At 39.6% G+C, this 70,314-nt stretch overlaps 1 protein-coding gene across 4 annotated transcripts; it reads right to left on the bottom strand.

Annotated features, from left to right (window-relative positions):
• Positions 1 to 31,783: 31,783 nt before the first annotated feature.
• wscd1b (WSC domain containing 1b) lies at positions 31,784 to 45,273 on the bottom strand. Of its 4 annotated transcripts, none has more exons than XM_067433409.1 (9): positions 44,957 to 45,273; positions 41,734 to 44,220; positions 41,524 to 41,638; positions 39,015 to 39,199; positions 38,671 to 38,792; positions 38,267 to 38,438; positions 38,032 to 38,196; positions 37,613 to 37,813; positions 31,784 to 32,580 (listed from the first exon to the last, which is right to left on the bottom strand). In XM_067433409.1, exons 2-9 carry the CDS (start codon positions 42,116 to 42,118, stop codon positions 32,228 to 32,230), a joined length of 1,698 nt encoding a protein of 565 aa, XP_067289510.1. In that variant the 5' UTR covers positions 42,119 to 44,220; positions 44,957 to 45,273; the 3' UTR covers positions 31,784 to 32,227. The 4 variants fall into 4 exon arrangements, with proteins under 4 accessions (XP_067289510.1, XP_067289511.1, XP_067289509.1 ...); XM_067433410.1 differs by having other exon boundaries at positions 41,734 to 42,803; XM_067433408.1 differs by having other exon boundaries at positions 41,734 to 42,269.
• Positions 45,274 to 70,314: the final 25,041 nt, after the last annotated feature.

The raw sequence follows: 70,314 nt of genomic DNA, 5'->3' as shown, positions 1-70,314 counted from the left end.
TGCCTCGCAGGTGACGCTCATGCTCAATCACGCACCGGTCTCACTCGCTCCTCCCACATCTCTCGCTCATCCACCTCACCACAGTTCACCTTTAATGACACAGTCAGCAGGTTTATTAGGCTGCTGTCACTTTAAGAGTGGATACATGGACCCAATATATTGATACACATCAAATCCCCCCATCTCTTTACCTTAACTCAAGACATAAACCGACTGTGTTTATGTGATATTGATTTTGACATTTTTGTGCGTATTTGGTTGTTTAGCCATGTACAGAAAGCTGTCCGACAGAGTTCCTTTTGTGGTATATTGCACTTTTCATAACTCTATTTAACATCAAGCAGGGTTGGAGCTAAACTCTGCAGGACAGTGGTCTTCCAGGATTGGAATTGCCCACCCCTGCTCTAACGTGTCAAAAACTCTGGCCCACTATGGCTGCGTGGGTGCGCTCAAGTCCTCCTGGGAAGTTCGTATTTACAACGTGGGAAGCAGTGTTTATGACGTCAGGTGTTTTCAAGTCACTTTCATCAGAGTAAGATGGCGGTATCTTTAAACTACAGAAAATACAAAGGTTTTTAACTGTACTTCTAGAAAATGTAGAACAAAGAATGTGCATCAGGTGTGTTTTGCCTTTTAGGTTTTTAATTTATTCATCAAGCAACTGTAAACTTTACCATTAAATATATATAAATATATAACAATACTTTCATATTTTGTGTAGGCAATTAACTTACTTAAGGGTCCTGCACACTGTGCAATTTTTCAAAATCCTTTGCGAATGTTGCTTGTCAGACTGTACGAACGTGATCCCCGATGTAAGCCATGTCACACTGTAAGATCTCAGTTATCATTAATACCAGACTGTACAACGGTCAAGGCACGTCCAGAATTTTATATCATTAATGAATGACGCGTTCGGTGACAGTGAGCTGCATTACATGCGGGATTGAAATGGTGGCTACAAAGAAATCTCTAGCTCTCGTTTTGGTCATAGTTTGTCTTGAAAAACCGAGATTTTTGATGGCCGTCGTAGGAGACGTCCTTCGCAGGTGTTTCTTACGTCACCAACTACCTTGTAACCAATCACGTCAATGTGCAGACGGGCTTTAGCATATCATTAACATTGTCTATGTTCTAATCTGAAGCAGGTCAGTCTCAAGAGAAGCCAGGTTATCCCGGTATATTTTTATGTTGACATAAAAACAACCAGGCACATTTAGCAATATAGTGGGTGAATTAGGCATAAGTTGTATATTACAACGTTATGATGAACTATATGCCTTTCTCCACTGATGCTAGTTGTTCAAAGAGTTTCTAAGGATGCTGATTTATAGAAGGCAGACTGATATGGGGAACAGGAACATGATTCGTGTAACATTAGCAACACCACACTATTAGCGTATTTATTTTTATAGTCTCCAGTTTACTTTATCTCACTTATTTTATTCCACATCTCTTATTTCTTTTACTTGATTATTCATAATTACATATGTATATATATAGCACCTTTATCCTATTCCTATTTTTATAATTTATTGTGCTTTTTTGTTAATTGTTATTTGTTGTCCATGGAGTGGACCCGTTTACATTTCACTGCCGGTTGTTTTCTGTATATAACTGTGTATGTGACAAATAAAACTCTTGAACTTGAACTTAGCTGTTTGATAATGAAGCCAAGCAAAAGGCTAATCATATTAATAACCGTTATGTGTCCAGCGTTGTAAAGAGCATTACCACTGCGTAGCATTTACCTCATGAAGTTGATCAAGTGTGTCTCTGAGCTGGTGTGAGTGTGTGGAGGCAGGGCTAACTTGCATATTAACAGTACACATAAAAAAACAGGAACTTTTTTTTCATGTTTTAAAGTCAAGTCACTTTTATTTATATTAGAGGTTGCACCGACTAGTCGACCTTAATGCTCTGTCATGATGCTTTAAAGGGATAGTTCACTTTGAAATAAAATTTTGATATGTTTTAGCTTACCTCATGGGCATCTGAGATGTAGGAGTATTTGTTTCCCCAGTAGTTTCAATTTTGATCATTTTAGGTCAAACCGTTCTTGTCTGTGCCTCACATAATGCAGGTCTATGGTCACCACCTCAAAGAGCATACACAGAGAAGTCCAAATTAAACAATCCCCCATCGTAAGTACACGCTGATGGCCTAAGACACGAAACGAGCGGTTTGTGTGAGAAAACGAACAGTATTTATATCGTTTTTACCTCTTGTACACCACAGGAAACACACACGCGCGCCCTCGGATCAGTCGGACGTAGTGGTGTACAAGAGGTAAAAACGATATAAATACTGTTCGTTTTCTCACACAAACCACTCGTTTCGTGTCTTAGGCCATCAGCGTGTACTTACGATGGGGGATTGTTTAATTTGGACTTCTCTGTGTATGGTCTTTGAGGTGTTATCCCTTTAAGCTTGACGTCGACTAGTCGCTGGCCTATAGAGGGTGCAACAGGATAAACAATTTCCTGACACACAGGCTCTGTTTTGAACAGTTAAAAATTACAAATTAATGCATACTCCAAGAGCTCTCCACAGCATGTTTGATTATACCATCTGGATGCTCTAAATTGATCGGGAGAATGCAGGCTTATTGTACAGGCAAGTTAATCATCGCGCTAAACTGCGTGCTACATTGCAACACACACACACATAGTCGATCCCACATCACTCGGAGATCGCACGCCTCACACAAAACCATTTAGTAGCGCAGAAATGTATCAACACTGTTCTGTGATTTATCAATAAAATAGCTTAGAAACTGAAAAGTTCCAGCATATATTTCTTGATAACTAAAACTCACACCTTCACTATTAGTAGAGACGCTGGCAGGTAGAATTAATTCACACGCAATCACTTAATAATGCATTCATATACATGTAAACTTTATTGTGCTACTTATCTGTATCTTATTCAGAACGAGCAGAAATCTGTGAGAAATATAACGACCATAAGACAAAAGAACTGATACAGAATCTGTTATGTAGGACCAATAACCTTATGGGCAGTGCTGTGTCATTTGCCATAGCTGTGCACAAGAAGACCCGAGTTCGAGTCTCAGCTCGAGGCTCATGGTTATTTGTTTATTAATGACGTCATCAGCGACTAGTCGATGTCGACTCGACTTTCATCACATAAATGTCGACTTTAAAAAAATGGAAGTCGTTCAACCCCTAATTTATATAGCGCTTTTTCAAAGTCTGATTGTTTTAAAGCAGCTTCACAGTGTAGACAGAAAAATAAAGCAGCAAAATTTGATTCGGCTCTTCAGCCGCTCTGGAGAAAATAGTGGTTATCTGCTCATTTCACTTTTCATATAGTGTCAATGCGGACAGATCAGTAACATAGCTGACATTTAAGTGTCCCCAACTGAGCAAGCCAAAAGCCAAAGGCGAGGAACCAAGACTCCTTCAGAGCCAGAATGGAGAAAAAACCTTTAGAGAAACCAGGCTCAGTCTGGGTGCCAGTTCTCCTCTGGCTGACAAACAAACAGTGTATAACACACGTCTCTTGTGTGATACCCAAAAAATTTGATTAATATGATTTCTGACCTGTAAGGTTGCCAGAATAATATTCATAAACACTGTTTGATAACAGGCCAGAGGACAACTGGCACCCCGACTGAACCTAGTTTCTCCCAAGGTTTATTTTTCTCCATCATGCCCTGATGGAGTTTTGGTTCCTTGCCACTGTCGCCTTTGGCTTGGCTTGCTCAGTTGGGGACACTAAAATTATAACACTAAATTTCTAATCTAAGTCTCTAGATCTAAGTCATTCAACTAAATATACAAATAAAATTAATTAATTAGGTCTTATTTAATTCTATATACTATAATACTGATCTGCCAACATTGTCACTATCTGATAAATTAAAATAAGCTGATAACATCACTGTTTTCTCCAGAACGACTGTACAGCCAAATCTAATTCTGTTGCAATATTATCCTGTTTGACACTGTGAAGCTGCTTTGAAACAATCGTCATTGTAAAAGTGCTATATAGATAAAGTTGATTGATTGATTGTATGATTATGATTCTGGCAACATTGCAGGTCTTAAGTCATATTAGGTAAATAGATATGCAAAAGATTATTCGAAAGATTTGAGTCGTCACGCTGGAGACAGGTTTAATGAGGATGTTGTGTCAATGCGTCATTTACAGAGGGGAGTTTAACTGACAGGCTCTCTGTAGACACTCCAGAGATGCACTCGTCATGTCTGGGTGCAGGTCCACAATCTGATCTGGATACGGCCCAGATCCGACTGACTGCAGTAAACCTCGGGATAAACTGAGAGACTAACATTAGCATAGATGCCACTCTTTTTATAATGTAACGAGTTCATCAGGTGTTATGGGATGTGTTTCCGGTTCTGGCTGACCTAGTTAATGTAGCCTAACAATCATTTAACTGATTTGAATTATAGAAATTGATAATGTTCTGCGTGTATGCCATGGTAAAGAATTGCGTTTTTAGTCTAGATTTAAACTGACAGAGTGTGTCTGCTTCCCGAACAAATACTAGGAAGACTGTTCCAGAGTTTAGGTGCGAAATAGGAAAAGGATCGACCGCCTGCAGTTGATTTAGATATTCTAGGTATTATCAACTGGCCAGAGTTTTGAGGACAGCAATAGACGTGATGAAGTATAATGCGTTAAAGGGGTGATGAATTGAGAAATCAGCTTTCCCTTGAGCTTTTGATATATAAAAGGTCATGGTAATATAAGAATATCCTCTAAGTTTCAGAGCTGAAAACTTCCCTGTTAGTCAAAGAAAAGCTTTTATAGACACCAGGCTCTTCAAACGGTCCTGTGCTTCATACTGACGTCACTGCGCGACAAAACACCGCCTCTACAGAACGTGTAATTCAGTAGCCCCACCCACCGACTCATGGAGCTGTTTGGTCGATCACAAGCCAGCAGCAATAAACATGTGGAAGAAGATAGCAAGCAAGATATTGTGGAAGAACACAATTGCTGCATAAGCTTACTTCGGATCATAATATTAGGAATGTGTGATACTTAATTTATTTTTAATGAAGTTCCAGCTCCCGTAGGGAAGACAGTGGTGTTCAGTTCACTGCGGGAACGTTTGTAAACAAATCTCCGGTCGATGCTGGATTTGGATCTGACAGGAATGGTGCAACACACATGTGAGTAAAACGTGTTTTTATATGTAATAGTACTGCATTGTTATAGATCGTTTTGCTTATTTGTATGTGTCTTACAGAAACATACCTCAGCACGGGCCAGGACTCGCAAAGCCCAGCAGGCCGATCAATCTCATTATATTCCGTTCTTGTTCTGCGAATCTCTCTCTCAAGTAGACATCTGAAGGGCGGCGCGCGCATGCACGTGCATGTGTGTGCGCACAGTTCGTGCGCTTATATCGTACGATCCTGCGGGCTATGTGTATAAAAATAATAGTCCAATCAATCGCGGGTCGATGAGAAATAAATCATTGTGTTTTTTTGATGAAGACGTTTATGAGCCCTGTGATCGAGAGAATCATTCCGGTTGCTGCTGCTCCCTCAATCTCTCCCTCATGTGAACAGACAGGGGAGCTGATGCTCATTAAATATGCAAATCATATCCAATCCTAGCCGTGGGCGTTTACTTCCAGGTCTCCAGTACGTCATGACCATCAAAACCCAGCGTTTTGGAGAGAGCCTCAAAACCAGTGTAGAAAAAAGCCTCTTACTTATTAGTTATGATGTTTTTGAATGTAAAAACCACACAAACATCATTAGCTGACCTCAGACAACAGTATAAAAAAATAAAACAAGCCAGTTCATGAGACCTTTAAGAGCTTGCTCAGGTACCGGTGGAGCTAAAACATTTAGTGCTTTGTAAGTAATAAACAAGATTTTAAAAAGTATACAACAGAGGTGGACAAAGTACACAACTCTATTACTTGAGTAAAAGTAAAAGTACTATTGGTCAAATATTACTCCGTTACAAGTGAAAGTTGTAAAATCAGATTTTTACTAGAGTAAAAGTAGAGAAGTATTTGTTTTCAAAAGTACTTAAGTATTAAAAGTACATTTCCTTTTTTATGCCAATGCATTATTTTATTATTATTGTATAAATGCACATTATGCCATCATAGTTTAAGCCAGTCAGTGATGCTCCATCTGACATACTAGCATACGACTAACTTAAACTCATTTAAATACTTGTAGAAAAGTTACAAAGCTCTTTACAAAGCTGCTGTCACTTTAAGGCCAAATGCACAGATCCAATACACTGATACACATCTGATATTCTCCCAACTTTACCATTCTCTTTTTCCCAGACGCTTATATTTTTTATATTTTATAAGACATGCATCAAGTGTATGCCAACTAAACTAATCTTGATTTTTTTAAAAACTGAATCATACTTTCAAAATATGGCTATGGGTGCACACAGTGCCGAGGAACCGTCTTCTTCCATTTTGCTATGAACTGGTCAGTGTTCAAAAAAAGTTACCACTTCTGCAACAACAACAACAACAAACATTTTAAAGAAGGAAAAAATCATCCACCGACTTTCAGAGCTGCAACAGAAACGACTTTCAACCTTGATAGAAATGTAGTGGAGTAAAATATATGATATTTGTCTATCAAATGTAGTGAAGTAGAAGTCATAAGTTTCCAGAAAAAATAATACTCCAGTAAAGTAAAGATACTCAAAAAGTGTACTTAAGTACAAGTAGCCTAAATGTACTTAGTTACTGTCCACCTCTGGTATACAATGTTTAATAGGTAGCCAGTGCAGTCCAATGATCATACTTCCTGGTAGTAAGAGTTTGGTGATCAAAGATGAGTTTAATAGATACATTTATTGACTACAGGGGGGATTTAAATGTTTTTAAATAAAAATTATACTTTTTTCTTTTCAAATACTTAAATAGGCTATTTGTGTTTTATATACATATGAAATAAATTGCATTTTATACGTTTACCATGTCGTGATTTGATTGAGCATTCCCGCACAGTGTTGGCATGAGATTTTGTCACATCAGTCTCACTCCTGCATGCATGATGTTATAGTGTCATGTTCCTCCTTTAAAAACGGTGATAGTTGATGATAGCCTCGACATCTTCAGCTGACTGGAGGAGGGCTTTCCTGCGCTCCGTAGAGGAGACGAAGAGCCGCTCAGAGGCCACGTTTTCTTCTGTCGCTCAGCTGCTCAGCGATGCCTGTTCTTTTCCTGGAGCTCTTACACCAACACTCATACAGCTGTGTGTTAGACATGAGCGCGCACGTCTGTCGCAGACCGGGATCTGACAGCCGAACCCAGCCAGAACACGAGGGGAACTTTTACAGCATGCAAACAGATGGAGCCGCCCAGCTGTGGCGGATGGGCAACCCGTGAGACGGACGAGAGGCTTGTTGGAGTGAGTGTCCCGTCCACAGGACAGCTGTGAAAGTTCAACGGTCTGTGAGATGAAGTCCATCATCTTGTTGACTCGCACCTACGCTTTGAAGAATAAGAGCTAGCCTACCTCACTTCAGAGTCAGACAAAAACAGGGCGAGATATTCAAATTCTGGGATAACTCAAGATAATTGATCAATAGCCTATTGATTTTTAACAACTAGGCCCATTTTATCCAGGTCTAAATTAAAACTTTTTTTATGAATAATGAAATAATTTTAAATGCTACAGTGACATTATAGGCTACTACAGTATGAACAACGTGTATTTTTTAAGTACATTTAACTGTTAAACATATGATAGATTACATCAGTGAAAAATAGTGATACTAGGCATGGCCAATACTGATAAGCCGACTATTATTTTCATATTAGCTATCACTAATAAAGATAACTGACCGATATTACAAATTTAAATTTTTTATTTTTTAAATAATTAGTAGGCCTATACAGTGTGAAAAATGTATATTTATTTTAATATTTGCTTAATATTGCATTTATCTGTGTTAATTATTATTATTTTTTTATGAGCATTAGAGCCACTGTACTTACTCACATTTTTATCAGCCATAATGTGATAATTATTTCCACATTATGGCTGATAAAAATAATAGGCTGATATTAAAAAAAAGTTATTTTAACTAAAATAATATTTATTCTTCAAGTGATTTTATGTATTAGCTACAACATAATGTTGTCTGAAAACTGTATATTTATTTTGCGTACATTTAACTGTGTTAATAAATTACTAATGGTTTGAAATATGATCTTGTTAGATGACAGAAAAGGTAATCTAAATGTGAAGGAGCACAGGAATCCTAACATGCAGGAATACAAGACGTGGGTTATTGTAGCCTGAAGACCGTTGGCCTACGCTTCTACTTTTCCAGAATTATTATTATGAAGTTTGCGTTGCCATGGCGATAAAACTACTGCAGCGCTGATGGTCAACACAGGTGAGTTATCTGACCCCGGGCTCTGGCTGACCACTCATACTGATGAGAAATCAGCTCTTCAAACTCCTGCTGAAACACTAACCTCTGACCAGCAATAATGTGACAGAGATCAGCGGTAATATGGCATTACAGCCCCATCATTCTCCTGTTTAGTGGAGTGACATTTAATAAACACAGAGCAATCATTCTTATAGCTAATACATATCGCCTCGTTCCGTAGACAGCTAAGCTCTTTGAAATATACATTAAATCTGTTTTCTGAAGGATTTCTCACAGAACTATGTGGACTGAAACTCAAACCTGCATATGGCTTCATATAAAAAGCTTAAACGACATGCTGATTATAAACCTGCATGGTTATCAATATGTCACAGCATAACTGTGGTAAAGCAGTCTGGCTGTCATATGTTTTTCAGAAAGTAATGATGTGTTTTATTAAATAAAGTCGCAGATGTTACACTTAAAGATAAACATAGGAAAATCCACGCTGAAGTAGTTTCAAATTCAGCTTAGAGACCATGTCTATGAATAGGACATAACAAATAGTAAAGAAAGTCTCCTCTTTACAAACTGGATTTCTAAATTGCTTAGGATGCAAAAGTAACTACATCAAGAAACATCAGTAGCAAATAAATCTCCAGTGGCTTGTTCCGGGCACTTAAAGAGTTGATGTTCTTTTAAAAAGAAACATTAGGGACATCTAGTGGACAAATGTATAGATGCTTGGGGTTCGTCCTATACAACAGGGGTGTCCAAACTCCCCAATACTAAACAAACCTGCTCAGAAACTTCTAGTATGCCTAGTAAGTGTGTTAATTTGTGTTGGAGCTGAGCTCTGCAGGACATTGGCCCTCTAGGAGCAGGATTGAACACCCCTGATATACAACTAAAGATTTTCAAATGAGTCATGTTGTGTTCTGAGATCTTGGTCATGGGGTAAATTAAGTTAAACTGGGCCACTTTTTGCCATTCATCTCTAAAGAGTGGCTCAACCTGAACACACCCTTTATTTCTAACACGTATAATGAGGTAACTTTGTAAGGTGAATGTGTTTTTATGTTATTATCAAAATTATATTATTACTATTTAAATAGTTGTCTTTAAGTCAGTGCCTATTTTGTTGTATTTAAATTCAAACACAAAGTACAGTCGTTGTATTCTGAGGAAATTTAGCAACGTTAATGACTCATCTAGCACTGTACAGATTTTTGTCCAATAAAATTGTGTCTAGGTTTCTCCTACTAATAGACTATTACCTGCGACCAGTAGCAATCAGTAATTAAAGGCAGGGTAGGCAATTTCTGAGAGGCTAGCAAAGGCTGCGTACGAAACCTGGAAAGTGCTGCCTTCAGAGGACACATTTCAAGGTAAGAAGGAATGTCTGAATCCAATGTTATAGCTTCACTTCCTGTCTCCTGAGACCTTCATCTGATCGATTTTTGAAGGCAGCATAGATGTATCCTTCGCCGCCTTTGAATACCCACAATCCTGTGCATTCCATTAGGTGACAGTTGAACTAGAAAAACAAAGATGGTGTCTGAAAGTTGCGGCTTCTGGTCATTTTGTGTGTAAATGTACGTTTTTGCACAGCGCTTTCCACTTCTAATGTCATTTCTAGCGATAAATTACTACTGTAGGCTAGTAATTAAATATTTGTTTAGTTCTCACCAAAGCTCGCTTTATTTTTCTGTAGATCATAAAAACTGTTACGATACCGCAGAAGTCTGTCGGGAATCAGTTTCAGTGAGGGGCCTTTGTGCGTAAACGCTGCCTTAAAGTCATTGCCTGATAAGGCAGCGAAGTGAGCTGCCTAGGTTTTCAGATGCAGTCAATATCAAGCTAACTTTGAAAGCATGTGATTCCAGCCTTCCATCAGAGCGTCTCCAAAGCCACGCCTCCTTCAAAACGCACGAATGTAGAGTTTGCAAAGAGGCGCCGTTAAATGATCTCATGTCTCAAAGAACATAACATTAAACAATGAATGTAAACAGTTTACAGAGCTATAGTTGTACCACTTGACTGCTGCAGATTCATTTCAGCGTTGATAGTATTGTCCGAGTCTTGACATGAACCGCTCCGAGAAAAAAATCACGGGTTGCCATCTTGTAATAACAGTTACAGCATAAGCTCTACAATGCGCTGATGACGTGTGATGTCTTCTCGAGAAAGTTGAAAAGCGGAATGTTTTTCAATGAATGAGTTTCGACGGACCGATTATACTGGAACACCAAATAGCAGTCACGAGTCACGACAAAAACAAACCATAGTGAACATGAACGAAGAAGCTGATGAGACGAAAGGATGGAAGCGTCACCAAAAGCATGGTTGTGTGCAAGCTTTACAACAAGGAATTTGAGTATCATCGCAGCACATCGAGCCTGAAATATCCCAAATATGCTTTTGCTACACTTAATGGCAAACATTGCACTGGTCTGCTGGACTGAAATAAATAAATATTTTGTTGATTAAGCTTATGTATTCAGTCATTATTCAATGGTATACTAAAAATCCATGTGAAAAATTACTTCTCATTGTTCTCAGGTCAAATATTTATATGCGATTAAAATGCGATTAATTTCGATTCATTAATTACAAAGCCTCTAATTAATTAGATTAATTTTTTTAATCGAGTCCCGGCCCTAATATATATATATATATATATATATATATATATATATATATATATATATATATATATATATATATATATATATATATATATATATATATATATATAAACTACTTCTATTATTGATTGATATCAGGATGTAAAGAGAGTTTCTAACAGTAGCCTAGCCATTAACATTTAACCTTAAGTGTTTTTTTTTTTAAATGCTTACCTTACTTTTAAGCCCCATAACCTGCACAAACTTACTGTTTTATAGGAAATACGTCAACAAAGAAAATAAATGAAGAGAACGTTTCATATCTTATGTTGCTAGCTTTCGCCAGACATCCATTACATTAACCAAAATGCCCTCCATAAGCAATGATGTGTAAAATGCTGATGGACTAATAGGCGCGGGCCGCTGCTTAAGCGATATCTGTCATATAGGCCTAGTGGTGACTTTTTACAAGCTATAGCTTAAACTCTCTGACCTGATGAGATTTGGTGCCGCACGCACAGGTATCCAGAAGGGGGCAGCAACGCGTCAGTCTTCCGTAATTAATATAGGCCTGTAATGTAGAATAATATCTAATCTGAGAAACCTGACAAGAAAAACATGTTCTGCGTTCCCCATCGTTGATAATGTGACACTAATGTTAAAGGATGGTTTGATAAAAACAAAATCTCTGCATGGATGAGACATTTAATTTGTAAAATTGAAATAGGTGATGAATGGCCAGTAACCCTTAACACACAAACAGTTCAGATAGGCCTACCACACATACTGTCTCATCATTTCATCAAACATATTGCTCAAATGCGATCTGCCGTTTATGTGTCCCGGGAGGCCCCATGGCTGCATGAGAAATGCTAAACTAATAGGAATTGATTAGAGACGGATCTCTCGGGCTGTTCGTTCCCAGCGGTTGTGCTGATTTATGCAGCCTGTCAGTCTGTCTGATGAAGACAGATGCACTCAGAATCAATGCTGCACAACTTCACTTCAGTTTGCTGCATTTTAATGGCTTTAATTCAAAGAGGAAATTATTATTATTATACAGGCTGATTGAAGTGGCGGCAGATGGAGAACACGTGTGTGCGCACGTTTGTGTGCGTGTGTTTGTTCCTGTTCCCAGAATTCAAACACACAGGTGTCACACGCCACAACCAGTGATATCCTTCAAATAAAGAAATATAGCAAATACATGGGAAGAAAATTACTTTTAAACTGCTTGACAGGACTTGCATGAGTGTTTATTTAATTGACAGTCATTTAATTTCCGTCTGTCAGTGAAAAAAAAGTAAATTAGTTTCACTGATTTTCATAGACGTGAATTAGAGAGGTTTAAAAATGTTGTTATGTGATTAATAATTATTCGAACCCGACGAAAATATATTTATTATTCAATGTTATTGAAGTTATATTTATCTGCAAGAGCATTGTACATTTTTAGAAAGACACACTTGGTCATTAAAGGCCCACTGAAGTGCCTTGAAAGGCGCCGCATTATTCAATGTGTTGACGTAATTTCCCCTGGCTTCAGCTGTTAGCAGCTCCTCCCCTTTTTTGAAACAGCCAATAGCGTTTCGTTAATACACCGTTTGACTAGAGCGCAAGAGCGGACCTTTCTGTTTGGTAAAGACAGTTTCCTCTTACACTGTTTATCATCATAGTCTCCTCCATATCGCTTTAAAATGCAGCATTCTGTGCAGAATTCAAATGGGACATATGTTTGTTGTCTGCGCCGACTCGCGCATACGATCCGCGCTGCTCTAGTGCAAGGGGGTAATCTATTACTCAGAAAGCGTTCCACCCATAGGGGCTGCCATTGCTAACCAAGCCATCACCTGCTGTTAGCATCCCATTGACTCCCATTCATTTTTGAGTCACTTTGACAGTTAATAACTTTACATCTGAGGCGTTTAAAGACTCCATTTGTCCACTGTTTATTTCTAAAGAAACACGACAATGCATAAAAGGCTCCGTTACCTTGTATCTTACACTATCGCCCCGCAGAAGCTGTTTTTGTAAAAATAGGCTAACTAGTGCTTCATAACCAACGCGACTCTGTCGCACAGTTGAGAAATTACCGTATAGACCTGAGGAGACGCTCGCAGGCAATCTTTTACTGTCTATGAAACAGTCGGGGGGACGTGGAGACATAAAGTCTGATAAAGTCAAGGGGGAAGAATGGAGAGAAGCCAATAGTGAGCCAAAAGCAACGGCAGAAAATATTTAAACAACGGGATTCAGATTTCACTTTCCACATCTACTAGAAGACCTACAGCTGTCAGACAGGAGGCTCACGTCACATCTACGTCGTCAAGCTCAGTCTGAGACTGCGCAGTACGCTCAGCCATCAGGAAGTGAGTGCTCCTATACTGACATTACTTAACGCCGTTGAAGTCAATGGGATAGCTCTGTCCATTTCTTTTACTGTCTATGCTCTAGTGTATGTAGTCTAAATTATGTAGTCTATGTATGTAGTTTAGAACACAGCCGTTGGGGTGTGTGCGCTGCTACGGTGTGTGAAACTAACGTGAAAACAGACTTTATTCGCCTCAAATGAAAGCATATTAATTTTACATAGTTTTGGAACATGCAGCTTATTCATAACTTTAAAGCTAACACAGTCATACTAAAAGCTAAAAAACTTGCATTTTGATTTAAGTGGACCTTCAACTTGCATCATTATGCAAACACGAGAGAGCAAAAACTCAACGTGAAAGCCTCACAACTGGGAAATCAACGCTACTACATTTCTCTGATATGGTCAATTAAATTGAATGTGAATTATTATTATTTTATTATTAGTATTAGTTATTATTATAATTTTTTCAAGTAAGAGCAGGCACGGACATTTGCAATTTTAATAAGCCTGCAAGGCTTCCGGTGTCTCCAGTTATCTGTCATTTATTATTGTTTCCAGTTATTTTTAGCTTGTTATGCTGCTTGGTATGGCAAACTAGTATTTCTAACCACATGTTAATTTATTCTCTTAATTAAACATGCTGGTTTATAGCGAAGTTTTACAGTTTACTGCACTTCTCGTTATATCGGAAGTGTAGCACATTCAAAGAAAACACCTTACTTCCGCGTTGAAAAATAAGGTGGATAAGGTGAATGCAGCAACACTAAAAGAAACACCTCTCATCATTTTCAGGTTGTCATGACTGTGATAGGACCGCAAACAGCACCCAGAGGGCCAAATCATATTTGCCATTAGGCTATTTTTATGCTTTATTTCATTTGGCGTTTATGCTTTGAGTGGTTCTAGTTTAAAATACTTGTTTCACAGATGGGACTTAGATTAAGCCAGGATTAAGCCTTAGTTAAAATAGGACATTTATCTTTTATGATTGTGCCTTAGAAAAGAGCACTGGTGTCATGTGCATCTTGAGACAAAGCAAGAGCTCTGACATAGGCTATTTTGTGGGTGCTTTCACATCTCTAGTTCGGTTGATTTGGTCCGAACCAAGGGCAAACAATTATACATTGTTGCATTTTTCAGCTTTTTTGGTTCCCTTTCACACCACACTGATTTGTTTTGGTCCGAAGCAGTTGAAACTATAAATGCAGGCACATGACAACATCCACATCACTCATTGGCCATGGCATATTTCCTAAACTGCTTTTCAATTGGTCAGAATTTACGTGTGGAAAAATTCCAACAGAAAAGGAAAAGCCAGTAAATTACACAACACTAGAGAGAGACGAATGCACGGGCTGGTTTTGTCCCTGGCCATAATCTAATGTGTGTATTTACTAGTGAAGTCCGATTCATTTCCACAAACCGGTTCTTCTCGGACAGTTCGGCTCAATCACCCTCGCCTCGGTAATCCTCTGCAAACTTCGACAGATGTTTGAACCGCATCAGTTCTTTTTCCGTCGTGCGTCGTGTTTCCGGACGTGCTACTTTGGCTTCTGTGTCTTGCGTCCTCAACACAGAACTAAAGTTCGATTCATTTCGATTAGTGACCCGGCTCGACCCTAAGGGTGCGTTCACATTTGTAGTTCGGTTAGTTTGGATCATTTGGTCTGGACCAAAAAAACAAAAATAAAACATATCAGTGTTGGGCAAGCTACATGGAAATTGTAGTGAGCTAAGCTACCATTAAATTAAGCTTCACTGCACTGAAGCTACCCCCCTGGGAAATGTAGCAAGCTAAGCTACAGCAACTTAACAAAAGTAGTTTACTACATCTAAGCTATACTTTTTATTTATTTAATTTTATATTTAACCAATAACTTCATTCATATCAATGCTATCAATAAAATTGATCAATAAAATCAGTGATCAATAAAAGTCAAGCATATAGACATGCATACTTTTTCAGTTATTCAAAAACTGTCCGAAATCAATTTGGCAATAAAAACATAATATTAACAAAACCAGGTGTTGAGAGTATGTGTGTGTTCATCTGTGTGTATGATATGCATACACACCTGCGTGTTTGCATTCATGCTCAATTTAGACTTAGCACTTTTGCAGGACAAACTGTAAGTTAATTTACAACTCGACTTACAAAAAAAAGTCAGAAAGTAGGCCTACAGTAGCAAAATAATGAAGACCTGCTCCAAACAGTACCACCAGGGGCGTGGGACTGGGGGGATAAAGGGTACTGAGTAACCAGGGCCCGAGGCAGGGGGGGGGCCTTAGAAGTCAGTTTTCTATACATACACATACATGGTACGGGGGCCCAGCAAGATGGTTTGTACCCAGGGCCCAAAATTTGGTGCTACGCCACTGAGTACCACCATGGCAAAATATAAAACATGTAGCCTGTGTGTGTGTGATCTATCTCCCACACACATGAAACAAGTTTATTTTTTTAATTCATATCAAGAGGTGGCCAGGCTGGAGCCCTATACTTTTAACAAGAGGTGTTTATTCAAGAGACACAACAGATCCTTTTCTCGAGAATATGAAGCAAAACTTTATTAATAAAGGTATCTATGTGGGAGGAGTGCTCTGATTGGCCGGGCCGCGGCACATGCGGGAACCTATGGTGAGGTGGCTGAGAGGAACGAACCAATGGGGGCACTCCAGAGAGACCTCCGAAAAAGGGGCTTATTTAAGCATACAGGAGGCTATATAAGACCCTGATTCGCCATAGGTGTCAGATTTTATCTCCTTCGGAATCAAGCAAACCGCCGTCGAAAAGCAACCAGCGGAACTTTCCTGCAGCCCTGAGGACGCTGGATTCCCACTGGGTCTCCGCCTTCAGTCACCTGCGTTCCAGCTGCGCCATCCGTCGTTAAATATTCTTTATTCTGTGTCTCTATGTTGTGTGTGTGTGTGTGTGTGTGTGTGTGTGTGTGTGTGTGTGTGTGTGTGTGTGTGTGTGTGTGTGTGTGTTGCCGCTGCAACACCACTTCAAAGAGCTTACAGGCTTGTTCTATGCGAGGACTCTCTCCCTCTTCTCTCGTTCCGACGCGCCGAAGAAGCGCCGCGGAAAGACGGAGCTCTCCTCACTTTCCCTCTTCTCTCGTTCTGTCACGCTGAAGAAGCTCCACGGAGAGAGAATGTTAGAGGACATGAGCAAACTCAAGCCGAAGCTCTCTTCACTCTGCCGCGGCTCTTCTTTCCGCCGCCGGCGCAGAGCTTTCCTCACTCTTCCTCTTCTCTCGTTCCGTCTCGCTAAGAACCGCCGCTGATGGAGAATACTAGAGTAAATAAACAAACTCGAGCCTAAGCTCTCGACACTATGCCGCCGTGCTGAAGAAGCGCCGCGGACAGACAAAGCTTTCCTCACTCTTCCTCTTATCTCGTTCAGTCGTGCTAAGAACGGCCGCGGATGGAGAATACTAAAGTAAATAAACAAACTCGAGTCGAAAATTTTGTCACTATGCTGCCGTGCTGAAGAAGAGCTGCGGACAGACAGAGCTTTCCTCATTCTTCCTTTTCTCTCGTCCCGTCGCGCTAAGAACCACTGCGGAACGAGAATACTAGAGTAAGTAAACAAACTCAAACCGAAGCTCTCGTCACTATGCCACCGCCGCCGTGCTGAAAAAGCGCCGCGGACAGACGGAGCTTTCCTCACTCTTCCTCTTCCCTCGTCCTGTCGCGCTAAGTACCGCCGCGGACAGGGAATACTAGAGTAAGTTAGACGAGCGAACTCAGGCTGTTAGATATGTCAAGAACGCGGCTTATGTCACAGCCATTGCAGCCAACAAGCAGTGCTTTTCTCCATCTAAGGGCTCTATCTGCAGCCCTGGCAACACGATTGCTTATATTGCGTTCTGCCTATACACAATCATTCATAAGCACCATTACACTTTACCATAGATCTGACTATGTCCGGTCAGGTGTTCAAACGAACCGACTCTTCCGGTTCTTTTCATTCCCCTTATGAAGCCCGCCTGTGTCGGTCTCTCTAGAGTTTTTTTGACTTTCCCTCATTCAGTTGGGGATTTTGGGTCAGTCAGCACGCACTGCGTTTTACATTGTGTTCCCATAAAAAATACGAGGAACCTCTCGATAGGGAACGTACTTGGTTACTTTCATAACCTCGGTTTCCTGAGTGAGGGAACGAGTATTGCGTTCCGCACCTTGTTCGTGCTTATCAGGTATCGCTTCAGTCGATTTTTAAAATCTGACACCTATGGCGGATCAGGATCTTATAAAGCCTCCTGTATGCTAATATAAGCCCCTTTTTCGGCGGTCTCTCTGGAGCGTCCCCATTGGTTCGTTCCTCTCAGCCGCCTCACCATAGGTTCCTGCAGGTGCCGCGGCCCGGCCAATCAGAGTGCTCCTCGCGCCGGGCTATTGCCGTGCAGCTGCACTACGCTTTACATAAGATACCTTTATTAATAAAGTTTTGGTTCATATTCTCGAGAAAAGGAGTTTTTCCCATACACAATACTCATTCCCTCTCTCAGGGAACAGTACATTAAGCTAGTAGCGTAACTACTTGTAACGACGCTACTGCCCAACACTGAAATATATAGTCCTGGTCCACTTAGCGTTCACACTAGAGTTACCAAACCAAAGGCAAAGGGAGATGGTCAAAACCTGATTGGTCGGCTTATATGACGTAGGAGCTTGCTTACCGAACATTCAAAACAATGCTGTGTGCTGGATTAAATGTAATTATGAGTGTACATATGGCATTATTTTTACCAGCTGAGAATTTACAAAGAACTCATAAAATTTTCAAAACATTCAAAGCAGCACCAGGATTTCCTCCGTTGTATGCAGAAACGAAGATCTGTTGCAAAAGAGACGGCAGTTCCAACACAGTTCCAATGGGCAACACAGGTCCTTTGATGAGAAGAACCAGGTATGCATTTTGTGCATTTTTTCTAACATTTTCGAAACATGATCGGACCAAATATTGATGAGGCACTTACCTCCTCGTTGCCCCCCGTTTGCCCTCTAACGTTAACGTTACTCATTTTGGATACACCGATCTTTCCGCGTAGTCAAATCAGCTGACATGTAGTGTCGCATCTTGTGATATTACGCCCTTTTTCTGGTTCGTTTACATGCCTTTGGTCATATATCAATCAAACCACACCAGAGTTCGTTTGGAAGCGGACCGAAACCCATCTTTTTAGCGGTCTTGGTCCGCTTGTTTGGTGCGCACCAGGGTTCGGATGGCAGCGTTCACATATGTTCAAATGAACCGCACTAAACGAGCAATCGCACCAGGGTTCGTTTTAATCGAACCAAACATGACAAGTGTGAACGCACTCTAAGATATGCCAGTGCAGTTAAAACAGCTCAAACATGCATTTCAGTCTGGTACTAGGCTTAAGCTTTGTCTGTAAAACCGGGCAAAGGGTTTTAGTTAAATTTTTTCCTCTGTCCCAACACGTTTTGTCATTTAGAAGTATTCTGCTTTATTCTCTTCTCTGAGAAAGAGTGATCGACCTGTGCAAAATATTGTATCCTTTCTTGCAAGCACATCTTTAAAGTCTAGACAGGTAGAATGACAGGTGATAACCTGTATGGATCAGTGTTTCATGCAATCAATCTTTTATGAACGACTGTGTGCGTCTTAATCTGACCTTAGAATGGTCCTTTCGCTTGCCATGAAACATCTGCCATTTCTATTTACAGAGTAAAGAGTCATCATTAATAAATCTATCAAAAACATTTCCTCTGATTCTCATTCATATCACCAGCAGCACTGGATGTGTTTTCTAATGAGAAAAATGTCAATACGAGCTTCACTTCCTGTGACGGCTGTCTTCGCCGGTGGGCTACACCAGCTTTCATGAGGTTGTCATGGTGATCAAACAGCCGTTGTGGTGCTTTCTGACAGAAGAACAGAGCAGGCAGCTTGACATGACTGAAGCATGACTGAGCTCTCGTAGTGCAGGGAAGACACATGCTTTGGTCTAAATTACAGCTGACAGATGTTCTATTCATTTTTTTTCTCCAATTTTTTATTCAAACCCCTTCTGTTCCTGTTTTTAATTACTTATGTTGTCCCTGTGTTGGGATTTTTAGATTGAATGCAGGTGGTTTATTCTACAGTGCTTATATGCTTTGAGAGTTTGAGAGCCGGTGTATGATGTTTACTTTTCCATTTCTCCTGAACTTTGAAGTGAATATGTGATTTGTTGAGTCGTGAGCGGGTAAAAGGTTTGGACATTAGGCTATGTGTGTTTGCCGAAATTGCCATGTATATCTACATCTCATGCTCAGAGATAAGATAAGCATTTTTTTTTTTTTATGTTACCCAAAAATGTATATTTGTTCATTAATTACTCACCCTCATGTTGTTCCAAACCTGTAAGACTTTCAATCATCTTCGGAACACAAATTATGATCTTTTTGATGAAAATCTGAGACCTTTCTGTCCCTCCGTTGACAGATCCGCAACTGACACTTCAAAAAGATCATAAAACAAATTGAACATTTTCTGAAGAGACACGGTCGCTTTATATGATGAACAGATTTAATAAATGAATAAATAAATAATGACAGATTTTGAAGTTCTGGGTCAACTACTCCTTGAAAGTTCATGAAACTTACTTCTTTAAGTTAAACCAACAAAAACCAACCAAAATTTTTTACACACTGTGAAAAATTTGTGGTGGTTTTTGTTGGTTTAACTTAAAAAAAGTAAGTTACTTGGTTGCCTTAAAATTTTGAGTTTATTGAAATTAAAAATTTGAGTTGATACAATGAAGGAAATTAGTTTAATAAATAGAAACTCAAAATATTTTTGTATCTGAACCACATAAAAAATTTGATAAATCATGAAAATAGCACAATTTGGCATGTTTCTCTGCATCATCAGAAATAAAACACACATTATTACCCAATATGCTTACAAAATCTTTTAATAATCTTTTAATAAAGGTTGTCGAATCCCAAAAAAATGTTCATTGTATTAACTCAAAATTTTAATTTCAATGAATTTAAAATTTTAAGGCAACCAGGTAACTTTTTTCTAAATAATTTTTTACAGTGCAGTGTGTATATATATATATATATATATATATATATATATATATATATATATATATATATATATATATATATATATATATATATATATATATATATATATGGCTTACACTCTTGGCATGCTAAATCCTTCTACAATGTCTTAGTGTCAAGATCCTTTAGCCATATTTGGGATGCTAGGATCCCTTGATCCTTTTCTAGGAGCCGTTGGAGGAATTGCTTTAATTTTCAGCTGGTTTGTAGGTGGCTCTTTTGTTTATGTGTCTCCAAATATTTCTTCCCTTCACATCTTCAGCAGATTAAAGGAATAATCATTTTCTTAGCACCCAGTAGCTATATGCTTATCGAGATACCAGCACCTAAAGATTGTGTGTGTGTACATGTTTTTATCGCCTGGTGGAGACTTCAACCTGAATGCACACAGACTCATGGGGACACGTGTCACTGTGTTTCTGTGTCACTAAATTGAGGTCCTCATGGGTACAATAGCTTATATAGTCCTTTTGAAAATGTAAAAATGCAGAAAGTTTTGTGTCATGGGTAGGGGTAGCAGGGGGACAAAATAAATGGTTTGTACAGTATAAAAACCATTATGCCTATGGCGAGTCCCCAGAAAGATAGCGCACCAGATGTGTGTGTGTGTGTGTGTCCTTGTTTATATTACATTGTGGGAAGATTAAAACCTGTCACCTACATTCTGGGGACCAGCCAGCGGTCCCCACTATTCAAAATGCTTATAAATCAGGATTTTTAAATCAGGAGTCCCCACAAAGATACTGAACCAGACCTCTGTGTGTGAGTGTGTGTGTGTGAGAGAGAGAGAGAGAGAGAGAGAGAGAGAGAGAGAGAGAGAGAGAGAGAGAGAGAGAGAGAGAGAGAGAGAGAGAGAGACCTTTCAAAAGTTTGGAATAATTATGATTTTTCATTTTTGAAAGAGATCGCCTATGCTCACCAAGTCTGCATGTATTTTTATTTGAATATATTTTAAAATCAAAACAAAGCAGCAACAACAGTTTTCAATACTGATAATAATAAAGATATGTTTGTTGAGCTACAAATCAGCATGGATGGATGGATGGATGGATGGATGGATGGATGGATGGATGGATGGATGGATGGATGGATGGATGGATGGATGGATGGATGGATAGATAGATAGATAGATAGATAGATAGATAGATAGATAGATAGATAGATAGATAGATAGATAGATAGATAGATAGATAGATAGATAGATGCCGTATGACTGAATAAGGCATATTTTGTGGATCAGATCTTGTTCGGTGGAAGGATGTTTGTGACCTGGAAAAGGTCACACATATTTTCCAAAGGGAGTTCAGGACAAACCTATCATGCAGTTTAATAAACCTCAGGCCTTTGAGAACAATAACGCTCAATTCCAGGACAGTGTTTCTTCTGCCGATACTCCAGACATCAATAACCTTCTTACAGGAGACATGATAAAAAGCAACAATATTGATGGATTCTCTCTTGTAAAAGAACTACTGTCAGAGTGACTGGAGCAGTATAAATAATGCATGCTCACAACACTCACTCTCTTTCACTTTTTAATAATAGTTGCAGCTAAAAGTCACAAACAGAAGGTCATAATGACTGTGAGTTGATTTGCGCTTGCTGCCCTCTGAGATGCGATTAGATGTTGGTTGATCTTTGCAGATGACCTTAGTGGACTGAAAAACAATTATCTCTGCTGATTCTGTCTCGGTGTATGAAATGGCTGCAAGAAAGAATGAGCCGCATGAAACTAATGGATGTATATATTTTTTTCAAAAAGCCTTCCTTTAACCAATTAGAGTTTTTGAGCATCATTAAAAGTCATCAAAAGGAAGGCTATAATACAAGGGAAAACAATGTCTAGCAAGCACCACTATTAACATTTCATCCATCTTTTGTCCTACATATAAGACTATTCTATACATCCTGATGCAGTTTTGCTGACACAGGCCACGCTTCAGCGCCCCCACCATCTGTCTGTTATGTATTTGAAAATAAATAAATTTATTACAACATTAATATGCATAGGGCAAATCTCACACCTCACCTGCTGCATTGATCTGGACTGGGGAAAAAATGCTTTTCTTACTTAGTATTTTTGTCTTGTTTCTAGTCAAAATGTCTAAGAATTCTAACATTAAGAAACATTTACTAGACAAAACATTTTTTTTGTCTTGTTTGACAATAAAAAATAACTCAAAATTAAAATAAGCTAAATAATCCGCAAGTGGGGTAAGCAAAATAATCTAGTTTTAAGCAACAACTCTCTTAATTTTTTGTTATTTTCACCAAAACAAGACAATTACTTTTGCTTGTCTAGTAAATACTTCTTGTTTTAAGATTTTTTTAGATATTTGGACTATAAATGAGACAAAAGTTTTTGGTGGCGTTTCCTGTTACAGTCTGTTTGTAAGCACCTTATTTCTCACAGTTATTTTAAGAGCTGAAAACTACATTCTTACACTTTCAGAAAATGTGAGTGGCTTGTCAACACTGTAAACCTGTATAAGTTGGCAAAACTAAAAAAAAAAAAGAGGCAATCAGTTGCGCTTTTTAAGTTAAGAAAGCAGAACTGGCAGATTTGTATTTTGTACTTATTTTTCTTAACTTTAAAAGTTTGAGTACACTAATTCAGATTTTACTTAATATCATGTAACCTAGTACAAATTACCTAGCTAGACCAAGCTAATTCAAAAAATGCTAACTTGCTAATTTGCTAACATGTTAACAATAGCATCATATAGCGCTTGTTAAATGAGTGCAGCACTATAAAGCATTTAACACTTGCTCTCAAACAAAGCCAGATGCGCTACTTTTCACCATGATGGTAGTCTCAGCCAGACCTTGAGGAACCTGGAATCTTTCGCAGCTTTCATTGGTCAAGAAATTACGAAAAGTTTGGTGTAGCTGACACTGGTAGGTCAGCTGTGGGTTATGTATTGTGTGAATGTTATATGGATGTGTATGTATATATGTATATATAATATATATACATATTGGTGGTTTTCAGAGGTTAATGTCTATTTTATTTCTTTATTATTCATATGTGTATATGTGCCAATTTTTTTAATTTTTTACTGGTATTGGATTTTGTTGTTACCTGATTTGTATTAAATGATCATCATGTGACTCTTCCTGTGTTATTTAACCCATAAGTGTTAGTGCCAACAGAAGGACAAAGGAGAAATTCTGATATACATGGGCTCCTGATTATTCTACTGTTGGTTACCAGGTAAATGCGGTAAAAGAGTTAATATTTTATGTATTCTTTATTTGATTTTGTGTCTTTAGCGGAGTTGTGTAAAACCTGTAATTTTGTTGTTTCTGTTTGATGTCTAGTTCTTACGGTGTCTCGCAATCAATAAATAAAAAAAACGTATGGACATCAGTACTTCAGAAGCGTGGACTGTTGAATAACCAACGAGTAGTTACATTTGGGGCCATGAAAATGTCTCAGGTTATGTATGTAACCTCTGTTCCCTGAGAACAGGGAACGAGACACTGCATCCTAGAACGCTTTGGGGGAACGCCTCCAGCGTGACAGGTGTCTGAAGCTACTATCAAATCAAGGCAATCCTATTGACCGGCGACAGCCCATGACATCATCAATGTGCACCTTGCAAACATGAAACCATACGTAACCTTTCAAAAGGGAACTCGCACTGTGTCCTAGAACGCTTTGGGAAACGATATACCCACGCCGCCATGCTGAGGGGAGTGCATGCCCACTGGCAGTGACAACTGTCAGGACAAGCAAATTCAACTGAAAAGCCTCTGGTCATACTGGGCTGTCAGTGACAGCATTCCCTACGGTCATAGCCCAAGCTATAAGCCTCAAGAGAAACCTTAATGCACACGCATGAGGTCCTACCCAGACTGCTCAAAGGCCTGGGACCAACTACTTCAACAAAAGGGGTCCCTTTAAGGGAATGTGGCCAGAGGGCACACCAGCCAGTCACTATTTGTGAAACCTTTCCCGAATGCCACCAAGGTGCCTAGCCTGACCTGGTATCGCTACTGCGGAACACTTCGGCCTGGCCAACCCTGTCTGTTTAAAACAGAGCATCTGGACAGTCGCTATCTAGTGAGGCATCCAGACTGAGGGACTGTGAACTAGCAGTATCCTCCTCAGACTGAATCTCAGAGACGGGTATCCTAGAGAGCAGTACTCAGCTTCTAATCCTTGCTAGCAAGGGGAGTTCACCTGCTCGATCCTAGGATCTACCGAGCACTTATCTTACATAAAATGCTCGGTAGAAGTGCTCAGGAGGCCAGACAAGCCTACGGACTGATCTAACAGGGAGGCCTCGCGATGGGGCCTACGACCGTCTGATCAAACTCAGGTGGCTGTGTGCTCACAGAAGACCCTCAGAGAGGGTAAATAAACCCTGGAGTATATTCAAATAAATGTGCTTTCCCCCCTCATATTCCCCAGAGACAAGAGATTTATGCATTTTATTTCTGGAAAAATTCCTCCTATGATGCAAATTGACGATATTTGCATCATATGAGGAATGTTTGGCCAAAGGCTAAAGACTACAGCCAGCAGAGGGAGCCATTTCCGCATATTTTGAACTCACGCATGGGAGATGGGAGATCACACTCAGAGCTCAGCTGGCAGCTGCAGGCACTCATTTAAACGGAGCTATGGTGAGCAATGTCTTTTAACTTTTCAAAATAATTTCTATGAAAGTTAAGCTTGCAAAGGCATGAACTGAAACGCGGCAGCCTGAACTCGCGTTGTGAATGTATGCCGCAAGTGTAGTCGCGATTACCTCAACGCTCATCACGAGAGCTCAGCTCATTTATCTGACTCCTGCAGTTAGTGCTCAGTGCTGTGATACTCGCGCGGTGACTCACTCATTATATTGAACAGACACGTTCAGTTTTTAATTGTAGTGTCTTCTCCAACTCAGTCACTGTAATCAAGTTAGTGGCTTTAAGAATGGCCTCACAGGGCAGCGAAGCATTCTGGGAATTGTAGTCTTTCATCCCCATGAGACAAAAATACATTTTCTGTATTTTCTCAGTCTATAAGGCACCCAATTCAAAAATAATTTTACATTTCTATTACATTGATGACCCAGTTTAAATACAGATTCATCTTCCCAACACTGAAGTACCCCACAACACACGTGTCTTGTGGACATTCTGTAGGATTCAACCAATCAGATGACGACTTCGAAACTCCTGAAGTGTTTCCAGATAAGTGTGCCCAGAGCCATTATAGTATTATAAGAGCTATTATATTATTATATGGCTCTGAGCGTGCCATATGCATCAGACGTTCAGCAAATGGTCCGTGGGCGTGACGTCTGATGCTGAGACTATATGAAGGTAACTCTCCAAAAACCCACATTAACAGAAAATCATTAACATTAGTATAACAAAACATTGATCACAAACATTGAACAACTAAAAGAAAAAAAACATATGACACTTAATTTTAGTATGTAGTCTCCCTTTCGAGTGCCAAGGGCAAAGCATGCTGGGAAATAGAAATCCCAGTTTCAAGTTTGTCTAAATTAAAATAAATAAGTTCTTAACTCAAAACAACAAAATATTTCAGTTTACTTAAAATATATTAGTTCTGTGAACTTGGAAGAAGAAGAAAAACTGCTAAATACTCATTAATTACATTAAAAATGATTTTGACTGAACAAATTTGTTTAAGTTTGTCCTACTCAAACCAATTAATTATTTTGAGCGTTAGGGTTTACAGTGAGTGCTAGGGTGTTGTGGGTGGTAAATTGTCTCAGCCTCAGACGTGATGTCACGCCAACTAACCATTGGCTTAACGTCTGATATAAATGGCACACTTATCTGGAAACACTTCAGGAGTTTTGAAGACGTTATCTGATTGGTTGAATTCTACAGGATGTCCGCAAGCTGAAACAAAGATCCGCCTGGAAACAAATGTTGCGACTCCATGACACATTTTTGGACTTTTTGTGAACAATGTTTAAACTTGACAATCATCATGGTAAATGGACTGCATTTATATAGCGCTTTCAACAGACCATATGGCCTCACATTTACCCATTCATACACCGACGGCAGTGTCAGCCATGCAAGGCACCATCCAGCTCATCAGGAGCAGTTGGGGTTAAGTATCTTGCACACTTTGTCAATTGGTTAGGTGGAACCAGGGATTGAACCACCAACCTTCCGGTTTGAAGGCATACATACAACCTACATGAACCACTGAGCCACTGCCACCCTGACGGGTCATCATGCTGCTGATGCGTATTTGTAACATCTGTGTGAAAGCGCAGCACATAGGTTTAACTGCAGGCATTTCTTTAAACCGTTATTTCAGAATTTTGCCCAATCTTGGCTGCTGAATTTAGAGTTATGGCCAGCCGGTCACACCACATGATATTTTGACACTTTAAATAACAGAAAAATTACAAATAACTTATGCTTTTTGAAAAATTAAAGGGTTACTTCACCCAAAAGTGAAAAAAAATTCATTAATGACTCACCCTCATGTCGTTGGACACCCGTAAGACCTTCGTTCATCTTCGGAACAAAAATGAAGATATTTTTTTGAAAGCTGATGGCTGAGAAAGGCTTCAGAAAGGCCTCCATTGGCATTCAGTACATTCCCTCTCACAAGACCCATAAAAGGCACTAAAAACATGGTTACAAAGTCCATCTCACTACAATGGCTGTACAATAATTTTACAATGCGCCGAAAATAGTTATTGTGCGCATAAAAATCTAAATAACGACTTTATCCACCAAGTTATTGACGTGAACTCGACGCATGCGCGAGAATATGACGCAGATCTGCCGTTCAGATACATGACCCTGAAGCGAGGAGGAGCGCCGCTATCGCGTGACTTTTATGGGTCTTGTGACTGGGAATGTACTGAATGCCAATGGAGGCCTATCTGAAGCCTTCTCAGCCATCAGCTTTCAATAAAAATATCTTCATTTGTGTTCCTAAGATGAATGGCTGAACGGATGTCCAACGACATGAGTGTTTAATGAAATAATTAAAATTTTCGGGTGAAGTAACACTTTTAAGTGTGTACATACATCGGAGTGGTACTTCATATATATGGTATCTTTTTAATGCATTTAAACCAGTTTTTAACTGAAAAAAAATGCAATTGGACAGAAAATCTAGGTGGCACATCATTGACCAAGCTACGATAGAGTTCAGACCTTCTGCTGTCAGTCTGAAGTTCTGGCTACGCAAAGGTGGTAAATAGTGACCACATTATGGAGGATAATCAAAAATGTTTTTAGATTTTATTATTAAAGGTGCTGTATGTTTGAATGACAGCTAGTGGTTGAAATGGGTTCTGCAGTCCAAATTCAAAATATTGTTTGCCCCGCCTGTTCCTCCTCGAGTTGAAGCTTGAGAAAACGCAATAGGAATGAGCATCATTGACCATGGAAGGCACTGTAAGCTGATGGGTTGATTTATTCATTTATGATGAGTAAATGTCGCATTTTAATATGCTCCCGTTCATAGAGATTTTTAGATCAGTGCTGAGGCGTTTTAGGTCGGGTAGAATTTGCGATCTATGACCCGGTTTGTTTCGCTAGCTTCCACGGCTGCAATACGTTGTGTTTTTACCAACTGGCAACCCAAAAAAAAATATTCCAACACTTAAGGAGAAACCTGGCTCTAGGGTTGGTTTTCAGAGAAAACCAGAGAAAGTATTTGAACATGTTTCTTTAATATCTGCAAACATATGGTATTTTTATGCTTTAGTACAGTCAAAAATTTACATACAGCACTTTTAACTTTTGTTAACTTGTCTCAAATAACATGCTTGGCCAGTTACATAGGAACTGGCAGCCTCTCAACAGACAAGTGTCCGATCCTGAGCGGCGAGTTAACGGAAAACATTTGCGTGAGACATTATTTCCTCCCATCTTATATTTTTCCCATCACCCATGTCCCTTGTGAAAAAATATTTTATATTTTCATCAATTATTTAATTATTATTTATTTATTTATTGGTGAAAAATATTTGGGGCATAAATAAAACCGATATGGTTCAGAGGCCAGTTTAGTCAGGAGCAGAATAAAACCTTAAGCTGACGGGAATCTTAATGAAGACTTACTCATGTCATCTGCCCTTGATCAAGGTGACTTCAAGCGTAGCCTCTCTCAGGCTCTCATCACAGTCCTCAGAGCTTTATATACCTTACTCAATGGAATAAAGTGTCAGAGAGTTGTGTTAATGAATGTCAGTTCCTTACAGTCTGTTCTTTTACCTCCTCTACCTCTCTAAACACCTCTTGGTAATGCATATTCAGCCATTCACACGCTGTGTGGTTTTTGTTTCTGCAAATCTCAGGTGCCAGTTCTCAGCTGCCAGCTTCAGACTATATTTATGACTGACACACTTGTTTGGAACAATGTGTTGTTTGCTATATCTATAGACTATATCAGACTAATAGGTGCCTGTGCTTTATTAGCATTATTAGGATTGATTTATCATGTCAGAATGGGAGACTAGAGGTGAGCCAAGAGAGACAGATTCTAAATCATCACATTACATTGAGCTAACTTGCATGACTAGAACAGTGATCAACCAGCTTCTCCATTTCCAACAACCTGAGAGAGTGCTGAGAGAAATTTCTCATGGTCATTATGACTTTCCTCTTTATAAAGATTTGATTGTGTCTGGAATTTCAACTTACTAATTTCCACAATTCCTTTGATTAAAACTGTAATTAGATGATTCACAGATCTGTTTCTGTAGTCCCAGACCGCACTGATGCTCTGCAGGGGGGAAATTACAGCAGGACATTATGAAATCACTGAATTGTATCACAGGGTGATAGATTGTTCCAGCAAGCTTACTGTCACGCAGTATTTAGCAGATGGACGGACTGCTTGACGTGTTAGTGTGTCTTAGATGTGTTTGGCAAAGCCCAAACAGAACAGCCGCATGCCAATGTTATTTAAGTCATTCTCTCAGATCCTTATAAGCACCCTGCAGGAGAGAGGCATGTGTTCATATTTTAATGGCAGACTTTATGGAGAATGCTCTGAAATCATTTGTAAGCTCTGAGATAAAGTGTACCCACAGTAACTTTAGTTTATTCCACTAGCAACTTTAAAATTATGCAAATTTTAAGGGGTCATGGTCTGGCCCAGTTAGCCCCTGCTGGTAAATGTCATAACTACACCATATGGTTGCAAAAACCATCTTACTTAAAGAGAAAGGGTGTCAAAATGGTTCCTTTAGGGGTAGAACAGCTTATCACTGGGGCAGTACAAATACGTGCCTTAAAGGGATAGTTCACCCGAAAATGAAAATTTTATGTTTATCTGCTTACCCTCAGGGCATCCAAGATGTAGGTTTGTTAGTTTCTTCAGTAGAACCCAAATGAAGATTTTTAACTCCAACCGCTGCTCATATAATGCATGTCAATGGGGTGTTTTTCTATGAGAGTCACTATGAGAGTAAAAAAACACATATACATACGAATCCATATTAAACCCTGCGGCTTGTGACAATACATTGCTGTCTTAAGACACAAAATAATCGGTTTCTGTGAGAAACTGAATAGTATTTATGGTATTTTTTTTTACCTCATAGCCGACAAATCTCATCAAATATTCCCATCACCATTACTTCCGCCGAAGAATGTCAAAACCTTGCTCAATCATAGATATATATATATATATATATATATATATATATATATATATATATATATATATATATATATATATATATATATATATATATATATATATATATATATATATATATATATATATATATATAGAAACCTCATTAGTGCCTGCACAGATTGGTCGAATGAGGCATCTATACACATATCTATGATCGCGCTGTTGTTTTGACCTTCTTCGGCAGAAGGGATGGCGTTGGGAATACTGGATGAGATTTGTCTGATATGAGGTAAAAAAATATCATCAATACTAGAAAGAAAGAAACATAGACTTACATAAAATAGTTCACCTAAAAATTAAAATTAGCCGATGATTTACTCACCCTCAAGCCATGATATTCTTCTTTCGGACGAAAACAATAACACGTTATAACAAGTTATTTTTAAAAATGTCCTGGCTCTTCCAAGCTTTATAATGTCAGAGAATGGCTGTTTGTTTTGAAGTCCATAAAAGTGCATCTATCCATCATAAAAGTGCTCCACATGGCTCTGGGGTGTTAATAAAGGCCTTCTGAAGTGAAGCAATGCATTTAAGAAAAATATCCATATATCCATTTAAGTTTGTAAAGTTTTAAATATGGATATTTTTCTTACATAAATGCATCGCTTCACTTCAGAAGGCCTTTATTAACACCCCAGAGCCATGTGGAGCACTTTTATGAAGGATAGATGCACTTTTATGGACTTCAAAACAGAAACAGCCATTCACTGCTGTTATAAACCTTGGAAGAACCAGGATATTTTTTAATAAAACTCTGATTGAATTAGTCTAAAAGAAGAATGTCATATACACCTGGGATGGCTTGAGGGTGAGTAAATCATATGCTAATTTTCATTTTTGGGCCTTCTATCCCAACTATCCCTTCTAGGGTACTGTCCCTGTGTGCTGTCCCAAGCTGTTGTACCCCTAAAGGTAAAATTTGAACACCCTTTTTCTCTGTGTGTATTCCATTGACAGCCTTTAAAAGTACCACTTTGCACCATTTATATAGTTTTTTTTTTCTTCTCATAATGACTCCGATCCAGAGGCTAATGTTCTATTTTTTTCATCAATGTTCATCAACAAATTACAGTTGCAAATTCAATTATTATTTTGTAAGTTTAGTGATTTACTTTAACTAAGACTTGATTCATGTGGAATATCTGCAGTTTTCAAAAACTGCACAAGTTAAATTAAAAGCATGGATTTTTATCAATCCATATCAAGTGAATATGACTCCATATTCCTCACTCGTTAGGAAAGATATTTTTTAAATGTAGCTAGAAGTTACATGACCTGTGATGTGTGAAAGAATTCTGCAGTCATAGCATATTTCTTTCAGCCTGCAGTGACATTAAGTGCTAATGTACCAATTAACTATCTAAATGACTAATGTACCAACTAACTATCTATACACTCAGAAACATCCCAGCATGCTACTATCCTTTAGTAGTTTTCAAAATGAAAGAGTGTTTACCTTATGCCACTGTGAAGAAAGAAAGAACTTACGCCTATAATACTTCGGCAGGTATATATATCTAGTCAAACCCTGCTGAAAATAGTATTTCCCTTTATGATTGTGGTTTAGTTTAAAAATGAATGTCCAGCCCTCTTATTGTCTATCTGAGGTTGTAGCTCATGCTAGTGCCGTAGCCTTTAAGATTTTTAACCGAAGGACACAGACAAAGACTGTTTGTCATACAAGGGCAAGATGTCTTATATTTATTTATGAAGTAACATTGAACATCAATGAATGCATCTGTGCCAATTGAAGAAGCTTTGACCCCAAGATGCGAAAATCACGTCAGAAACACTGTTGACAAGCTGTATTTTTCAATTCAAATAAATACATACTGGATTTGAATTAACAAGTACTTGAAATCATGTGTGATCTATTTGAGCATAATATTGAAATAGACTGAAACCGATACTATGAGAATTGATCAGTTTAATGATAACATACAAACTAGACAGTCTCCACACTGCCAATAAGGCATCAACCACAAACAAAAAGCACGGATAAATCCACAGGCAAACAAACAGCATTTCAAAGCTTTGAGAGTCAGTTGTATTTTTTTCTCAGGCACTTTGTGGTTCTGTGTCCTCCCTCCAGCAGGGGGCAGCGGCTGCGTTCATGTACCCTCACCTGGGCATGTATTCCTGTGGTAGGCCGCTGATGTTTCTGTCTCTGAGGGCTTTATCTACTGTGTGGATGTATTTGTCTATACGAGCTCTCATCTCAGGGGTGAAAGGGTCAAAAGTCAGGCTACGAGATCCAGAGCGCTTAAAATGGCCGTCTCTGTTACTCTCCGTGCATAGGAGTCTTTCTTCAGGAATGCTGGTGTTCAGGAAAGCAGTGATAGACTTTAACTGAAGGATTAGATCTTTCTGAAGATTTTCAAAGTGTACCACCAACAGGCGGTGGGCAAAGCGCAACCAGGCCAGAGCATGAGACGCCCACCACGTCGAATAGCTGTCCACAAACTCAGACCACTCTGCGAAAAAACAACAACAAAAAACAGCATTATTGTGCATTAGGTGTTTATGTCTTTCTTTCTTTAGCTGAAAATAAATTACATTTTTTGAGGAAAACATTCCATGATTTTTCTTCACATAATGGTTTTCTTCACATAACTGGTTGAAGGTCCTATTCAATGCAGTTTCAAATGTCTTCAGAGGCTCTGGGCGATCCCAGACAAAGCCTTATCTAGCGAAACGATCAGTCATTCATAAAAATAAAATAATAATAATAAGGGTTGGGTACCGAAACCCCCTACAACCGGTATGTACCAGACCGAATCAGATTGCACATTTTGGTTCCTCATTTTGGTGCCATCAAACGTGCTTTCGCGCTTTGGCTGGCGCTGAGCCAGAGGCACACACACGCAGCGCTCGTCACATATCACAACGATTCAGTGTTTTCAACCACATCATGTTTATTTTAGGTTTCAGACATTTAAATGCATATAAGTAGCAGCAAAAAGACGCTGATGTCTATGGAAGTGGCAATAACTCCTTTCTGACAGTTATAATTTGACTGTGTTTTATTAATATCAGACAGACATTATATAGTTTACTCTATTCTTCTCCGAGTTCATCGGCCACTTACTTTCATGTATTTCGTGAGGCAAGGATAAATTTATGTGATGTTAATCCGACAGATCCGATCTTCTGAGGCGCAAACTATGGCGACGCCCATCACGCATTATAGATCACTAACATGATCATTATGACAAAACATATTCACTTACACATATTTGAAAATCAGAATATCAGATAGCTCATGACATAGGTAACAAGCTTGGGAATATTTTGAATCCAAAAGAAAAACACTGAAGTCGATTCAAAATTGAGCTTGGGCATATAATGTGTGCGTCCGGTGTGAGATACATGAGACGCGGCGCTGAGCTTCACGTCCAGTGTGCAACCCCCTTAAGGCAATGCGTTTTAAAATATTTAGCCAGATTTGTATCATTTCATATATTTAAGTATACTTTAAACTTTTAATAAATTGTTCAATTTAAAAAAATAAAAATCCATTCTTTAATATCATCCACCGTTGTTTTGTGGCCCTTTTTTTAAAGTATCGGTTCAAGCACCGTTTAGGCACCGGCACTGTTTTAAAAGTACTGGTTTGGCACCGAAATCATAAAAAACCTAAATGATACCCAACCCTAATAAAAATATACTTTTTAACCTAAATTGCTCATCTTGCGCTGCTCTGCGAAGTGCCAAGGATCGCGCAATCACATCGTCACACTAATAGTAGTCACATCGTAGTAGTCACACTAATAGTACACACTAATAGTAGTCAAATCACATCGTCATACTAATAGTTAGTCTTCATTTCTGCATTTTAAAATGTTAAACCACCAAAATTTTATTGTTAATTTTTTCAACACACAGGGTACTCCATTGATTTCAATGAGAAACCTTTGCCGCAGAGGCGTAGCCAGCAGGCGGGCCTGATGGGCATAGGCCTGCCCATTATGATGAATAGGCATAATATTTATTAAATAACTGTTGTTTAAATTATTTTAAAGTAATTACAAAATTATTCATAACATCTCAAATACTAAAATAAATAAATAAATATATATATATATATATATATATATATATATATATATATATATATATATATATATATATATATATATATATATACACACACACACACTCACCCAAAGGATTATTAGGAACACCTGTTTAATTTCTCATTAATTAAATTATCTAATCAACCAATCACATGGCAGTTGATTCAATGCATTTAGGGGTGTGGTCCTGGTCAAGACAATCTCCTGAACTCCAAACTGAATGTCAGAATGGAAAAGAAAGGTGATTTAAGCAATTTTGAGCGTGGCATGGTTGTTGGTGCCAGACGGGCTGGTCTAAAAGTGTTTGCTCAATTACACAATTGACACAATCTGCTCAATTACTGGGATTTTCACGCACAAACATTTCTAGGGTTTACAAAGAATGGAGTGAAAACGAAAAACATTCAGTATGCAGGAGTCCTGTGGGCAAAAATGCCTTGTTAATGCTAGAGGTCAGAGGAAAATGGGCCGACTGATTCAAGCTGACAGAAAAGCAACTTTGAATGAAATAACCACTCATTACAACTAAGGTATGCAGCAAAGCCTTTGTGAAGGCACAACATGCACAACCTTCAGATCAGTCAGGTTTCTGGCCTGTCGCTGAGAAACACCGATTTTGAGCTCCCTCCAAAGATTATCTATTGGGTTTAGGTCTGGAGACTCTATTGGTCCTAGCGGCCACGGCAGAACCTTGATATGCTTCTTACAGAGCCACTCTTTGGTTATCCTGGCTGTTTGCTTCTGGTAATGGTCATGTTGGAAGACCCAGCCTCGACCCATCTTCAATGCTCTAACTGAGGGTAGGAGGTTGTTCCCCAAGATCTCGCAATACATGGCCCGGTCATCCTCACCTTAATACAGTACAGTCACCCTGTCCCATGTGCAGAAAAACACCCCCAAAGCATGATGCTACCACCCCATGCTTCACAGTAGGGATGGTGTTCTTGGGATGGTACTCATCATTCTTCTTCCTCCAAACACGTTTAGTGGAATTATGACAAAAAAGTTATATTTTGGTCTCATCTGACCACATGACTTTCTCCCATGACTCCTCTGGATCATCCAAATTGTCATTGGCAAACTTAAGACGGGCCTGGACATGTGGTGGTTTAAGCAGTGGAACCGTTCCGTGCCACGCATGATTTCAAACCATGACGTCTTAGTGTATTACCAACAGTAACCTTGGAAACGGTGGTCCCAGTTCTTTTCAGGTCATTGCCCAGCTTCTCCCGTGTAGTTCTGGGCTGATTTCTCACCTTTCTTAGGATCATTGAGACCCACAAGGTGAGTCTTGCATGTAGCCCCAGTCCGAGGGAGATTGACAATTTCAGACCCCTCCATGATTTCCAAGTAGGAGAACTTGCAAAATAGTAGGGTGTTAAAATTCTTATTTTCCTCACTGTATATATATATATATATATATATATATATATATATATATATTAGTGCTGCAACGACGCGTCGACGTCATCGATGACGTCGACTACGGAAATACGTCGACGTTCGTGAAATGCGTCGACGCGTCGTGTCAGACATTCATCTCGCGTAATGTTGGCTTCTGCTCCTGGTTCTATCACAAAAACCTAGACCGCAAATATCAAAAGTATGGGAATACTTTAAACAGAGGCCAAACAGTGTTTCCCACACATAGACTAATTTGTGGCGGACTGCCACATAATCAATAACGGCCGCCACATTCGTCATTCATTCATTTTTACGCTATTTAAAAGACGCACGCATATTCGTTTAGCTGCATTTCCTTCTCTCTCCGCCCTTTTGCGCGTCTACTCACTCACACACACGCGCGTTGCATTCGACCGTAAAACAAGTTTTATTGCATTTTGGCGCATTTAGTATGACATAGCTTTTAAAACCAGAGCAGTTGAATAACAGAGTTGCGACAAGCCTTCATCACGCAGCAGCGCGCGGTCACGGCGCTCATATAATTCTAAACAAACCAGCGCGGTGTCAATCAACAGACCAGTGTTTCCCAACCGGGATCCCGAGCAAAAGTTGCGGGGACGCACTTACACTTCGGTTCATCTCGCATCTGATGACGCATCTTTAATATGGGTTGTAACTTGAAAATAATGCTGTATGTATGTTTCTGTCGATGGATACACGTGCTGACTCCTCAGGTACACTACAACAACAGCGATAATAAAAGAAAAACGTGGGCAAAACGGTCTCTCTTTGTAAACTTTATAAAACGCATGCGAGTGCTGCTGTACGTCCGAATATGAGCAGTCATTTTCACAGTCATTACCCCCGTGTAGCCAGGAGACTCGAATGAGAAGATCTGTCTTTGTGCACTCGTCCCAAAGCGCACAAATATTGAGTTGTCTTTCAAATCCTGTGCTTAAACGGACAAACTCACAAAAAGTATGTCAAACTGTCATAGCCTACTCTATGCCTTAAGTGAACTTTATACAGAAAATACGACGACTATCCGTGGGTCTTAAAGGGGCAGTAGCATTCACTGCTGTCTGTTTAATGTCAAACAAAAGATAAAGACATCACTCACTGCTCCTGACTGAATAGCTTTTGTAAGTTTCATAAGGATTATTTTTTAATTTTAAACAGTTAAATGTGTGGTTATTTTACTTTTGATTACTTAATTCCATTTCTCTACCTAAAAACTAATGTTAGACCTACCTGAAAATCCTGAAAAGCATTGTTTATTTTATTCTCATCTTTGCTCAATAGTATTTATTTGTGCTGCTGCTTCTATTTAAGTTATCTGTTCTTATTTTCTTTATTTTCATTTGACAGAAGTCCTTTTTCCCCTGAACATAGCAAATACTGAACTGTACTGAAACGTGAACCTAAAACCGTGATACAAAGTGAACTGTGAGCAGTCTGTACTGTTACACCTCTAGCGTAACTTATGTGAGGGGGTGCCACAGAATTGTGAAAAATTTCAAAGGGTAAAAAAATTAATCGTTAGATTAGTCGACTAATCGAAAAAATAATCGTTAGATTAGTCGACAGAAAAAATAATCGTTAGTTGCAGCTCTAATATATATATATATATATATATATATATAGTTGGGAGTGAGAACATGCTGCCTAAACACATATAACTTTTGTTAATATTCATGTTGAACTAATGAAAATATTTTGAATAAAACCTTCAACCGAAGCTCTGATGCTTCGAAACGTTTAGAGAAATCTTTTTGAATTGAACAGTATAATCCAAATCTTGTGAAGTGACACAATTGCTTTAATTGCTGAACAGATTTAATTTAGGCTTTTATTCACATACAAACATTTATGAGTGAACATACATAGAGCACTCAAATTTGGTAAACATTTTGCCACCTTTTGAAGTTTGCTGAGGCTCCCTCGCAGCCCCCTGGTTGAGAACCACTGCTCTAAACTGACTGATATACTGTAAGGCTGAAATGAATGCTGTTTCTATCATCAGTACCTTTGCTCCTCCAGTGAACGTCCGATGCGTAGCCTAAGTGTCCGGCACACTTCCGGTTGAACTCTGCTATTAGAGAACGATAGGGGTTACGCATCAGCAGGATTGCAGACTCGAACATTTCAATCTCTCGCTGGCCGCTTTCGTGAGTCTTGATGCAGATGACTCTTCCGCTCTGCCAGTAATCCTTCTCTCCTTTAAAACCTGCAAAGATGCAGAAATCTGAGAAGAGAGTCTGCATTTGCTTTTCATTTAATTTCTTTCAAGCCTGGGACAAACAATTAAGATGTTTAATAGATGTCCGTGTTGATTTTCTTTCTTGTGGGCAGTAAAAGTGTTTGTGTTCCAGATGAGTTCATGTTCCCACATTCATCACGCAGCTGAAAGTGATGAGGGTTCAAGTGTTATTTATGGACTCTCACCTTTGTTGTATAGAGATCCGTCAAAGTAATAGCTGCCGGTGTAGAATCCAGTGGCGAGTTCAATCAGGTGACGTAACCAGGTGTTTCCTGCCCCTGGGAAGCTGGACAGGGCCACAAGAGTTCTGGACTTCTGGGGCAGAAATGTCCTTTCTTTGCATGTTGCATCTAAAAAACAGATATTTTCTGTTGCAGCTGTAGTTCGTAATGTTAAACGTTGAAGCATGCTGTAGGTTACCTAACACAGGAGTACTGTACACCCAGTAGTAGTCCAGGTCATAAAGTGAAGTGTGGTTTGTTTTGTTGCCCCTCTCACATACGTGTTCCTGTTCACTCATCTGGATTGTGAAGAGAAATTGGGCATGGCTGCAGAAACAGTCCTGCCCTCTCAAAAGGGCCAATGGCAGGTCCTGACAAGGTCACACATAATGTACAGGTGTCAGATAAAGCTCTGAATAAACAAACCAGAGTAGTAACCAAATTATTATTCTAGTGCAAACAGACAAGTCTAGATTTAATATAAATAAATACAGTGTAAATTAAGCAGGGTTTTAAAAGTGAATTAAAATAATAATAATAATCATATACTAGACACAGATATTTTGCTACAAATTGATGAATACAAGTGTTTGTGAATCAAACCTGATCTGTACAGGTCTCGATACACTGCTGAGGAGTGTGTGTCGGCCCAGAGGTCTGGGTCAGAAAGTCAGCGGTAGAGTTTTTTGGCCTCTCGTAACAGCCGTGGTAGTGCACAGTTCTGTCTGAGAAACAATGGATGGAAAAACTGAAGTCATCTTGTACAAAGCCTCAGGTGACCCTCCCACTCTCCAAGTGTTGCAGATGCCGCATGAAGTTACAAGAGCAGCCCTTACTATCTCTGACGTTCTTTCTGTCTTATCTAATCATACTCCATACATTCCCATTTTGGAACAGGGCTTCCTAGCCTTTAAACTAGTTTCTTTCTGATTCTTAATATTACTCACATCTCCTCTGTCCTGGAAGACGATCCTCGACCCTGTAAACAGACATGCGTTCCACCCCTCCGCAGGGGGATCCCTTCTCTCCCCGGCAATCCAGATTACAGTCCTCTCCCCGAGCCCGACGGGAACAGACCCGATTGCCACAATGACACTCTGCTCCATACTCCAGCCCAGCGTACCGGAACCCACTGCAAAAGAGATAACCTTCACTTCTGGGGAATTCACATAAACGTGCACATTCTATTCTATTCTATTCTATTCTATTCTATTCTATTCTATTCTATTCTATTCTATTCTATTCTATTAACACATTACAATACGGTTTAATTAGTTAACATTAGTTAATATATATTAGGTATGATAAAAACTAACAATGAATAACATTTTTACAGCATTTATAATATTAACTTAAAAATATTTTAAAAAAGGGAAATGTATTGTAGAATATAAACAAAGTTAATACATGCTCTAAAGGTATTGTTCATTATAAATTCACAATAAATATAGCTAATGATTTCTGAAGGATCATGGTACAAGCACAACCTTTCACATGGTACAGCAGAACCACAATTTAGCTTGCAGCTAACAGTAAAAAAACAAGGTGTTTTGAAAGATGAAAACTGAAAAATGTTGCTATTATTACTTACTTTAAATATTGCGGAATATAAATCACTTTTATAGAGGCTGTTTTCGTATTTTCTACACGTGTTTATGTGTTTTTTTATTACAAGTTCAATAGTTTATTATATATGTGTGGCGAGGTGAACGAGCGAGAGACATGGGAGGAGCGAGCGAGACCGGGGACGTGATTGCGAAAGAGTCACCTGCAAGCCACACCTGTGAGCCACACAGGTCTCGAGTCCTCTCATGAGGGAGCTCGGAGGCATTTAAGGACGAGCGACATCAGTCAAGGACGAGAGCGGACCAGGTCTGGACTTTATGTTGAGTTTTGTTTATGTTTTGTTATGTGTGTGTGGGCAGTCGTTCGTGAAAGGCTGCCCGCAGTTTACTTTCGTTTTGTTTATTTATTTGATTAAAGTTGTTGAACGGTCACCGGTTCCCGCCTCCTTCCTTCCCATATCTACAAACTTTATTACAATATGGTTTATATATTTTAGAACCCATACACCCATGATAATGAAGAGCATGATTTTACTTGTGACTACTATGGTCTTACAGTTAAATGAAACTGGCCTAGAGTTAAATGCAGTTAAAATGTCATTATACTTCAACAAAACAGCTTTAAAGCCTGGATCCCATTTTTTTCACAAAGTTTTTTCTCTTTAAATGTTTTATTAACTTTTTAATAGATCTAATTAAATTGAACTAAATGTTATTTCAATGAGAACCTCATGAAAGATGGATATCTTTGTCTTATACATTGTCTAAACATAAATTAGTTGCTACTCTTGAAAAATATGATTGATATGATATGATAAAGGGGTTAGTTCAACCCCAAAATGTGACCATTCATTCCAAACCTGAATGAATTTATTTCTGTGTAACATTTAAGAAAATAATTTGAGGCTGTTTTTTTTCCTTACAATATTCAATGGGAGCCTAACCAAAGTGGCTTGGTTGCCAACATTTTTCAAAATATCTTTTGTGTTTCATGGAAGAGAGAAAGTCATACAGGTTTGGAACAACATGAGATTGAGTAAATGATGACAGAATTTATTAGCAGTAAATTTACTGCATCCTAGCTCAAAATCAGTGCTTTACTGTCAAGTGCATTTCTGTGTGACAGATGTGAAATATTAAGTTTCTTATCTGCATTTGCAGTAAATTCAATAATATCCATCATTATTTGTTCCTGTTCTAGCTTTATTTATTTACTCCAATTTAAGGCCCTAACCCCAGCAAAAACATTTACAGGGAACTCATGGGCCTGATGGGTTGGGTTTGCCAGGGCCGAATTTTAGACCCAGTCTAGCCCTGGTGTGAAGGACTTCTCATTCTATCCACCTTGTGTGGAAATTTGCTAATTTAATGTGCAAGGCTTCCAGTGTCAGCCGCTTAGTTATTTTAGTTGTACAAAAACAGTCAATATGTTCATCTTATATAGCAAACATATTTATTATCATTTAATTTATTATTGTGATGCTAAACACAATGGTTTGTAGAGAAAAAAATTGTTTTACCATTTACTAAACTTTGCTATTCTTCTAGTTATTAATAGCTTACCCTCACTTTGCTAAGTACAGTGGATAAAAAGTGCCTGTTGGCATTTCCTAAATAAAGCCTATTTTTATTTTAAGCAGTGAATAGGTTTATTTTTATAATGACTTTTTATATAGTAAATTGATGATTTTAAAATGAAATTTCCATCTTTTAAATGGTTGAAGCATTTAGATATTTGTAATGCTGTTTCTCTGGATGGAGTCCAGGTCAGTCCCTCCATCCAGCTCACATTCTGCCACCTGCTTCTTTGGACAAACACTGAACGCATTCTTCTAAAAGAACAGTGTTTCTTTCATTTACCAAATGTACTTTCTGTTCCTTCAGACGTTACCTCTCTGAGCAGGTGTCCTGACACAAGGTGCTGGTCATTTTACGGAAATCATACAGAACTGTCCCGCCAAGTGCATGCTCCGTTTCGTTGTTTATAAAACATCCAATGTAGGTCCCTTGTTGAGAACAATTTAAAAAAAGCTATATAAATGGTTTTGAATAATTACAATACATCTTAAAGATGGGTATTATATTGTTTTATAAACATTACCTTTACGCCTGGCTTCCTTGTGTGACAGATTATGTTTAGAAGAGCTTTTCTGTTCAGCATTACCGTAAAACCAGTGGCGTCTCAGGTGCCTGATTTCCAGGTTACGAGATATGAGGTGCTTCTGGTCCATTATATTGTCTGTCTGCTCAAGAGGTTGGTTCTTCATCTCCTGAATGAAGTTCCTCCTGTATAACCACCTGGCAGCAGGTACCTCCGGGTCTCTAGGTGGCGCTGGTAGGGAAGGGAGCGCCATGGTATCCGTTTCTCTCTGAAACGTTACCAGACTGGAGCGCTGAAGCAGTAACATGCTTCCTGCCATGATGTAAGCCACACCCAGAAAAAACAGGAGCAATTGAGCTCTCCTTAAAAAGGATGGCTTGGCCATCCTGGTTCAAACCATCCAGATGGATGTCAAACAAGATCCTTACACATATAAAGGGAAACTGAAGAGAAGATGATATATTCTAGAAAGTACTGTGATCTTCATCCTTCAGAGAAGATTTAGCTCTTGGTGTCTACAGAATCTACAAATTCACCTAAAATAAATAGAAAAGGCATATCAGTATGAATACAAGATAAGACCAACTGATGAAAACACGTTCCTCTTTAGATTTCAGCCTGAAGCACTTGTCATATTTCTCCATTTTCCGCAGAAGATGGTGAAAAAGCTTGTGGTGGCCCAGAAGAGGATTCAGCCTTTTGGGACTAATGAGCTGTTTGTTATGTATCGATAAGAGCAGTAATTACATTTTCCCTTATGATTTATTAAGCATGTTTGGAAAACTGAAGAGAACATGCTTGCATAAACACAGGTGAGGAATCAATTGTGTCTCTTGGTCTTCACTTGTGCCTGGTGGTTCATGGGATGTGAGCTGTCTGGCCATCAGAGTGATGGGCTGGAAGAAATTTCTGCCTGTGGGAGGGAAGAGCTGTCCATCCTGCTGAACTTCATATCAAGGAGCTCATTCATATTGCAGACAGAGAGAAGTCGTCAGTGTAGATTCGTCAGTGTATAGCACAGTGTCCGAGGAAATCAGACGTTTTGCCAAAAGCATGAGTATACTTTGCAACTGAAATTAAATGAAATATATTACCATGTTTGAAGGAATATTCAATACATGTCGTTGATAATGTATTACCACAGAAATAAATATCCACTTGTCACTTCTTTGAATAATCTGTTACAGTGGATTCACTTACAATGAAAGTGAATGGACAAAATTGTAAACATTAAATAGAAGTGAATGAACCAAATTGTAAACGTTAAAATGCTCAATGTTGCAATGGTTTCATTTTTGTGTGAAAAGAAGTTTAAGGTATGTCATTGTAGCACAATGCCATTAACACTATAACCGTAAACAGCGATTTTTAAACAGCATTTCAGCTCAAACAATAGTTTTATCAGAAGAATTCAAGCCACAATATGTAACTTTTCACCGCTAGAAGTCGCTTATTCAAAAGCGTAGATTGATGATGCCTTCATTTCGCAGGGCTTATATTACGCCAGAGTCAGACGACCGCTTTTGCTTCTTGGGTAACCCAGCACTGTTTTATTATATTAGATACATTATCTGAGTATGATGAAAGTTATGTTATAATGCTATTGCGTGTTTGTTCGGCAGCTACTATAAGACACTTGTTGCATGGAGTGAGCTAGATCGATATTAAACATGGTAAAATATGGTACTTAATCAATAAAACAAGATTTAAACAATAAGACTGTGACATCATAAATATGAAATAAGACTTTAAAACATCATAAAACTGTGTTGAGCTATATAACAATGATTAGTTATCTGCCAATGAATGTATTGAATATGTTTCTCATCTGTCTAATAAAACAATATATTAACGTGTCTTTGGTGTTTCCATGTTTTCTACTAAATAAAACCCTCGGAAATCAAGCGTAATGCGGGTATGATGTCAATGATAGGCAATGCATGGACAAGGTCCATGTCCTGGTTAAAATTGCTTATTTCTCTGGATTTAAACATTGTTAGAAACATTTGGAATAGTGTAAGTACACAAGTCAACAAAATACATATTTTACTCCAAAAATCTTGCATTTACATTACATCCCTTTAATGTAAATGCTTATTTTAACATTAGCTTCACATTTCTGCTTTTTTAATCCTTCAAAAAAAATTGCCTCATTCACTTTTTATTGTAAGGGAAAAGACATGCTGTCATTTGAGCTTAATTTAATTGTATTGAATATTCCTTTAAATCCCATAAAGGATGTAACAGCTATAAGATCAATCATTTTGACAATGTTATCTCCTAATATATAACAGATTTCCATCAGGACTCTGCAAATAACAGCCAAGAAAACAACATATGGCATCGCTCTTTTAAATTCATCATCTGTTCTGAAATGGTTGACAGTTCATCTTGTAGAATCTGTGGAAAACTGCCTTTGCGCTGAGAGGATTCTCTAGGAAAATTGCACTCGTTTCGAGATTGGGTGTCTGCAGTCAATTGTGCAGCCTATAACATAGAAAATGAAATCATTTACATGCTGATTGAAAAACCTTTCTCTTCTTGAAGGGAATGAGAGGTCTATCTGATGATCAACATCCAAACCATGTTTGTAAATCAGCACATTATCTGACAGAATTCACAAAGTTTTTCTCTCTCAGCTCAGGCACAACCAATCTTTCCTTTGGGTATTTGCTCTTTATATTATCCTTAACACACCTGTATCGAAGATGAGTTTATCTATTTTAGGCTTGTGGTGAGAGGTTGTTTATCTCTGCAAAACTCTATATGCGTGTTATTATATTAGCAAGACGAAATCTAGAATAGGTTGAATTTCTTTAATTTAAATGTTACAAAAGTAACTGGTAGCCTAATTTAAAATGCTCTTTAATGTTAAAAAGAAGTAAAAGTTATGGCCACCAAACCAACGTTAAAACTTTTCAGGCGCAATCTGTCAATCATTTGAAAAGGAACTCAGTTCGTGTAGGCTAGTTTAAACATCTTCGACAAAGTGAGTCCCCAGAGCCGGTTTCAGCTCCAATAACAGCTGCTGTAGTTCCCTTCACAACATAGACTTATTAAATGCCCATAATTGCCCATAATTGTTAATGCCAGACGCTAAATAGAACCCCAAAATGCTCTTTATATAGTAGGCTATGATATTTTTAAATTATGCACACGACTGCGTTGAGATATTATTAGAGAGTGTATAAGATAAGTCTTATCTTGTTACCTTACTTCTTACCTTGTTACTGTGGTGCCTCAGATCAGGTGCGGTTCAAAAGGACGCGGATGTGTCGAGCTCACGCGCTCTTCGCGTCTGTCCAGTGCTCGGACGCGCGCTTTCACTGAAGAGAGTCCGGTGATTACAGACTGGATACTCTCACCGGCTCTTCCCCGCAGATGAACGCTATCTGTCGAATATAAAATGCTGTTTTCATCGCTTGTTTTAACTGCTTTAAATGGTCTTCTTTCGCAATTTTAGACGACTTTTGTCTGTACTTCCTGTTGTGGACGAGAAATGAGCGCGAGTCGTGCCGAATATTAAAACGGCGCTGTTGTGTTTTTTTTTTTTTTTTTTTTTTTTTTTTTTTTCAGGCAACGTGTAAAACACGGACAGACCTTATGCGATTAGATGAGCGTATTAGATGAGCCGTTGCTGTGATGCTTTACAGAGCCACCAGGGACGGGACACCCCCCACCTAAACCCTCTGTCTGTGCACAATCACTTGCTCTCTCCCCACTCCCATTTTAATGGAAATAATTGTTAAATAATAGGCTTAATTCCGCGCACACACACAACATTTTTTTCTTCTCAAACACTTTAGCAGCATTACGCAGTTTAATGACTGCTGATTTAATCACATTACGTTTTCAAAATAATATGCCAGCTTTTTTTCATGTGGATCATGCTACCAAGAATAAATATTTTTATTTGGACATCCATTCAGATTTGTAATTCATCAGAGAGGGATACTCGTCCACTGATGTGGGGGTTTTAGGTTTTTGAGTTCCGAGAGATCTGGCATTATCTGTGCTGAGCAGAACAGATGCTTTGTTTTTGTGGAGACAGGAGAGGAGCATATTCATCTGGTAAAGCATGTGCAGAAGCACACACACATGCACGCTAAAAAGAAAGAGAGGCACATACTCGTATATATTGAGATACTTTTTTTTTGACATTGCAACATACGCCAGAACAAAAATAACACAAACTGATGCTTTCCCCTCTGACATTTAAATATCTGGAATAAGATGTCAGATCGTCCTTCCTCTATATTCTGTATATAGATTTAAAAATTTGAGCATTAGTGTTCAAAAGCCTTATTAATCTTGTGCCATCATTCACAATCATTACGTTCACAGCAGAATTTCAAACTGTCTCCGCCACACAATTATATACACTAATACTGTTATAATATGTTAAAATGTTGTATATTACTTCCATAAAACTGTCTTCAATTATATTTTGAGACACTCTGAGCAACAGTCTGTATGAGTGAGTCATGTCCACTAGGGGCTTGTGTGCCGTGTGCTCGCTTTGTTAATCTGTTTTTGAGGTTTGTCCCTCAGGAACACTGACTGCAGAACAGTGCGCCATGTTTTCAAGTAATTATATTGCACTTATGTTCAAGGTCAGGCACCGATCGACGAATTGATTCCATTTGGTCCTGGCAGCTCAACCCAGTGTGGAAAAACAGATTAAAATGTCTTGATGACCGCACTTGAGGCCTCCAGGCACAAACCTCAGATACAATCAGCTGGCCTGCACACCTGTCTGTGATGAGAGCCATCTACAGCCTAACTGTCAGCAGGGCTCCAGACTAAGGCTATAGTCCACATGTACACAGGTATTTTTATAACCAACATTTTTCCTCCTCCGTTTTAAAGGTGCCCTAGAATGAGGTTAATTGAATTAACCTTGCCATAGTTACATAAAAAGAGTTCAGTAAATGGACATCACACACAGTGAGTCTCAAACACCATTGCCTCCTCCTTCATATGTAAATCCTGTATGTGAAAAAAACACCACAGAAAAACAGGCTATTTTCAACATAACGGTACCTGTCACGTAATCGCTGGGATCCTTAATATGTACACCCCCCAAAATTTGCATGTCAGCCAATGTTCATTGTCAGGCAGAACTGCGCAGCCGTCGGGAGTTCAGTCAGAAAAACAAGTGTCACGCGAGGATAGCGAAAGCGGCAGATCATGGAGACAAATGTCATGTTCCAGGCTGTGCAGGGGATGTGTGGACTTTTCATAGCCTTCCCACAGATATTTATTGATGTTTATTTACAATCGGATTCCGCAACAATTTAATTCAAAGTTGTTTGTTTGCTCGGCCCATTTCACCACGGAGAGTTTTTCTAACCTGGGACAAAATCAAGCAGGATTCGCTCAGCGTCTAAAACTGAGGAAAGGACCAATTCCAACCATATTCCTGCAAGCTGTAAGTAGTGATTTTATCCACTTCTTGACTGTTGAACCCATTTCTGATTAAATTGAAAGTTTCTTAGTAAGAGAACATTACGATAATATCCCCTGTGTTGTCTAGATCAGCGTTTCCCAACCGGAGTGCCGCGGCTGACACTAGTGGTTACAGCCTCCTTGTTATAGCGTCCGACTCTCATGCCGGCGGACCCGGGTTCGAGTCCCGGTCCAAACAGTAGGGGTTACATTACTTCTACAGCTTCTACATTACTGAAGTCTTCTGTCTCACCTACGGCACACCTTACCACTGTCCTACTGCTCTCATACATATCCGGTACCACTCTAACATACTTCTCTGCCAATGCAGACCTCCTCATACAATACCACAGCTCCTCTCTTGGCACTCTGTCATATGCTTTCCCTAAATCTACAAAGACACAATGCAGCTCTTTCTGACCCTCTTTGTACTTTTCCATTAAAGCTACACTGTGTAACTTTTTTTGTTTTATTCTTAGCTAATAACACTTAGTTCTTTCAAAAATATCTGTGCTCATTAATGTATATTTACTTCTTTGAAGTAATAAAGTATTCTTGTAAGTTTATAATATGCCATTGAAAATACATACGGGTGAGGGGTTCGAATGCTGGTCGCCATGTTCACCCTCCATCTTGAAAGTACATTAGTCAAAGAGGGATATACCCGTAAATTTTAACACTCGATGGCACCGTTTCGAATGTGAAGAGGGGGATTGCTTGAGACTGCTATATGAAAACCTGAAAGCCTTTTTGAAAGTCTGTTGCTGATGGAGGATCACTCTTATTCTCGAGGATATGTATCAGTCGCCAAGAAAGCGAAAAAGAGAATTAATACGGCAACGCAACAGGCAAATCAACAAGACAAAATGAATATTGGAGTGGCCTTTCCACGATGGAAAGAGCTCATGAGGAGCAACGATTTTAAAAAGGACGCCGATGTTGCCTGCTTTCTTCTCGACAGGTAATCGGCCACCGTAGGAGTTAAAACGAAATCAGAATTGAGAGGAACAGAGAGTAATATTCACTGGATGGTCATATACCTTTTCACCGCTAGATGTGGGAAAATATCACAGTGTAGCTTTAACATTCTCAAAGAAAATAATGCATCTGTAGTGCTCTTTCTTGGCATGAAACCATACTGCTGCTCACAAATGTCCACTTCTCCCCTTAGCCTTGCTTCCAATACTCTTTCCCACAACTTCATTGTGTGGCTCATCAGCTTAATATCTCTGTAGTTTCCACAACTCTGCACATCTCCCTTGTTCTTAAAAATCGGCACCAAAACACTTCTCCTCCATTCCTCATGCATCCTCTCACTCTCTTAAACCTTGTTGAACAACCTAGTTAAAAACTCTACTGCCATTTCTCCTGGACACTTCCATACCTCCACTGGTATGTCATCAGGACCAACTGCCTTTCCTCTCTTCATCCTCTTCAAAGCTCTCCTAACTTCCTAACTTAATACTTTCCACTTCCTGGTCAACAATATTTGCCTCTACAACTCTTCTCTCCCTGACATGTTCCTCATTCATCAGTTCCTCAAAGTACTCCTTCCATCTTTCCCTCACCTTCCTGTCACCTGTCAAAACATTTCCATCTCTATCTTTAATCACTCTAACCTGCTCCACATCCTTTCCACCTCTATCCCTCTTCCTCGCCAACAGATACACATCCCTCTCACCTTCCTTACTATCTAACATTGCATGCATGTCCTCATAAACTTTCTGTTTAGCCTTTGCCACCTTCTTAACCTCACGCTGCATCACCCTATATTCCTGTCTACTTTCCTCCGTCCTCTCACTGTCCCACTTCTTCTTAGCTAACCTCTTCCTCTGGATACTCTCCTGGACTTCCTCATTCCACCTCCAAGTCTCCTTGTCTTCTTTCCTCCTTCCAGATGACACACCTAGCACCTTTCTACCTGTCTCCCTGATCACTTTGGCTGTAGTAGTCCAGTCATCTGGAAGATCTTCTTGACCATCTAAAGCTTGTCTCAACTTCTCCCTGAAAACCACACAGCACTCTTCCTTTTCCAACTTCCGCCACTTTGTCTTCTGCTCTGCCTTTACTCTCTTCATCTTCCTCACCACCAGAGTCATCTTACACACCACTAACCTAAGCTGTCCAGCTACACTCTCGCCTACCACTACTTTACAATCGCTAATTTCCATCAGATTGCAGAGTCGACACAAGATAAAGTCCACTTCAGTGCTCCTGCCACCCCTCTTATATGTCACCCTGTGTTCCTGCCTCTTCTGAAAGTAAGTGTTCACCACAGCCATCTCCATACTTTTAGAAAAGTCTACCAACCTCTGTCCTTCTGGGTTCCTTTCCTGAAGACCAAACCTGCCCATCACTTCCTCATCCCCACTATTCCTTTCCCCAACATGTCCATTCAAATCTGGCCCTATCACTACCCTCTCACCTTTGGGAACAGTCTGCATCATTTCCTCCAACTCGCTCCAGAATCTGTCCTCATCTTGCTTACAACCTACTTGTGGAGCATATGCACTAACAACATTCAACATCAATGTTGAACTCTCTCTATTTATCCAGGCTTGGGACTGGCACAAAAGGTACACTTGCGTGTGACCTCCTGTGGCTAGATTGGCTTCTACATTACTTTGTTTGGCTAAATAAATACTTTTAAATCAGTACTCTGTCAAACAACGTTACTGTAAACAACATATTTAAGGGCTAACCAGTTCAGTTTGTGATTTAAAGTTGAGAAGCTATCCTTGTAAAATCATTGCCATGACGTATGGTATAAATGTGTTGGCTGGGAAACAGCCAATCATAGCAGAACTCTGCATTCATATTGATGACTCTTCCAAATAGGCAAAAAGACAGCATTACATCCTAGGGACAATATATAGGGTTGTAAATGGACCTCTAAAACCGTATCTGGACAATTTTTGACCTTAAATAAGCCACATACCTTCTATTTAGATATCAGAGAACAATTTAAAATGTTGTTTTCTCATTCTAGGGCACGGTTTAAAAAAATCTCTATCCACATGAAAACGCAAAAACTTGGACTCAGTGACAGGTAACTATATACACGGGGTAGGGCCAAAGTGAACTGTAATAGCTTCACACATTTGCCTTACTATTTTGTGTTATTGCATTCTGGTGCCTCTATTCTACAATACAGTGAGATAACTGCGCATGTATCTGTATACATGTGATTAGTGCTGCTAGCATAGTTATTAAAAGCTACGTCCAGCATTGCAGTCAACGCATATAAACAAATGCTTAGATAACATCACACAATCTGACATCGAACAAAGGATAGAACAGCGCAAACTTCGACTTCACAAGCGGAAATCTCTGCTTTCACCATCTACACGACAATGCTGCAACCAGAGTTTCTAAAAATCTTCACCCTGGCAAGAGTTTTCAAAAAAGTCTGGTTTCAGTAGCCGGATACTGTGTTTGCGTGTGGACCATAGACTGTAAAAAAAAAAAACTGAATTAGTGTCCGTTATGTCACCCACACACTCTCAGAAGAAAAGGTACAGTGGAGGTACAATTTTGTTCCTTGGAGAACAAAACATATAACTGTACCTTTAAAGGTACACAATTGGTCCTTAGGGTACAATTATTCCATTGTTTTCCTCAGTTCGGTCCTAGTGAGCCACTGTCCTGCAGAGTTTTGATCCAACCCTGAAAGACATCTATAGAAGCTCTTATTGAGAATTAACAGGTTTAGATTTTGATGTTTTATTGAAAAAAAAAGTTCACTATTATGGTGATCAGTGTCCATCAGGGATCAGGGAAAATGTTATTTTAACACTAAAACCATTTCAGTCATTTCCCTGTCCCAGAAAATCATAGAATCACTGGCAAACCCTAGCAAAATCACATTCAAGGCATAATGTAGACAAGGTAAGGCTGCTTAAAGACTAAATTGTTAATAGTTTTCAGCCATACATCCTATTGTATAGCTAATTTTACCACACTAGATAGTCAGCTTGCTCACTATTTTGGAATGATGGTCAACTTCATGCGATTTTCGATGTGTTTAAAATACATAATATGCTTCAAATTATTATTAATTTATGTAAATATGTACTACTTTAACGAGAAGCAAGTGAAACTGTTAAAACACCTACCACCGAAATTCGTCTCCCACCTGCCATTTTTAATGGTTATACCACACGCATCTCGGGATCTTGGGTATCAAAATTATTTCTTAACTGCCCAGTGGTAAACACAACATCAGAGGGCGTTCATGTGAAATTTTTATTTATTTATGATAATGGCGATAGCACATGAAGGCGGCATAACAGACAGCAGACAAATGGCTATGCAGCACTTTATGGCTTTATATAATGTAAACGAATGAGTTATAATAATGAAGGACAAAATTAGCCGTAAGACCAGAACCACAATTTGCACCAAGCTGTAAACATTTTTTTTAGACTAAAAAAAAATAGTCTAACAATATCAGAAAGGAGTTTCTCAGAGAAAAATTGCAAAGAGTTTGAAGTTTTGCAAGATGGGCAGAGGATCACTAATTCTCCCAATGCTGTGGCAAAAAAATAGTCTAGCAATATCAGACAGGAGTTTCTCAGAGAAAAATTGCAAAGAGTTTGAAGTTATTCATATCTACAGTGCATAATATCATCCAAAGATTCAGATATCTGGAACAATCTCTATGTGTAAGGGTAAAGGCCAGAAAATCATACTGGATGCCCGTGGTCTTTGGGCCCTTAGACGGCACTGCATCATATATAGGAATGTTACTGTAATTTAAATCACAAAATGGGCTCAAGAATACTTTCATAAAACACTTTGTCGGTGAACACAATCCACCGTGCCATTCGCCTTTGCCTTCTAAAACTCTATAGGTAAAAAAAGAAGTCATATCTAAAAATGATCCAGAAACACAGCCGTTTTCTCTGGGTCAAGGCTCATTTAAAATGGACTGTGGCAAAGTGGAAAACTGTTCTGTTGTCAGACAAATAACATTTTTAAGTTTGTTTTGGAAAATTGGGAGGCCATGTCATCGGGACTAAAGAGGACAAGGACAATCCAAGTTGTTATCAGCGCTCAGTTCAGAAGCCTGCATCTCTGATCGTATGGGTTTGCATGAGTGCTTGTGGCATGGGCAGCTTACACATCTGGAAAGGTATCAGCAATGCTGAAAGGTATATCCAAGTTCTAGAAACACATATCCAGACCTCGTCTCTTTCAGGAAAGACCTTGCATTTTTCAACACAACAATGCCAGACCACACACTGCATCAATTACAATAACATGGCTGCGTAGAAGGATCCGGGTACTGAAATGGCAATGTTAATCACCTTGTTAGCCCTGTGTATTTAGTTCTCAGTTTCCCCTCAGTGTTTGTCCGTCGACGTTAATGTCAAAGTGGTGTTTGCATGTTCCTGAGTTTTGCTATTAAAGCTTCCTGTTACAAGTTATCCTTCTCCTTCGCCTTTGTGAGTTTGACATTTGCACCACGTATGTAACAGATCGACGGACCGAAACCATTTTTTTGCGGCATTTTCTTAGTGTTTGTTTTGAGTTTCCCCATCTCCCTAAGGGCTCTCCCCGATGTCCAGCTTCTCTGCCTGGAGCAGGGAGACCGCTCGTTGGAGGCACACACCCGGGACTTCCTCAAGCTCACGTGCCTGTCCCGCTTTCCGGACTGCTCGCTCAGCTTTTTCTACTACGCCGGGCTGAGCGAGCGGCTGAAGGCATGCGTTCCAGCCGGCAGTCCATGGGAAGACTTCGCCACATTCGTGGAGTGGGTACTGGTACATAACTACTCGCCATTCACCATTGGCCCCGCTGAAGAGGACAGTGGTATCAGTGCCACTCCACCACCGCCAGAGACCAGCCATCCACCACCGACCACGACCGGCATGAAGGAAGTGCCTGAGCCCACCGCAGACCGTGGAGACCGGCCTGCCATGATCGATGAGCCCGAACCCAGGCAGAGGTTGAGAGGAGTCATCGCCCCGGAGCCTGGACCACAGCGAGGGTCTGACCAGGTGCATGAGCCGGCTACATCATCCGTCATAGAGGGAGTCCTCGTGGAGCTTGAGGGTTGGGACAGGAGCCCCACCCATTAGCCCGCCGCGGTGGATGTAATGAGGACCTCTGGCGCCATCTTGAGGAACTGCGCAACATCTTCGATGCAGACTTAATTGACTGGTACTTTCCCACAACCCCTGTCTCTCGGTTAACCTCTGTGTCTCCTGTATCCCAAGGTTCTCCTGTGCCCTCAGAGTTCCCACCCACCCTCCCTCTTCCTTTGCCTCTGTCTACCAGTCATTCTGCCTCGACCACACTGCTGTCTGTGATCCCCTCAGCTCCTCCCACTAGCAGTGTGGATACGCCTCGAGATGTCTGTCCAGCAGTGTCACCTCGCCCAGAGGATCTCCAATTGTCACTGATAGCCTCTTCCCCCTACACTCCACCGTGGCCCGTCGACACATCGGCTACGCCCTGGCTCCTCCCTACCTCGGTTCAACCGGACAACCTCGGCCAAACGGCTTCTCTGGGCTCCCTCATCTCTCCGGCTCCGCCTTGGTCAGTCGTCATCCTTCCTCCACCTTCGACTTCGTCTGGCTTGTAAAGGTGGATCGCCTACGGTGGTTCTGACTGCAGGGTTGCCGAACAACTAAAGAAACGTTATCAGCGTGATGGTAGAAAACTGTACATTTCTTGTCTATAACCACCCACTGCAACTTATACCAACGACGGAAATAAGCGCAGTTACAATAGCAAAATATGTGGGAGAGCGTTGCTTTAATGTGACTATATTGTATTGCAATAGGGAGCACTTCAAAGTCAATACCAAACCAAAACTAGTTAGCAAATCATTTATAATTGAAAGAATTTAATGACAAAATCCGGTTATGGTTACACTTAAAATAGTTACAAAATAGATGAATGAGATGATAAAACTTATACCATTAATCGTACCCAGCATGTATAGAATGTTACCTGAGAGATAGAGAGAGATAAAGAGAGATAGAAAGATAGAAAGATTGAGCAAAGAGAAGAGCCAAAGAAGGCCCCTAGAAGAGACAGCCAGAGAAAAAGAGAGAGACCGTCAGAGGAAAGAGACCCCCAGAGAAAAAGAAAGACCTCGAGCAACAGTTGCAATCTTCTTTTATACATCCCTTGACCATGTGACTGAAACCCTGAGACATTCAAACTGACCAGTCAGCCCAAACTTCCCCCACTGTACTAGGTGTGGCACCATTTGGCCTACAGGCCCTCAACATCTCTTTGTCTTTAGGAATCCCAAACAGCCCCACTGATAAGAGAGAGGGGGGCGAAACACAGTAAAACAAATGTCTTTGTTCAAAGTCAAATATCAAATATCTTTGATTATTTTGGATTCTTTCAGGCTCCTCCTTCCCTTCTGCTCCGCCTTCATCCTCGGTCCCACCGGCTCATCCTCTGTCCTGCGATTGTCCAGCTCCACCTCAGTCTCCTGGGCCTCCGGTCTCGTGTGGGCTCATCGACCCAGCTCCTCCTCCGAGTTCTCCATCAGTGGCTGCTTCCTCGTCGGTCGTCCCCAGGGTGTCTCCCACCATATCGTCGACCCCATGGTTCCTCCCTCCGCCGACTTCGCCCTGGGGCCTCATCGTGGTTGGTCTCTGGACCATCTGGCTCCTGCTCCAGGCTCTCCACTGGCTCCTCCCTCCTTCCACGCCCCCATGGACTTTCCTTTTCTGTTGGACTGGTTTTCGTTGTTTTGGACTCTCTGTCTCCCCTTTGTTTCCATGCCCTCCTCCAGAGCCCCCTCCCACCCTCTTCTGATGTTATGGTTACGGCGCGAGGACGTGCCTATTCGGAGGGGGTGTTATGTTACATGTATACCTGTCTGTTGTGTTAGTTGTGTTTTGAGTTCAGACCCGTGACCCAGTTTCTCCCCAGTCTTCCTAATGAGTTATGTCTATCACTTGTGTCATGTTAATCACCTTGTTAGCCCTGTGTATTTAGTTCTCAGTTTCCCCTCAGTGTTTGTCTGTCAACGTTAATGTCAAAGTGGTGTTTGCATATTCCTGAGTTTTGCTATTAGAGCTTCCTGTTACAAGTTTTCCTTCTCCTTCGCCTTCGTGAGTTTGACATTTGCACCACGTATGTAACACTTAAATAGAAAGATGCGCAAAGACCTAAGACAGTTGAACAACTAGAAGCCTGTATCAGACAAGAATGGGACAACATTCCTATTCTTAAACTTGAGAAGCTTGTCTCCTTAGTCCCCCAGACATTTGCAGACATTTGCAGTTATAATAAGGAGAGGGGATGCCACACAGTGGTAAACATGGCCTTGTCCCAACTTTTTTGACATTGAATTTCATGTTGATGCCATGAAATTTTTAAATCAACTTACTTTTTACCTTAAAATTATAAATGTTCTCAATTTAAACAGATGACATGTCATCTATGCTGTATTCTGAATAAAATATTGAAATTTAAAATCATTGCATTCTGTTTTTATTCACAATTTGTATAGTGTCCCAACTTTTGGAATCGGGTTTGTAAACGTACTATTATTTTGCATTAAAAAGTCCAGTAAATAACAGGCTAATATTATGTATATATGGAATCCGTCTGATGTTTTTCTTTGAAATAAGCATGTTTGTCTTTCATGCATAGATTTCTCCCTAAGTACTGGTATTCTGAATGGGCTGAGGCTAGGATTTAGTGGGTTTGAATTGAAAAGTATTTTAGGAACTTATACTATATGCATAGAGCATTCACTCAGTATCGTTATCTCATTTTTGACCAAAGTGGCTTTTAGAGGCTTTTGCATCTGAACTCATATGTTTCTTTCTCTGAAATGCACATTTGACAGTAGCTTGAGTTCAGATGCAGATAAAATTTATAAATAACTTTTATTAAAAACAGTAGGATGTAAAAACCTTTTTAAATGCAAAATATATGTTTTGTTTTATTGATTATAATCACATTAAAAATAACATTCCAATTGGATAATATTTAGAGCTTTGAAGTGCTGGAGAAAAGCCCAGCATTTCAAAATTTCACTATCAAAAGGATGTATGAAACTTGAAATGAATCATGTAAAACCATTTGATAATTTCTGCCATAATACCATTGTTACAGTTAGTGTTACAACTTGAATTCATTATAAATTCTAGTCATTTATGGGCTGAAAAGACTTGTTGTACTTGTTGTAACTTGTTTGTTCATGCCACAATGTTTGTCCTGGTTTCAACATCAGTGCTGTTTGAAAAGAGAATTCTGCACCGAATTTGAATGCTTCAGTCTATATCTTGCAGCGATGTTATTAATACTGCAGCAAATTCAAGTGGTCTCAGTCTGGAGCCCTGCTGTCTGTCTGTCTCTCTCTCTCTCTGACTGACATAACACTCTCTTTTTTAGCGACAGTTTTATTTGCTTAGGCTGTTTAAAAAACAGCAGCTGATGTGACTTTCACAATCTGTCAAACAGAAATAGTGCTGCTGCATGCAAAAACTATGCAGATCATTTTTGGTGCATTTTCAATTGCTTGTGGTTTAGATTGGGATGAAATGCTCAGTTTTTAAACATTAAAAAATAATGAAAAATTCAGCAAGTTTTCTTGTTGGTTGGCAGAAAATGTGCTGCTTTACCGTTATTCATAGATGTATTAACCTTATTCCAGATGCCATAAATGAATTGACTCGTACACAATTCTTTTTTACAATACAGAGAGTTCCAGTCCTGGGTGCTGTCAAAACAGCCATCTAGTCGAGCAGAATATAGCAAGCATAGTTAGCTCCCATACATTTTTTTTTTTTTGATGCTATAATTATTTATTTTGTTTAAAGGGGGGGTGAAATGCTGTTTCATGCATACTGATCTTTTTACACTGTTAAAGACTTGGAATCCCATACTAAACATAGACAAAGTTTCAAAAGTTAAGGTGGACGTTTGATGGGAGTATTTCTTTGTCAAAAATACTACTTCCGGTTAGTCATAAGTTTCGGCAAGTTTTTTGAGATCATGCGTCCCCTTTGACGTTAATGGGGCGGAATTTCCTTGTATGGACAATTCTACCGGAAGCGCGTGAGAGAGAGAGAGGGAGAGAGCGAAAGTAACAGGCTACGCCCATCAAAGCGCTGGCTTGTAGGATGCTGGACAGGTGATGTGCACATAACAATGTCACCAAAAAAGTGCGTTTTTGGTTGCCAGACCAAGACAGTCCTGCACAGATTCGCCAAAAACCCTGCGTTAAGGCAACAGTGGATGTAATTTGCTTTTCTGGATCAGCAACTGAGTTGCGCGAATGTTTATATCTGTTCGCTGCATTTCGGTGCCGACTGTTTCATAAACAAGGCCCAGCTCGACGCCGGATTTTCCCGATCGCCTAATGCTGAATGATGGAGCAGTCCCAACGTTAGAAGGGTGAGTGAGACTGCTTCAAATGTCTGTGTTTTTTTTAGTCCGCTTACTGTCTACACAAACCACGCGTAAACACACACACACACGTGCACAACTGCACTTCCCACATGTAAACCTTCAAAGACAAAAATATGACGATATAATTCAAGTATAAATATGTAAATAACACAAGCCGCTAAGCATATTATATAGTTAGTGTATAACTTGTACCACATAGAGACGTCCTGCTCTAGTCGTTTTTGCTGCTGCTCCTGTTCAACTGCAGCCTCTGGGTCTGATTCCGGATCATAGATGTATGGCTGTATCTGATTAAAAGTCATATTTTTATTTTGAATAAAGTTTTTTTCCCACTGTTAGGGATGACACAGCTTTACGACGCACTCGACTCAACATAGCAGCAGCGCGCACACGTCATTATTTAGCTCCGCTCACACGACACGCCCCCACCCGCTCGGCTTTTTTCGGAAAGACTCGGAACAGCGCATCTTTCTTATATAATTATTAAAAAATAAAGACTTTTCGGAGATATGCAGGATGCAATGCTACTCTATAGGTACTCAAGATTGACATGACACTGACTGAAACTGAGTGTTTCACCCCCCCTTTAATTTTAAAGAGTTGTCAAACGTATTGACTTCAGTACCAAGTCAGTACAGCAAATTTAAAAATGTGATGACACCAGAATTTTGAGCACTGTTGAACGGGTTCTTAAACACCTCTGATTGGCCATTGTGTTCATGCGCTCAACATCAGGCATAACATTATGACCACCTTCCTAATATTGTGTTGGTCCCCCTTTTGCTGCCAAAACAGGCCTGACCCTTCGAGGAATGAACTCCACTAGACCCCTGAAGGTGTGCTGCAGTATCTGGAACCAAAATGTTAGCAGCAGATTCTTTAAGTCCTGTAAGTTGCAAGGTGGGGCCTCCACGGATCAGACTTATTTGTTCAGCACATCCTACAGATGCTCGATTGGATTGAGATCTAAGGAATTTGGAGGCCAAGTCAACACCTCAAACCCGTTGTTGTGCTCCTCAAACCATTCCTGAATCATTTTTTCTTTGCGGCAGGGTGCATTATTCTGCTGAAAGAGGCCACAGCCTCCAGGGAATACTGTTTCCATGAAAGGGTGTACATGGTCTGCATGCATACAGCCCCATATGCAACAAACTGCGATGCACCTTTTTTTTTTATTATCAGAACCAGTATTAACTTCTTGAGCAATTTAAGCTACAGTAGCTCATCCATTTGATTGGACCACATGGGCCAGCCTTCACTCCCCACATGCATCAATGAGACTTTGGGGCCATGACCCTTCCGCCGGTTTACCACTGTTCCTTCCTTGAAACACTTTTGATAGATACTGACCACTGAAGACCATGAACACCACACAAGAGTTGCAGTTTTGGAGATGCTCTGATCCAGTTGTATAGTTGTATCACAATTTGGCCCTTGTCAAACTCGCTCAATCAGAGGATATATTAGAGATCCGCTGATAGACCACCCTTTTACACAATCCTGTGTATCTGGTAATCTCGGGGTAGAGCGAGTGTCATTGAAGCACTCGGTGAAGAGCGTTGATCATTGTAGCCAATCACAGACGTATATGTTGAGTGTATAAACACAATGGCCAATCAGATGTGTTTAAAAATCCGTTCAATAGCACTCAAAATGCTAGAGGGAAATGCTGGTATCATCACATTCTTTCAAATTTTTGCACCAATTTGGTACCAAAGTAGGTACTTTTGACAACTCTAATTTTAAAAGGATTCAGACATGACCTAGTCAAAGTTTGGCTGGTTAGAATGGTCCAGTTAGCTGACAATTTATTTATTTATTTGCAAAAGAACATGTAAATTGAATAGTGTCTAAAATCCCTTATTATTTATAAAAGCTTTTTTATATGTTACAAAAATGCTTGTTAATGAGTGCAGCTCCTAAATTAAAATATTTTATTTTCGACAAAAACAGGCATTGGATTTGAGCACTGCTCAGTAAACATTTGAAAATTGATGTTTATACTGAGGTAATAAAATCAGTATCTGAGATTTTTCTGTTTACTTGTAAACAAAGCCCTGCATCAGAACACTTACCAAGCTCAGAGAAAACTAAATTAAATTGACTGAAGTGACATGGAGAAAGTGGTGTTTTAATGATTTTCTTTTACTTTATTTCACCCAGTTAACCTGAGAAAGGAGCTTTTATTGGGCCGGAGCTTTCCATAGATTATTATTAAATGCATTTTTCAATCTCTTTCTTTGTGTGTCAGTAGTTATGGGTAAATCACAGTGTGAAAGACAGCCTTCACATTGGTGTTTTCTCTAAATGAACCACCTCTTTGTGTGCTCAAGTCTGCAAATGAGGTAAAAGAAAAGCGTGAATAAAGCCAGTGGAGATGTCTTTCTTTCTTCTCTGACCTTTTCATTCTTTAATGAGGGTCTGCTGTCTGGAAGCACCAACCACGCTAATGAACAGAGCAGGAATAAAGACAATGCTATTATGCAACTGAATGCAATTCAACTGAATTACACTTCAGACTGCTTTCATAACATTTCATACCATATTTATAGGAGAGTGCTGTGGAAACCGGATATATTGGAATTGAATGGCGTTGACATCCGTTTAAGGTTTTTGCATGTGCATGTGTTTGGAACACCACAGTAAATATGAACCACAGCACCACTACTGAATCTACAATTTACATTGGTTCACAAAATATGACCAATGTTAATTTTATTTTTAGTATATGTGGTATGCTGAATAATTATCATTATTATTAATATCATGGTTTCTTATTCCTTTATATATTTTTCCTGTGATATCTTGTATGATTGCGATCACAGTCAGTTTTTGTTGGGGGGGGGGGGGGCATACTGTTTCATGCATACTGAGCTTTTTACACTGTTAAAGACTTGGATTCCCATCCTAAACATAGACAAAGTTTCAAAAACTAAGTTGGACGTTTGATGGAGTATTTCTGTGTCAAAAATACTCCTTCCGGTTTCTCACAAGTTTCGGAGAGTTTTTTTCGAGTAAGGGTCCGCTTGACGTCGATAGAGCGGAAGGTCCTTGTATGGGCCGTACAGGCTCTTTTCCCGGAAAGGTGCACGCGGGCGCATGCGCGCCTAGCTGCACGCCGCCCATAAACAATGCTCTCAGGTGCAGCAGATCCACTAGTCCGTGCAAGCAGCTGTCGCGCCGGGCACCGCGCTCCATTTTATTCCTTTGGGTGACATCAAATGACTTCAACGCTTCAGCACAGCATTCCGGGAAGGCAGCGCTGCATTTGAACCGATTTGAACGTAGAAATGACGGGAAGTGTCACAACATACGCTTCAGTCGCAAAAGTGGATCTCCACGGTCTCTGCTGTCAGTACTTCGCGAAATCAACAGTTAACTTACCAAAGAAGTGTGTTTTTGACAGAGCTGTCCCAACGATAAAGGTTCACGGCCGTGCTTAGGAAACAGGCGGTGAGTAAAACTGCTTCAAATGTTGTTGTCTATCGTCGCATAAGTAAACATCAGTAAACAACACGATCGTGTATAATGTTAGTTAATTTATCATTGGAGCATGCGATCTATGGTGTGTGTTTAAATACATTTGTTTAGCTGACCACTATAGGTGTCAGTTTGTTTATTGTAAAACCACCCAAACATAAACCTAGCGTTCTCACAAAGCATGCTTCGTCATTCAAATGCGCTAACGTTACTCCATTGTTGTTCTATATATAACGTTACACTAGTCTGACGTGCAAAACCGTTTTGCTTGCTACTGCTAAGGTTTAGTCGCATACAATATACATACTTACCCATATACATTCAAACTTAGTACCTAGAGAGGTACCTAATATATTATTTTGGATGCAGTTTATGAGCTGTTTCTTTTCAGTGAATTACAAGCCTGAGTCAGATACTTGTTTTAGTGAATTAAATGCATAAAGCACAACTAGTAAAGACTGACACCCTAAAATCCCTCTCGCGACACAAATGTAGTCATCAGAATAGTACACGTGTACTGAACATGCACCACCAGATTTTTGGATTTTTGTAAGGTTTGCACATGCACATTTCATTTTTCAGACACACAATAATGTGATAATTGGTCAGTTAGTTTATAGTTATTAATGAAGCTAATCTCAGTCAGTAATTATTGATTACTTAATAAGAAACTATCTCCTAAATTTGATGTTACTTACTAATTAGTTTAGCTTGCTTTTAAGTCAATAGTAGCTGAAGTGTTAATGTAGTGCTACTTTTTAGTCCTGCATTACTTCCTACATAGTTATTTATTAATAACGGACCATTATTCTAAAGTGTTACCAAAGTATACTTTGCAAGACTGCATTTAACTGCAAAAAGTAAAAAGTATACTTTCGGCTTATGAATAATGGACTCTTCTGAGCCAACTCTTTGTTTTTGAGTCGAATGACACACAACTAATTTTAGTGTTGTTAGTTATTAGCTTATGTTATATGACTCAATGAAGTTAAAGATACACATGCATTTTGTCTGTACACAAGATTATAATTTTAACTGTACATGACTGTTAAAAAAAAATACAGTATAAACCTGTTGATTGGTTAAAACAGTAAGTTTCCTTACTATAAATATGGAAAAAACAATATATCTAACTATACAATTGATATCATTGTACAGTAAAACACTATTTAACAGTGAAAAGCCATAAATGATATTCACAGTGAGTTTATTTTAATAATTGTTTCTTCTTAGATTTTTGTTATCAGTTATGTACATAGGGTTATAGGGTTTTTATAAATCTAATAATAACATTAGATTGTGTTTATTGCATTCTGGTCTGATTGTCTGTTTGGATTGTAGATTCAATTTTGTATTGCTTTCATGTTATTTTTGCTTATATTTGAGGTCAGGGCAGGGGTTTGTTTTAAACCTGATGGACAAAATATACTTAGAAAGAGATAAAGGGATTTGTCTTTGCAGATTCAGATTGAGATGCTCACCGAGCTCAAAACAATGGAAATAAGAAAGAGGGCTGACTTTTGTTTTCATGAATTCAAGTGAATGAATGACTGCCAAAGTGCAAGGTCTATTGCATTGTAGAACTCATCATCTATGGGCTACAGCTCTCACTCTTCAATCAGACTGCTTTATGCATGAGAAAGATCCCTCTTTGGGCTCTGAGGGGTATGTTTCTCTGTCTCATCTGGATGGCAGTCATGCTCTGACTGTGCTTTATGCTCCTGAGGAGAAGCCTCAGGTCGAGAGAGAGGTCGAGAGAGAGAGAGAGAGAGAGAGAGAGAGAGAGAGAGAGAGAGAGAGAGAGAGAGAGAGAGAGAGAGAGAGAGAGAGAGAGATTCATGGAAAATACTGGCCTGGAATTCAAATGAATGTACAATAAAGCAGACTGAAGCCTTTGGCCACTTCTAGTTGAATCCAATACAAGTAGTCCTTTATCTGTGTGGCATTACAAAAAAAAAAAAAAAAATTCAAACCTGACATTTCATGTGGGCTCCTGGGAAATACAGGCATACAAACAAAATATGTGATTTAAAGTCAAGCAAGTAAACAAAACGTCTGGTGCCAAGACGATTTCTAATATCGTTGTGCATCAGCTCCCTTTTTCAAATGACTGGAGGACTTTCATTTGCATTTTTAGTTTTTTGAATACGAATTTCTTAAAGGGAAAAGTCAGCCAAAATGAACATCCTGCCCTTCTTTACTCACCCTCATGTCGTTCCCAACCTAATAAACTGGAGCACAATGAAACACATCAGTGACAATGTGTTTAATACTAAATCAAGCCCTTCATTTGAGATATGCAATAAGAAAACCATAGCATCATTGTGCGGGTGGCAAACACTTTGATTTTTCTAGCAGGGTGGAGAGATAAAAGGCTCGAGTGTGTTCCAGACGATTCTGGCATAAGACAATGAAAAAGACAATCATGGACATTTTCCATTCCAATGATTTGTCCTCTTGTGTTCGTTTGATGGTTTATTTTTACTTGAATGTTCAGACCAACAGAAACCTTTTTAGATGGACATTTTATATAAAGCAAACTATCAAAGAAAAACGTTCTGAGGTCATATCTGAATGTACAGACAGTTCATCAATTACCAGTCATTTAGATAATCAAATCCGTTTCTGGTACAATCAGAGACTCTGACACAGACAAAGTGATTGTGCTCGGTTTATTAGATGGGGACAGAATGTCAATATAATGGAGACAAAAACTAAATTAACCACTTTCTTTAAATCACAGAGTTCTTAAAGCTAAAGGCCAAGGTTTTTTTTCATGGTTCATGTTAAGGTCAACGTATAGGCCCATTGGAAAAATATAAAATTACGTTGCTTTCGGCATGTTTTATTATGCTATGTGCCACAATTTGGAATTGAACTGTCCAATAACTGGTTCTAAGAGATTAGTTTAAAAAATAATGTACCAACAATACACCAAACCTTTACCTGTTGGTGTCACTATCACTTTCGTCCTCATTTCCCCCTCACAATTCAGTGCAGTGCCATTAATAGTAAAACTGTCTTAGTCTTGACTTAGATACGGTTTTAGGCTGACACAGGGTGAGTTTGCGAGCTCTGACAGTAATGAGAAGAACGCACGACTGGTTTATGATTGTGCTGGGTAAATTGTAATTGTTTGCTCCTTCCTTTCTGAGTTTAATTGGCTTAGTTCAATAATGAAGTGGCATGAGAACAGCTCTGCGCATGAATGCGCTTCATTCTGTAATTGAGACATTTGTTTGACAGCGTGAGATCCCCAGGCGTGTGGCATTCGTACTGTCTCACTTTAGTGAAAGACGCATGATTGGCAGTAATGTCACTGTGTGCCATGAGCCGTCGCCGAGCTGCTTATGCGAGTGATTATCGACGTGTAAAACTCAAAATGATGAATGTAGTGCCAAAACTGTGGAAAATTATGTTAAAATGATCCATAGATGCAGTACTGTGGGCAATCAACAAATGGTGAGTGCATCATGATGAAACATTTCAGATGTATTAAAGGACTAGTTTTGGGACGTCCTAAGGTCTCTAATGCCAAGTTTACACTGCCTGATTTTAGCCCCGATTTTGACCTGCTGACAGGTTTTGCGAAGTCACTGACAAGTACACGAAATCATAGGCAAATCAGTGCTCATGCACGTGAGTGGAAATCACGCAGTGTGAATGATCAAAGACGTGATCAGAGAGAATCGCAGATGAGTTGCCGACGCCCATGAGATATTTGGAATGCTAAATATCTGGACCTGTCGGCGATTCATAATCCTGCTGTGTGAAATGTGTTTTGACTGAAAATTACATCAGCAATGACCAACGGCCAATGAGAGAGTGAGATCCAGGGAAGCGGGAGGTTCAGGTAGGAGTTATAGACCAGAATGTCAGCATTTTAAAGGACAACTCTGGTGAAAAATGAACTTAGGGGTAATTAACACATGGTTACCGAGTAGATCGTTATCAGGGATGTGTTTTCATGAAAATCGAATGTAAAGAGTTTTATCTCTAAAAACAGTTTAGCTTGTCTATGAGGCACAGAGTAGGACTAAGCGAAATTAAACCGCTAGTTAATACCACTAGCAAGGCTCAAAATAGCCTCACACTAACACGGTAGCATAATGAGGGTCCCTATATGCAAACCGAAGCATTGAGAACTTTGTAAGTGTACAAAAAGTTTAGTAAGAAGATACTTTATAAAGACAATCCATTACCCGTTTACGCAAAGTCACCATCTTGGAAAAAAAGTATTGACGAGTCAAGCCACAAACGCTGCACTAAGTGATGAACAGTGACTTGGAATCTCATATGGGCCGTTGTTTCTGTAAGAAAGCACTGAACGCAACAGAGAAAATACATAAATAAAAACAAAAAAATTCCATTTAATTAGATTTCACAAACTCAATTCCTATCGATCAGCTCACTTAGCAAAGCGTTCTTGGCTCGATTCATCGAGACTGTTTTCCAAGATGGCTCCTATCCGTGAACGCGTAATGTACTGTCTATATAAAGTATCTTCTTATTAAACTGTTTGTACACTTACAAAGTTCTCAATGCTCTCGGTTTGCATGTAGGGACTCCCTTTGGTATTAACTTGCGATTTAATTTCACTTACTCTGTGCCCCATAGACAAGCGTTATAAGCTAATCTGTTTTTAGAGATAAAACTCTTTACATTTGATTTTCATAAAAACGCATCGCAGAGAACGATCTACTCGGTAACCATGTGTTAATTACCCCTAGGTTCATTTTTCACCATATTGTAAATATATATATATATATATATATATATATATATATATATATATATATATATATATATATATATATTTACAATTCTATCAAACAGAAACAAAGCACAAACATTTGCTTGACCAGAGCAATAGCAGCACATTACAAAATTATTTATTTACCTCAAACTCTCTTTGTAGAACACACAATCCTTGCTCCCTGTGTCTCCCCAACCATTTCCTTCACTATAATCTTTTTTCTTTTTCTCCTTTTCACTGCAAATCAGCGCACATACCATTTGGATCGCAAACTTTCTGCAGTTTATCATTTTTGATAACAATTCCAGTCTCGCGCGAGAACTCCAGTCTGACACGCGTGTTTACTTGTCACATCTCGTGGTTGGTTGTGAAACTTATTTTGCACACCAGAGAGCTGTGTGTGATTCTTCCTATTGTAAAGTCATGCAGTGTAAAGCCTCCTGTCGCCGATCCATCATGCCAAGTCATGCTGTGTGAAAAGAGCAGTGATCCGACGAGTTTGGAAACCGTACAGTGTAAACTCTGCATAAGCTGCACTTTCTAGGCAAGTGCCACAACTCCTCCTAAGACTGTTAATTTCCCTGTTAGCCTCAAGCTCCACCCACCCAGTTTCAGGCCAGTCAGGACTTTCACAAGTTCACACTTACAAATAAGTCAGATAGAATAAATGGAATGCGTATTTGGCATGCTGTTCGAGGAGAGGCCTCCAAGCTCGGTATTTGGCCCAAGCCCAGAGTACTCCCCTCATATCTCTGGTTAGGAAAGTTAACCAGTTGTGTGTGAGGTTTGACGGAGTGGTGGAGTACCTGTGGGAGCAGGTCCCTGTGGGAGCAGAGTTGACGATACCGCTGTGGCAGTGGATACGAGCCATTTCAAAGTTGCTTTCCAACTATCCAACTAACCGGTTGTATGGACAATTGGGCTCCTGCGGGAAATGGAGAAGACGACCTTGCTGTGGTATTGAAACAAGTTTGGATGGAGTAACGGGCTCTTGCAAGAGCGGAGTTGTCAATACTGCTGCGACAGTGGAGACGAGCCGTTTCAATTTGCTTTTAAGAAAATCCAGTGAGCCGGGTTGGACGTAGAACTGAAACTCCTGCGGAAATATGGAGGTAACACTGCTGTGGCAGTACAAGCAAGTTGAACGGATATACGGAACTCCTGCGGGAGCTGAGGTGATATTACTGCTGTGGCAGTGGAGACCTTTGGGTGGAGGAACTGGCTTCTGTTGGAGCGGAGAAGATGACAATGTTTTGCAGTAAGAGTCAGTTGGAGAAACTGGGCTTCTGCTGGAGCCGAGGAGATAACACTGCTGCGGCAGTGAAAGCCAGCTGGATGGAGAATACTGAGCTTCTGTTGGAGTGAAGGAGATAACACTGCTGCGGCAGTGACAGCCAGCTGGATAGAGAATACTGAGCTTCTGTTTGAGTGGTGGAGACAACACTGCTGCGGCAGTGAAAGCCAGCTGGATGGAAAAACTGAGCTTTTGTTGGAGTGAAGGAGATGCGGTGGGTTCCTGCGTGAGCGACTGGAGAGATGGTGCTACAGCAGTGAATATATTATTGATTCCCTTAGTGGATTAGTAATGTTGAATTGAAGCGGACACTGTGATCCTGTAGGATTGAGTGTACGGAAACAGGCTGGAGCTGAAACAAATTTAGCTGATGAGGGTCTGTTGGGCTTCTTTGATGTGGGAGCGATTGGAACGAAGGTAGCTCTTGAAAGCCTCTGACGACCAGCGACCAAGTGTTTGGATCTGGTGCCGGGAGAGACATTTTGAGCAGCTGTGGTTTCTGCACCTATGCGGAATGAATGGCTAGAAAAGGTATCTGCTGGGATGCCGGATTAAATCAGTATAGACTTGAGGTGTTTTTGGAACCAGAAACGTGTGACGGCGGTTAGAATCGTCTGTGACGAGTGGTTCAGAAAGAAGTTCAGTTTGCAAACTTCTGAAATGTAGGTAGGCTAAAAGGGATTGTTTCGGCTGGATTGGTAATGAAAGGTTCATAATGTAAATGAAATGCCCTTTTTCATTTCATCCATCTTGCTTTTTTGATGAAGTAAGAGATTGTTTCATCATCTAGCACTGATAGGTCTGAAATTGTAGGATAAAGCTTTGGGTTGAAGGTGGACGTGATGGTGATTACTGAGCTTCTGAGAAAGCCGAAGAAAGCCGATATGAACATTGCATCCAGAGTGCGGGCAGTATTGGTGGAGTAGTAGCCTTGGCGGAGAGTTGAGATACATTTGGTGAGTATGTTATTGGTTGTCTGGTGTTTGGGTGGGTGGCTTGAGTTCTTTTGGATGCCTTTGATGAGCATGGATGTTGAAAAATGAATTCCGCTTAGATAACCCTTGATGGAGCTGACTAGGAGGTTCTTGATGCTGTTGAGATAAGATATGAAGGAAGTGATGGTAAGCAAAGAAAAATCAGGAAAATTCAGCTTGTATGTGGAGGGAAAAGACTTGAAACACTTCCATGCAGTTAGGTAGGACGGCTTGGAGAATGGAATTGAGAGAGGCGTCAAGGAGAGGTCTCAGTGAGTGGTTTATGGGAATATTAGCTCTGAATAGTGAGGTAGTGGGGTTGGGAATGGGTCCACCTCTAGTGCAAACGAGAGAGAGTTATTTGATTTTTTTGACCCAGAATCATGTTTTGCAGTTATGATGAATTGGTCACAGGCTGAAATCAAAATGAGGCATCTCAGGAGAGGGGGAATGTAAACGTCCTTTGTTAATGCAATGCACGGTTGCTCAAAGCACTATGATGCTGTTAGTGGACCATTCTTTCCCCCTCAAAAAAGCTGGTATGACTAGAGGAACTTTGTTAATTAGACTATTGACTCTGTCAGGCTCAGCAAGAGAGGATTGGAGATTGTCACATATAATATTTTGGGTGACGACCATTCTTTCCCCCCACAAAAAAGCTGCTATGACTAGAGGATACAACATGAACAGTCCTGAGCATGTTAATAGCTGCGGTGATTCTAACAGCTAGGTGGGCCATGTAGATGCAAAACAATGGCCTTGGTAAAAAGTAAAAAAATAAAAAATAAACGATGGAGGGAGCTGTGTCGGTAAACAGGTGAATGTCCACAGGAAGAGAACCTAGATTATTGTAGAAAAAAAACAGACCGTTCCATTATTTAAGAAAAGTTATCCATAAACTGAGCTTGTTGCAGCACGAACTAGTTAGGGAGATTTGGTCCTCTAGTGTGTGTACAGAAGATGTGAGGTAGAGGAGATGCGAGATGAAACGGTGGCCTTGCAGGATGATGCACATCGCAGAATTTAGGTGGCCGAACAAAGATAGTAGCTCATGTTTAGAACAGTTTGGAGGGTGTCTAGGAGGGTGGATGCGACCAAAATTATCCTGTCAATGTATTCCTTGGAATGAGGCTTGGAAGTTAACAGTAACTAAGTAACTTAGTTAAAGCCCGGAAATTCAATGGACGTGGCTGGCCCCATGGTTTTGTCTTGGGCGACTAGAATCCTGAGCTGGGATCCCCACACTCTGCAATTATTGTGAGATATTCATTTAACCCTTGTCTCCTGTGAGGAAGTGCAGCGCAAATTATTTCGCTGTAACGGCTGAAAGCGATAGCGAATTCAGAGGATGAAAGAATGCGGGATGAATTATGTGCTAGGTTTTTGACTGCAAAAACAGTCAACAGGAGTGACTGCAAAATCACCACAGTCGATTTGATTATTTGAGACTGAGGGAGGGAAAACAGAAGACAGAAGGGAAGATAAATCGATGTCCGCACCTGTGAGGATCTGTGCTCTGATGTTGCTGGCGACAGGGGGCGGTTCCAAGGCTGTAGCATTCGGCAGGATGGGCATCAGTGTTGCAGAAAACATAGTGAAAGGAGCACAAGTTCGGAAAAAAAGTGTTAGGCGGATAGAAACCAGAAGCCAAGACTGTTTGCGAAGGCAACCTCTTGTTTGGGTCGGCCCCAGACAAAGGAGGAATGGAAAAAGAGGGAAAAGAGGAAAGCTGAGGAGGACAAAAAGGCAGCTGGGCCTGCACTGTAAAATAAAAATGTTGTTTTTTGTTGGTTTAACTTAAAATAGTAAGCAACCTGGTTGCTTTAAAATTGAGTTTATTGAAATTAAAAATTTGAGTTGATACAATGAAGGAAATTTGTTTAATAAATAGAAACTCGAAATATTATTGTATCTGAACCACATAAAAAAATTGATAAATCATGAAAATAGCACTATTTGGCATGTTTCACTGCGTCATCAGAAATAAAACACACACAATTACCCAATATGCTTACAAAATTAATAATAAAATATATTATTATTATTATTAATATAATAATATATTATAATTTTAATAATATTTTAATAAAGGTTGTTCAAAAAATGTTCATTGCATTAACTCCAAATTTTAATGTCAATGAATTTTAAGGCAACCAGGTAACTTTTTGTTTCTAAATTATTTTTTACAGTGTAGCGGAGGCAGCCTCATGCTAGAGTTTGATGGTGGTGCTGCA

Source organism: Pseudorasbora parva, chromosome 23, assembly GCF_024679245.1.
Source record: "Pseudorasbora parva isolate DD20220531a chromosome 23, ASM2467924v1, whole genome shotgun sequence".
Classification (NCBI taxonomy): domain Eukaryota; kingdom Metazoa; phylum Chordata; class Actinopteri; order Cypriniformes; family Gobionidae; genus Pseudorasbora; species Pseudorasbora parva.
This window is presented reverse-complemented; position numbering and strand designations above follow the sequence as displayed.

Coding starts and splice junctions, on each gene's coding strand:
- wscd1b (XM_067433409.1), bottom strand. CDS start 42,118: ATGGCCAAGCCATCCTTTTTAAGGAGAGCTCAATTGCTCCTGTTTTTT. Junction 38,439..38,670: donor TCGAGACCTGTACAGATCAG/GTTTGATTCACA, acceptor TGACCTTGTCAG/GACCTGCCATTGGCCCTTTT. Junction 32,581..37,612: donor CGTTCACTGGAGGAGCAAAG/GTACTGATGATA, acceptor GTTTTTTCGCAG/AGTGGTCTGAGTTTGTGGAC.